Raw genomic sequence first — 72089 nt, 5'->3', positions numbered from 1 at the left:
GGGAAATGTTCCTGTCTCCATCTCTGGAGGTCTTTACAAAAAAATTGGAAAAGCGCATCAGGAATGACAAAGCTATGAGAATAGCTCTGGGGCAGGATGGACCTAAAATTTTCTTAAGACCCCATCTAACTGTGAGAGCTAATGGATTTTTAACTCCTTCCTGCTCGGTTCAAGGAAATTGTAACATGCCACAAATGGGAATATTCCACCAATAAGCGTTTTAAACACCACAGTACATTACACTTTATGCCAATGAACGTGAAAGACTGAAATATGTGGGGAAAGGGCAGGACAAGATAGGCACCAGGGGGCTTTTCATGGCACCTGCTCCGGTATTCTAATTTGGCCAATCTTGCCCACATTTATAACTATGAATATTAGCACTTTTGTGGAACCTCACATCTCCACCACATACATGACACTAGGACTATTAGCTTGAAACTGGGTCTCATCCTCATAGCAAAGACAGCAAAGAGCATCCTGGGTTGCATTAGTAAACACATTTCTAGCAGGTCGAGGGAGGTGATTCCCCCTTTCTGCTCAGCACTGTTGAGGCCACTTGCAGAGTGCACGGTCCCGTTCTGGGCTTCTCAGTGCAAAAGAGACATGGACCTACTGGAGCAAATCCAGCAAAGGGCCACAAAGATGATTAAAGAACTGGAGCACCTTCCATGTGAAGAAAGACTGAGAGAGCTGGGACTGTTCAGCCTAGAGAAAAGTAGGTTTGGGGGAATCTTATCAATGTGTACAAATATCTAATGGTTGGTGTCGTGGTTCAGCCTCAGCTGGCAACTGAACACCACGCAGCTGCTCGCTCACCCCCCCCAACCCCTGTGGGATGGGGAAGAGAATCGGATGAGCAAAAGAACTTGTGGGTTGAGATAAGCACAGTTTAATGATTACAATAAAATGATAATGATAAATGATTATGATAATAATGACAATAATGTTAATATAATAAAAAGGGAAAAGGAAGGGAAAGGGAAAACAGGAAAAAAAAACCACGGAAACACAAACGATACAACCGCTCACCACCCGCCAACCGACGCTGCCTGTCCCCGAGCCGCGATTGCTCCCACCTCCCCCGGCCAGCCCCTCCCAGGTAACATACTGGGCATGATGTTACATGATATGGAATATCCCTTTGGCCAGTTTGAATCCGCTCTCTCAGCTGTGCCCCCTCCCCTCCCGGCTTCTTGTGCACCCGGCAGGGCATGGGAAGCTAGACATGTCCTTGACTAGTATAAGCGCTACCCAGCAACAGCCTAAACATCTGTGTGTTATCTCAACAGGTTTTTTTTTCCATGCTAATTTCAAAGCACAGCACTATACCAGCTAGAGTGAAGAAAATTAACTCTATCCCAGCTAAAACCATGACAGTTGGGAGTGAAGAAGAGGGAGCCAGATGTTCCTCAGTGATGCCCAGTGACAGGACAAGAGGCAATGGGCACAGATTTAAGAAAAAAAAATCCACAGAAATTCCATCTGAATATTAAAAAAAAACAACCACTTTTTTACTGTGAAGGCAGACAAGCACTGGAACAGGTTGCCCAGAGAAGTTGTGGAATCTCCATGCTTGGACATATTCAGAAATCCAACCAGGCTTCCCAAAAACATGGGGAAACCCAACAGTCCTGGACAACCTCCTCTAGCTGACCTGGCTTAAGCACTAAATGATTTCCAGAGGTCCCCTCCAACCTAAACTATTTTGTGATTCAGCTAGTTATTATTGATAACAATCTCTTGAATGGAGCTGGGGGTGCATGTTTGCTTACTTAGGGTAAGTCTCCCAGCAAATATCTGAGGAGATGACTGGGAAAGTGGGTTTATGTCCAGAGCAATGCTGTCAAGCACTCAGCCTGTCAGGCCTGCAGCGCTTTTAGCCTCCTCAGTTCAGTACTGCTTGGTAGAGCCCTGAAGCAGCAGTTTATAAATGGTGCCACTCCAGGGTACCCAAGAAAGAACATCTGCTTACAACAAGCTGCAGCCATCCTAGTGCCCAGGAACACCCTTCTTCACAGTTCACTCTATGACTTGAGATATATTTGCAGGAATGTGTTTAGACAATATATTGCAAAGACTGCAGCACTGACTGATATTTCCTCTATGCTACCTGTTGGCACTCTGTAAATGGCACCATAAAGTAGCAGGATGAATGTTACAATAAGGAGGGAAGAGTATAGGAATTAGCTTAAAAATGATTAAACTCTGTAATTTCAGTGCTTTCCATGGAAGATTATCTGTACAGCAAGAAAAACAACTGATCTCCAGACACATGCAGATTAACATCCAAGCAACGCTTTGAGGGCTCTCTGCTCAAAATTCGCAATGTTAATTTGAAATACAGTGTTCTACAGGTACAGTTATAAAGGAAAGTGGCTTAACAAGGAACAACAAGACTGAATTGATGAACTGTTTTATTCTGTACCACATGAATACGCAGAGAGCTTTCAAGAATAGTCACGCTGCAGGTGGCTTGTTTTGATTTAAAGTTAATTCTAGATAATAAGACCCCAAAGAGTGTGACTTTTTCCTCAAGCAGAACTCCCCCAGGGTGTCATTGCTGACCGGAGGGGGAAAATAAATATAGCTATAAAAACTAACACAATGCAAGCATCCTTGATTTTGGCAGTGCAGTATTTGGACCAGTGTTTTCCCTTGCAGCTGACTGTCAAATACGCTTTACTCCAATGTTCAGTGCAGTGGCTTCATGTGATGCATAACTCCAGGCATTGCTATAGAAAAGAGTGCACTTTCACCCAAAAGTCTCTGGCAGATTTAAGAGGAAGAAGATTTCTTAATATCCTGAAAATAAACACTATTTCTTTCTAGACCTCATATGCATAGATGTGCAAGTTCGTATTATATCCACCAAGCTGGAAGCACCTTGGTATACCCCAATGAAAGCCATGCAATTTTGTTAAGTAGGAACAGAAATTTGCATACAAATCAGACATGCTCCCCTGAAGCTTGAAAGTCATCAAACTATTGATGTCTGCTCACAAACAACTCTGTACTGTGCTATGTAGATATGAAAAACATCTGAGCTGGCTGTAACTCTGTGGTGGATCTGCCTAAGATTTTCTTATTACAAGTCCTCCAAAGAAAAGGCTTTTAAGCAAAAAAGCCAAGTCTTATTAGAGTATGAAATGAGGGGAAAAATTAAATTAGAAAAAAAAAAAAGCCAGCAAGACTAAAGACAATAGAAATAAATAACATTTATAACCACAGCTCTTGCATGCTGGAGCAAGAGAGCACCTTTCTCTCAGGTTTGTTTTCTGCCCTCTCAGCATCTGCATTGGAGAAATATCTGCTGTGCTCTCCACTCCCCAGGAAGTTTCCTCAGAGCGGAGGCTGTCACTCTCCCTGCTACCACATCTGGGGGATTATGGCTTTTCTTCTCCTGGGCATACTCAACATGGGAGTTCACCTGACCCGTTCTCTCCCATACTCAGAGGAGCATGACCAACACACACACACTGTCACTGCACATGTGGCTGCCCCAGGGAAGCTATCAGAGATCCACCCTCTTTCCTAATCCACAACTTTTCCACCACACCACAAACCGTGAACTCCCAATGTTATGCCCACAATCTCGCTGACCCCATGGCAGATGCAAGGGTCTGGAGGAAACCTCGGTCTCACAAGAAATGTGACTAGTCTCTCCCCTTTCAACTTTGAAATTTGCTCTTCGAGGTAACTGGATAAGATACCAAATAAAAGCAGTATTTGATTCCAAACAGATTAGCTACATCTACTGTTTAAATTTAGTATTCTCTAGTGGGGAAAAAACCTCAGAAAACCAAAAATAAAAAAAATAGTTCCTCAATAGAACACAGTTGTATTAACCATTTAGGATGTGAATAGGAACATATGATTTTTTGTGTGGCTAAACTTTACTCCTGTTTCAAAAATTAATTCAGAAAACAGAATTTCTCCAAGGTGATAAGTGTCATCTGCAGCTTCCTAACTTTTCTTCCAGGAAAAACAGTTCAGGCCCCAACTTTTGTAACATAGAAAACCTTTTTGCTTTAAAAGTGGTAGAAAAGCAGCCAAGAACAAAGCAGTCAGAAAACAAAACAGCAAAATTACTGTTCTCATTAATGCATTTATTAGTTAATATCCTTCTGAAAGAACTTGATCTCAGTGGCAACCATTTGTTCAACAACCAAAGCACTGGAAAATATTGACTAGTTAATCCTTGGTCATAAGCTTTTTAGAAATATTTTATGTGAATTGAGATTGCTGTAGAAGTAGCATAGTCAGATCGATCATAGCAAGCTACGTACATCTTTACAAAGACCTGGAACAGAGAACACATCTGGTCAATTTCCCAGGATTTCACATAAAGGATATTTCACACATCTAAGTCCAAATGCTTGCTTTAGGAACTGAGACACTAGGATTGCTAAATCTCTTTCTTATTAAATCAAGAATTGACTGGTGTTTGCCAAGGGTAGATATTTAATTTGAAAAGTATAGCTGAAGTTTGAAATAACATGGTTTATTAGGCTGAAAATTGAAATTTAAACCCAAGATTTATTAGTTTTGAGAGACATTAGAAGTTAAAAAGGTTAGAGAATTTAAAGTTTTTGCTAGATTTTCCAAGTTTCTGTAGGAGCAAATTTGATTGCCTTTTAAAATTATGCTTTTTATCTACAAAGTTAAATATTATTCAGGAACAAACTTTCCTGTTTCTCACCCTCTACCAATATTTAAAACAATATGTATGCAGCTTAAAGAATAGAAGAATATAAAGGAAAATCTTAGCATATCTTAACTAAAGCAGCATCTGGACTGTAAATGTACGAACTTTCAGTTCCATATACCTACATCTTAGTGGGTCAGTTAACAACACTGATTCAGAGTAAGCTGTGCCTGCAAAGCCCAAAACCATTATCTGCCAAAGCCTGCATTTGAAATTTATGTTCAAATATTTTCTGTTCTACAGAGCAGTTTTATTTCAAAGAAATCTCCCTCCACACCTTTTTTGTGTTACACACATCTCAGTTGCTTAAATCGAGCACATATTAAATCTGTCATTTCTCCAAAGGAGGTGGTAAAAAGGTGATTCACACCTGTAAGATGCAAGAAGAGGTGGAAATTTTTTTAATGCAGCTTCTGGAATCTTCTTTGTCTGATGGCTTCCTAGGTGGTTTTCATTATCTCCTTCATGAAATGTTAACCCCCCTTTCCAAGATGAAACAGTAAGTGATAAAAATTCTCTTACTTCAGAAAAATAAATCCAGTGCAAGGCCAACTGCTCTCCTAGTGACCAAATGCTACTTGCTTTAAATGGGAGCTTTTTATCAGCATTTTATTGCACCTGTAACTTTATATTAACCACTCAAGTTAATAGTTGAGCCCCTAGCACAGTTATTGTTGTGACCCACGTATTTTCAATCCTTCCATGCCATTAGCTTTGTTCTCACTAGACAAAGGAAACATTTTTCAAGCACAGGGTGCCCTTGACAAGCACTTATGACCTTTTTAAAACAATTTTTGTATTCTGCTTGTACAAAAGAAATAAAAGCATAGCCAATTCCATTAGTTTTCAATGCCTGTCATAATGGCCACAGGTTACAGTTCCATAATCTTTACTTTTACAAGGACTTGGGTGAGTATTTTAACATACTTCCCGAAATTAGGATGTTCCACATCACTCAAATTCATTGGGAGGATGAAACAAAAACAAATTCCCTCCAACCTCCCCTCAGCATGAACCTTGGCAACTGTGCAAGAATACATGGCACACATTAGTGACATGGAAACAATATCTGCACTTACCTGTCTCGTGTCCTGGTGCTGTAAGATGGGATCAGTTCTATTCAAAGGGCCAGGTCAATCTAGGTTCTGGTTAAGATTGTTCTTCTGTGGACATTAACAGACATGGCAGGCTTCAGGGAATGGAAAGCACATCTAAACTGCTACCTAAACATGAAAAGAAAAATGAGAGTTATTATGTAAACGTTGGGGACTTGCTGATCACTAGCCAGTAACTATGAGGAGACACAGTATGTTCTTAACATATAGATAACACCTTTTGCAGTTGTTTCATTATAATAATGAAACTATTTAGGTTGGAATAGATCTCTGGAGATCATGTGGTCCAACCCCACCACTCAGAGTAGGACCAGCTTAGATCTCATTGCTGGGGTTTTGAATATATCTAAGTACACAGTAGGCAAAAAATGTAGATATATGAACTTTTTTTTGCATGTTCTTCATCCTTTGACCTTCATTCTTTTTGTCTAAACTTCCACTCTCCTCCTTCCCCTTGGATCTTTTTTCTTTATGCCTTTTTACTGCAATCATAAATCAAATATGACACCACTGATCCTAGTGTTCCTCTCACAATCCCTCTCCCACATTACTTCCACCACAGAGCTTTATCTGTTTTGACTTTTTCTTTTCCTAATATGTAAACATTGTGGAGTTTTGCTGCTTTTTATGACAGAGAGTATAGATGTTTTACCCTTAGAAATCTTATTTGTAGGCACGTGCTCTTTTGCAAGGTTTTCCCATTTGCCTTGTCCAGGCTATCACATCCTGACTTTTGTTGAAAACTCTAGAGGGAGGAGATTGCACATCTAACGGAGCAATTACTGCTCAGGAAGACCTTCTGGAGTACAGACTGACACAGGCAGAGCAGCTACATCAGGAATGAAGACTGGGAGAAACCTTGAAAAAAGCACTAAAACCAAAACCTCATGGCACATCACATCCTCTCTTATTTCCAATGAAGTGCCACCTTCAGCTCTTTCTGTCAGGTGGACAATCCTTTCCTCTTTGAGGAATCTCTGGGCTTATGTTTCTTTGCTTGTTTTTTCCCCACCTCCATACATCCCATTTCTTTCTAAGTCTCATGAATGTTGTTGCCTGTTATGAAAGATCTGTCCCTCCTTCATGTCAAATCTGTTAGCACCACTTAAGCATTTCTGTCACTTTTATTCTCTATCCTACTGGGGGAATGCATGTAGCCTTTGTTTTACAGATAAAAAGAAGTGAATACTGCCTAAATTTTCCATTTATGATTTGTTTATAAAAGAGGAAGTTTCTGGAAAACATTTACATAGATCAATTTTTTTTTCCTTTTTTGGTCCAGGTACTGGAAAGGACAGTTGTAATCTGTGGTGTCCCAGATTGTCACTCCAACTTTGGCAGGTTGGTTTCTGCTGTAAGGCAGAGGTAAGGTTATAGCCTGCAATAGTGATCAGCCTTGCATGAAGAGAAGCAGCATAACAGAAAAGGAAGAAAGAAAAGCTGGGTTCCAGGAATCAAAACTGGTCAGCAGTTCTATTCTAGAGTAGCAGCATTTCTGGCAGACTTTTGTGTAAACTGCTGTTAGAGACCTTGAATGGCTCTACAGCCTCCCAGGTGAATGGTTCCTTACACTTCCCTGTCCTAACCTGCATCCCCCGTTGTGGCCAAAGTCCCTCTTTTCTTTATTGATCTAAGGCATACAAAAAGAAGACTGATCTTTACCTCTTTGCAACAGCCTTTATGTAGTTCATTCCTCTTTCAGTCATCCTCTTTTTGTGTCAAAAATGCCTGAGACTGAACAATGAGAGCTAAGTGATGCCAGGTAGAATTAAAAGGTGACTTTGCTTTCCTTGGGGCTCTATTCACATGTGACCACTCCACCCCAAAACACGTTTTCTTTTCTTGAACACACACTGTCATAAATATTCATGATTATATGTTTTACAATAGTAAAATTCAAAGTTTATTGCATTAATACTTGAAAGATGATTTCAAGGTTGTCTCTTAAAGAGAACTAAACTTACATGTTCTGCTTTGCCGTCATAAAAGAGAGGTTGTTTACAGCTAAGTAGCATAATCAGCTGTGGAAGTCAATACACTAAAATTCAGTCAAGCTCAGACTTTTTTTTTTCCTCAGAAATATTGATCTACTACATTATTTAGATTTATTTGCCTAAGGTAAACTAAAAGAATCAAAGTATAAGAGAGAACTGAGTCAAGGCTGGATTTAAGTTGTTTGGGGAAAGGACTGTCCCTTGTAATTTTTGCAAAAAGTGTCTAGCATGAAAGAAATACCTTTCTTGAGATCCTAGAGAAAGACAAATAAAAATCTATCACCAGGAGAATGCTGCATTGCTCCTTTGAAAGTTGGAGATTGTTTGGAATTGCTCATCCTCCTGAGGAAGCTAAAGCCCAGAGACTGTTAAGAAAGTAGTTTGTGAATCCTGTGAAGTGTGATACTTTCAACTTCAGACAAGATGTTTCATTCTAAGAAATGCAGTTCTGTGAATCCTTTTGGTATCTATGTTGTTGTTGCCTTCTTTCCTCTGACTAGAAATAACGTTCCAAAATATGCTGTGGAATTGCAGGTTGGGCTGTTTGAGGCACAAAGATCAGCATATATCATATCTGGATTATGTGGCACTGTTTGTAGAGAAAATTTGAGCTAAGTACTCACTGAACCATGGTATAATGATTTCAGGCAGTTGTGCCTTAGCTAGCTCAACAAGGTAGATCTGTTTTTATACTCTGCTCTGGAGTCTGTATCCCGTGAGATTCTGAGTGCTTCAAAGACTTTGAAAAGTCAACAGAAATTCAAAGAATTTTGTAACTGATGGGATGAGTTGAGAACATCACAGAGAAGCCCAAGAAGAGACATCCATAAATAAGTCTGTAATTTGTAAAGGAGGGAAATACAGTTCAATGAATATAGGCATCACAGAGGCTAACGATGCATCCTAATTATCTCCTTCTCTCTGAAAAAAATTTGCAACATATCTGATTAGCATCCAGATGAAAGAACATAAACTTATTTTACTAAAAAAAAAGGCTAGTTATTAATGTAATGACACAAGTGTTTTTTCAAAAAAGAAATAATTAAAAAAGGCAAAGCCAGAATGAATATCCTGTATATGCTGTAGGTACAGTTCAGGCTTACTAGCAAATAAATTTCAGTGATAGCAGCCTTATTCTACACACCTTGTGGGGTTTGTGAGAGGTAAAACACAACCCAAACCCCAAACCTCTTATTTCGCTTCTGAGTTCCAATTACCAACTTTCCAAAAGTCATAGAATTGGATTAGTACTAAACTCAATTCTCATTAACATTTCTGTGAGCCATCAATCCCCAACTATATTTTCTCACTAAGATAATCAGTTTTATTAGCTGTCACATAGTAGAGAGATATATGCCATAATTTGTTTAGATGTAGAGTTCGGAGGGAAAAAAAAAAGAGAATTTTTGTCAAGGGAATTTACTCTGAACCTAGCTTCTTCATGGGAGCAGACCAGTGGCAATCAGCTTAAACTCACTGAAATAAGAAGTAGGTTCTTCATCTTAGATTAGCCAATAACTTACTGATGAGGTCATTTAAGTACACAGGTTTGAAAGTAGGGTTCCTGATGACGTCAGACAGAGGCAAGATTTCCATGGAGCTATTTAAAATCCTGACTGATGTTTTAACACAATGCTATTAGCTATGATCAGTTAATTGCCTACGTGCCCTGTGCTACCTGTCATACTACACCCATTCACCACCTTTCTTTGGTGCTTCTCTCCCTGGCTCCTAGGCCAACTGCTGGAGGTGCCATCAATCTAATTAATGGGAGACATTGAACTCATTGCCTATGCTGGATACAATCACTTGGAGTAGGGACTATATATTCTGAGCTACACAGAAAGAGCCTATCTTGCACAGAGTAAATTAAACCACTTTTGACAGAAGATGCAATCATGAAACAGTGGAGGAGTCAAGGCATCACATTTGTTAAAGTTATCCCTGCAAAGAACTGAAATTTTTTTGAAGTATTATCAGTTTTCACAGCTTCAGTGCAACCCTACCCTCCCCACTCTAGACATAACTTTACACTGAAAGGACAATGAAACAGGAATAACATTTAAAAATGTTTTAAATAAAACTAAGAATTCTTCAGTTCATTCTAAGCTTTTAAGATTTTACTGCTTTCCCTATTCTGTTTATTTCAACAAATGAACTGCTTTCTCTGTCTTAAATATCTGAACTCCCTTTTTGCTGTCATGTTTGAAGGGGGCAGGGGAAATTTCTGACGGTGGCAAGGTCAAGGAGACACAAGTTTTCTTTATCCTATATCATCTCTCCATACCCCTCTGCTTCTTAAGGACCATACGTTCCAGAGAAACCTGCAATGTTGCAAATGAGCACTCTTACACAAGCAGTGCTACAGACTGCTAAGAGACAAACTTGAGCCATTTCTTCTCATTTCTTTGGTGACCAGAACAAGAGAGCTCTTAGTCATTCAGCAGTCTTTGCATAGCAGCTCAGCATTCCCCACACCTCTGGCCCTATAGCTGCTAGGTTGCAAAATGCCCTATAAGGGGCAAGGCAGGAGGGATATTTAGGCATTGCTGGCAAACTTTGAAAGAGAAATCATGCCTCAGTAAGTTACACGGTCCATCCTGTAAACAGTAACACCTCAGTACCATGATATACACACTAGATGATACTGCCAATATATAACTTTTGTGTGTACCTATATGCAAATATACATAGGCTGAAGCTCAGTTCATTATCATTAATTCATTAATTGTCATTCATTAATTGATATTCATTGCATTTAAAGAGATAGTATTAATGTACAGTGGGCAGGACAGGAAAATAAAGAAGCCAGCTTGAAACTGGAGAAGGAACAAAAACATGGGAAGAGAAGAGAATAGAATGGTAGCAGAAAAAAAGAAAGAAAAAAGTGCTGAATAGCAAAAATGTGGGGGAGAACGATGAGGGGGGAAGTAAAAGCTACCAAGGCAAAAAAAAAAAGAGTTGAATAGGATATCCTGATAATCACAAAGCTGTCAAGATGAAAACAAAAACCAACCAAAAAACCCACCAAGCCTTATTGATATGTGAAAGAGCAGCCAAAGCTTGATTCAAGGAAAGAGCTGATACAGAGAAAGTAGGCAGTCCACAAGAAACTCATGAAGACCACTGAAGGCGGGCTGCGCTACCTATTAAGGATAGTAGTATTCTATCCCCTAATGTGCCACGTGTTTCTTATTCTCCAGAAAAGACATAAAACAACCAAGAAAATGTTTCTTCTGAGATGTAACACCCTGAATAACACAGAACCAAAAACATTCAAAAAATATGACACTGGAAAATGAAGCTTTCCAGTTACCATTGTCATGTCCCTACCTGAGACAGGGAAGGAATCTTACTTTCAGGAGATATCTTGAATTTACTGAGATAGACAAGAAAGTAGCAATTCCAGATGGTTATTTTTTTGGTATCTTAAAGATCTCCTCAGTATCTTCAGCCATGAGTGACTTGTCACATAAAATGAGGTATCAGAAGAGGCTACAGAGAACAGAGTACCTTGCAAGCAGGTAGTTGCTGTTGCTTTGATGCTTGCTTAGAGCTAATGTAAGGATGAGTTGCTCTTTTCCTCAGCTGCAAAGTATCTTAGAGTTTTTATTTTTAAATTGTGGAAACAAAAGCTTGTCAGTGTTCACAGAAAGAGGAGTTATAAGGGTAATCCATTTGAAGCAAACAAAATTATAATCCTTAGCTGTGGTTTTTGAATAAAAGTAGTAAAAAAGTCATAGAAGTCTTACACAGAGCAGTGACAAGCATTAACAAGCTCACATGGTAGAAGGTAAGAAAAACATCATGCTGAAGCTTTTTTTCTGTGACCAGGGATAATTATTTCCAACAAAAACAGCGAAAGACAGTCCAAGGTCTTGTGGTGAATGAAAAATTGATGCAAAACTCTGAGTATAGATTTTAATGACTCTGGTTTTATTAGTGCTGGTAAGACCTACAGTATCCTGTGTCCCTAGAATAATTTTTCTCTGAGCTTTCTGGGAATTAGACATGCGCAAGCCCCTTTGACTTGAATGGAAACTGCAGCAAAATCTTGTGCAACTCTGAAAAATGTATGCAGCCCTGCTTTGCAGAGCAGTACCCGTCCTATGCAGAATTTGTCACTCACTTTACATATTACTGAATAAATACATTTCTAATAACCTTCAGCATTTAAAGTTTTTTTCCTGATATGTGCCAAAATTACTGTGTCTGCAAAAATCATGTAGGGCTCTCTCAGATCAGCAAAGAGAGTTCATGAACATTGCAAAACATATACTAAGCCTTCATGGAAAACTGTATCTTTCCTTCATAAGGTACTGAGCCTTTCTCAATTTCATTCTTGCATCCAAAAAACGCTGCCTCTAGCTGAGTACATAAACCTACATTTTAGCTGTAGTATTTTTTTCAAGGATTTACGATTCCTTGTTAAATACCAATGAACCTAAAATGGAATAAAAAGGTAATTTAAAGATAGTCCCAGAATTGTTTGCAGGACAGCTATCTCAGTGCTTGTGCTCATAAATTAAAGCAGTCAAGCAAACCTGATCAGAGGCAGAACTATGGGTGAGGGCAGGAGTCAGACTCTCTTGCTGCACAAGAGCTCTGTGGCACCTACACATTGGACAGCCTAATTTAGGACTGCGGAGTTTCCACATTGTTGACAAAGAGAAGTAAGTGTCTCTAATAGTCTTCAGTTGGCACAAAGACATTGCAGTCAACACATTCCGAGCAATGCTATACAAATATAAAAGTGATGAAAATCACTTGAGAAAATATTTTATATCGTTATTCTAGTCAATACAGCCAAAAAACCCAGCTGACAAGCTGTTTTCATTAAGAAATAAATAGCAAAATAATTCCTACTTTCTTCCATTATTTAAACCACCCTCATCTTCTTCCATTAGCAAAATGATTCTCCTACTCTCTTCCACTGAAAATGTTAGGAAAAAAGAGTGAAGAAATATTAGTATGTGACATTTACTTTTTATTTTTTTTGCCTCTGTAAAACTGTAAAATCTGGGTGGGTTTTGAGTGAAAGACAATGTTTAACTTCTTTTCCTAAACATTTCTCAGTATTTTATCTTACAGCAATAAGAATATTCAGAGTACTCTGAAGAAAAGGAAAAGAAATAGAAAAGAAAAAAAAAAGCCAGTATTTTCAGAATGTCATACCAAGTATTAGACTCCCAAATTCATGATTACTTATTTTCATAAAAACTGTTGGATTTTCTCTTGAGCTGGTCACCTGTGTCTTCTCAATATGGAATTGTTCTTCTGAAAGTGAGGTACAAGCATATTTATTATTTCTGGGTTGTTGATTCTTGTTAAGTCATTGCTCACCTTGCTTATAACTCAAGTAGCTCTCTTACAAAGGAGCAATACTTTATCAACAAATGTGCTTAACAGCGCTCATTGCAAAAAAAGGGAGTGATTTCAGTAAATACAATATTTATTTTATACATTAATGCTAGCACATCTGGAACTTTAATAAAAAGAAACAGTGGGTACAACTTTTTAAAAGTAATAGTTTTTGAAGAATTTCTTATTTCCATTAAGGTAACTTTGTCTTAAAATCAGGGCTTAGCTGTTTAACTAATAATTAGGAACTGAACATTATGAAAACAGCATGTTTCTGTCTGAATAAAACAGTTTGGAAATGACTTTCAGGTTGATGGACCAAGTTTCCAAGTGTCAGGTTTTAACATGAGTCCTAAAGACATCTGCAAAGACATTTTTATGAAAAAGAAAATAAAAAGTCTGTGACTTCTTTTCAAAGGCAGGAAGGAAGAAGAAACTGTTTGATTCTTCTGACCACCTCACATAATTTAAAGAAATGGGTTCAAGTCATGAATTTCAGATATAAGGTGCTTTCAAATGTAGTTAGAAAACTCTTGGAGCTCTGAAGCCATGTGCCTTGTTATATACTTAGATTGATTTTACAATGTACAGGACTTCAGTCTGTTGTTCCAGGTCATGCTCCTTATTATTTAATCTATTCTGCCTTACAGGAAAAGTGGTGACAGGTGTCTCAAAATTCTGTGCACTTGCTGGGTCTTGTTTGTTCATTCTGACCATCTGTCTGTCTACCTATCTTTCTCCTAAAATATATCATTACACTTAAACATGCCTGGCATTTGTTTTGGAATGCAGCATCTATATATCAATGCATGGATGTATGCTTATCTCCAAAATGGGCTGTTTACTCAGATGTTGGTCAAGACGATGTAAATTTCTTGTGAATCAAAAATACTTTTCTCTTTCTTCTAACAGAGTCAGAACATCTTGTGTGTGGAAACAGAACTGTGCAGCTGTTGAATGTGAAGGAGACAACAGTACTTTGACACATGTGGTAAGTGTCTTAGTGATTTGAAAGGCTGACCACCTGTATTTTTAAACTGGGGCACGATGACACACCCACATGATAGAAAAAGTTGTGGTTTTGCTTATTTCAGCAGATCATATTACAAAATGTTACAATTTCAACTACAAAAATCCATTCTAATATATTGCCTAACTGTTCAGCTTCACAAAAGTTCAGGTATCTTGAAACAGAAGATGATCAGGGGACTGGAGCATCTGCCTTTTGAGGAAAGGCTGAGCGACCTGGGTTTGTCCAGCCTGGAGAAGAGAAGACTGAGGGGGATCTTATCAATACTTATAAATATCTGAAGGGTGGGTGTCAGGAGGATGGGGCCAGACTCTTTTCAGTGGTGCTCAACGACAGGACAATGGGCACAAGTTGGAGCACAGGAAGTTCCACCTAAACATGAGAAAAGACTTCTTTCCTGCGAGGGTGCCAGAGCAGGGGCACAGGCTGCCCAGGGAGGTTGTGGAGTCTCCTTCCCTGGAGACATTCAAAACCCGCCTGGACGTGTTCCTGTGCCCCCTGCTCTGGGTGTGCCTGCTCAAGCAGGGGGGTTGGACAAGATGATCTCCAGAGGTCCCTTCCAACCCCTGCCCTTCTGTGATTCTGTGAAATTGTGCTGCAAATTACTACTTTGCAAAGTTTGCAAAGTAGGAAACAATAGGCATAAGTTTCAGATAACTGTTGACTAGTACTTCATCTAAATAACCTGATCAACTCAACAACCATTTTAAAAATTATTTAAATATGGAAAATTCTTATAATAATCTGGGTAATTTCTACAGTTGCTACTGTGTTGTGGGGTTTTTTTTGGGTTTTTTTTGTTTGTTTTTATGGGACAGTCAGAAATTACCTACAGTGTGCCTGTAACTGGTGTTGCAGATTAGCTTTTGGCTTATGCAGTAATAAGAGTAACTGTTCTGACTGTTAACCATCATATAGCTACAAAGCCATGATTTTTTTCATGTAGCAACCAAGGTTTTCTTCAAAGCCATAAAGTTTATATTGAAATGAAAACTCCTCTTTGTGGGGGGAATGGAGGGAGAGGAATGAGAAAACTGAAATGAAACAGTAGAAGATGGATGAAGAAATGCAGTATATATTTGTCTCCTGTGGAGAGACGTTGAACTGTTACATGCTGTAAATTAGTAGAGCTAAGTCTATTCAATGTGAGGTTTTGCCCCATTGTTTCTATTAACAGATCTGATTTATACGGGGGACTACTACAAGAACTGATCTGGCTACAAATTATTTTTATATATATATATATTTGTGTGTATGTGTGTGTGGAGAATTGCAGTCAATCACTGACTGCTAATTTAAATTCATCTCAATGAAACTTGTTGTCTTTAAATTCCATTATTTTTATTAGTAGCATAAATGTTGTCATTTATATAAATTCTCTTGAACAAGAATATTTTTTTCTTCTTATCTGAGCTGGATCACAAATAGGAGAGACACTGTCCACCTGATTTCAGGAAATCTGAGAAGACATTTACAGATCCTGCCTGCTGGAACTTCCTGGAAGAAATTTTTTTTTCCTTTTTTTTTTTTTAAATAATATGCTTTGCTCAGTCCCTTGAAAAGACATCTTCGTGGACTTGGCGTTGTACTGCTGGAAATAACAAAACATCGTGACATTTCAAAAGAGGGCTTCTGGAATAAGCATTTTAACCTTGAGAGAGCTCTAATACTCAACTTATTGTTGTGTTGTTATTACTGGCCCTGGGGCAAACTCTACAAAAGTCTAAAATGCAGAAGCCTCAACTTACCTCCTTGCAGTACAGAAGTAATGTGTTTGATCTGATTAAAACCAAAAATACAGGTAGCTGTAAATGGGTAGGGAAGACCTTTAAAGCATCATATTCCATTAGGAAAGCATCATTCTCCCAAGAGTAAATGAAAGAAAGAGTACACTTCAGGGAAGTACAGTGTTCAGTGCATGTCAAACAGGTATAAAACACAAACCAAAACAGACATGACTTCTGCCTAGATGCAGAGAGAAGAGAGCACTTACCCCACAGCTTTTACTCTGGGAGAGACAATATTTTCTTTTCTACTTACTCCAGATTTGTGCTTGAAGGGAAGAGGAGTAAATAGAAAGGGAAAAAAGCCAATGAAAAGAAAGGTCAGTTTTAGCTCCCAGCTGCAGCTGTATGCAACACTCTACAGCAGGCTTAATCCTCTCCCGCTCTGTGGAAGGACTAGGAATTGGTGAACTGCAAAGCAAAGAAAACTAGCAGCAGGGGAATAGAGAGAGCAGGACTAATTCCCTGCTGTCCATATCAGGAAAAGAGGGAAAAACTCTCTGCATAGGTCTGAGGTAGGTGGGAGAAGCAGAGGACGGATGCCAGGACACACATTAGTTTTGATCTCAGATGTTAAAAGTGTCCATGTTAGACTATAGTTAAATAATATAAAACATTTTCTGCTAAAATTAAACTGGGAAAACTCAGGAAAGAGGCTGAGGAGTCACCATGGATTATTCTTTGAAATGATCATGTCCATGTGCAGCAGCAGCCAACAGAAGATAACAAAATATTGAGCATTGTCAGGAAGGACTTTGAGAACAAGACAGAGGTTTGTATATTGCCACTGTAAAAACTTTGGCACCCATGCCTTGAATATTTTATGCAGTCCTGCTCTCCACATCCCAAGACAGATGTAGCAGAGTTGGAAACAGAAGAGCAACAAACACAATAAAGGGATCAAGGGGTGAAGCATCCGACATATATGAGGAGATTGAACAGCCTGGGATCTTAAATTTGATGAGGGGAAGATGTGTAGGCAGGTTGACTGAGGTTTACAAGATGATGAAAGTGGTGGATTGGGTGACTGCAGGACTGTTATTCACCCCATCTTGCAGTGTGAGAGGTACTTGTTAAAGGATATCAGTTTAAAACATAAATAAAATACCTCTTTACAGAGCAATAGATGCACCTTAGGAGTTGCTGCCACAGGAAGTTGTAGAGGCAGAAGAATGGGTGGTTGCAAAAGAGTTTGGACAAACTCATGAACAGGTCTATAAAGCGATACTAAAAAGAATATGGAGGCAGGTACTGTCTGGCATGTGTAATACAGTGACAGTGGATGTTGGGAAGAATAGGTCAATGGATTTGAAAGACTGTCCAGGCTTGTATGTTTCCCCCTGCTGACTAGTAGCTCTTTTTGCTACTGTCAGGGCAGAACTTTGGGCTAGATGAGTCATTGTAGTACTATCCAGTACGGATTTTCTTGCCAACTTTCACAGATAGACTATAAAAGTAGTGATATACTGGTTTTTACCTCAAGTAATTTCTTCAGTCATGAATTCAAAGGTTTAATGCATTTCAAAATCCTAATAATCTTTCCTTTGTTATTATTTTAATAATTTAGCTAATTCAGATATAAAGGACACACCTTTTCGTTGGACTATACACACAGGACTTAATTAGTCCATGCCTACTTTATCTCATATGTATACTAATCTCCATATGTATAAATACATTCATGAGCACAAGCTTTTAAAGCATAACTTTGGAGGTGATACAGTGGGCACTAAAAAGCAGAAGAGTCTCTGAATTTCATGCCTACCACAATTACCTCTCCAGTTTTTGTCCGGTCTTTAATACTCCAGACATGCTATAGTCAACTATAATAGGTGCCTCTGTGCAACTCCGGAATGATAGAGCTGGATCTTCCTCATAGGAGCTACCAGCTCTGCAGGGCTCCCCCAGGGGCTCTGCCTCCTCATAAAACTTGAGTGTCAAATATATAACTCTTAGAATGAGACAATGGTTGTAGTACTTTCATATTGTGCCCTGCTTTAAGAGAAACCCTGACTCCCACAATGTCACGATCTGTCTCTATTTCAAGAAAGCATGGTCATTAATAGATAAAATCAAAACACAACAGAACTGGTGATAGTACCTTAATAACATTTTGTTCTTATCATCTTTCCTAAAAGTTACAGCTTATGTGATGTTTTATAACTCTTCTGTGAGATAATGGAGAGGGAAATTCGTATTCTCATTTTACATGCAAGTACACTACCATTAACGGTCTGGAGGCTATATCATATACCTAGGTTGCACAAGAGGTGATTGGATGAACTGGAACTTCATTTTACTGATTCCCTATATTCTTTTCTATCCCCTGGTGGGTGTTGTTTTCACTGGCAATTATGATAAAATAAGGAATTGCTTACGCTTAAACAATACCAATTGTTTTTTGACTTCAGTCTGGTTATCTTGTGACTGTCCTCAGTAGCTATCATGTGAATGTCTGTTTTAATTTCTTTTACTACGAGCATATCTGCCTGGAAATTTCCATTCAGCCTGCTATGAAAACAAAGAGGACATTGTTCCCAGAAAATATGTTCTTTATATTGTTGGGAAAGTTTCCCCTTGGTATTAATGTGCCTATATACTCCACTCCTTTTTAGTTTGATTGTATTCTATGCAGGTTCTTATACTGCACCCTAGGTTGGTGTCTGAACACCTTGTACAGCTAAGCAGCCATCAAGGTGAGGTATGTTAACTAAGTTTCCGCTCCATTCCTTCTACTCACATAAAAGTATGTTATATTGGATCTGAGTGCATGTACTCCTCAGCTACTAATTGGTTTTGAGCTGCTGTGAAGAAAAGTAAGGTCAAGGAAAGAAGCTGTACAGTAACATTGGAAAGTTGATATTTTTCGTTATTCGTATATCTAACAGGAATTAATTTCAAAGTTTCAGATCCAGAGACAAAAAACGAGATGCAAATATGCGTCCTGAACCCATGGGTGAGAGAGTGCTCAAAAAGCACTGGTGTCCAGATTGATAGTAATTGGAAGTCCTAAAGATATGGTGCTATTTTATCTTATTGTACTGAATACTTATTTGCAAATACTTGTCATAAATACTGATTTTTATATGATTTAATTCTGTGGCAGATTAGGTAAATTGCTGCTACCAAAAGAAAATCTCAGCTTCTGCTTTCTACCCCTAGAAGCACACCTGTTGTTTGGGTAGTATTTCTCCAATTAAGTCTGGGGGCTATGGCTTGAAAGTACTTGCAGATTTTATTATTTGTGGCCACGTAATGTAACTAGTTATATGTGACTTCACAGTAGAGAAACATTACTGGGGGAATTCCGCAACAAACATTGCCAAAGAAATCTCAGCCAGCAGGTCCTTACCAGGTTTTCTGCAAACTGCTAGAGAAATCCTTTAGCACATGTCCTGGTTTCAGCTGGGATAGAGTTAATTTTCTTTCTAGCAGATAGTACAGTGCTGTGTTTTGGATTTAGGACGGGAATAATGTTGATAACACACTGATGTTTTAGTCGTTCCTAAGCAGTCAAGGACTTTTCAGCTTCTCATAATGCCCTGCCAACAAGAAGGCTGGAGGTGCACAGGAAGCTGGGAGGGGGCTCAGCCAGGACAGCTGACCCCAGCTGGCCAAAGGGCTATTCCATGCCACATGATGTCATGCTCAGCATATAAAGCTGGAGGGATTTGGCCAGGGTACTGCCACTGCTCGGGGACAGGCTGGGAATTGGTTGGTTGGTGGTGAGCAACTGTTTTTCATTTGCACCAATTGTCTTTCTTGGGTTTTATTTCTCTCTCCTTTTGTTATTTTCCTTTTCATTACAATTTATTATATTACTATTTTTATTTTATTTTATTTTTATTTCAATTATTAAACTGTTCTTACCTCAACCCATAAGTGTTCTCACTTTTACACTTCCAGTTCTCTCCCCCATCCTACTGGGGGGTGTGTGCGCAAGCGGCTGTGTGGTGCTCAGTTGCTGGCTGGGGCTAAACTACAACACCACAGTCTGCTTATGCTGATGTTCAGAAAAGATACTGCCATTTATGATGTCTGAAGAGCTGTGTCTTCCCCTATAGCTTCTGTTGCTAGTGCTGCTGCACAAACGAACTTGATGGAGCACATTATGGATTTTTCACTTGCCTGGAAGACGAAAATCAATTTCCGTCTAATAGAGCAGGAGGTCACTAAATACTACCAGCTGCTCTGTGACACTGTAGACTTAAGCAGTGGTCCTATGAGACAGACGAGAGTAGGGAACAGGATCCTGGAGTGCATTAGTACACAGATAAATAGAGAGGAAAATTAGACACTGAAAAAAACTGAGCTGAGAAAAGAGACTAAGCTGCAATTTCTTAAAGAATATCTGGGCAGAAACTCTGCACACAGAAGCTGGAGCAACTGCACCTGAGTCAGATTTGCTACATAATTTTCTTATGATTGGGAGCTTGAACTTGCATGCACACAGTAAATCTGACACAGGTGAGACTGTGGGCCATTCAGTAAAAGACAGCTGGGACAGCTGCAGCTCTGAGTGACACATAATGTTTTGCAATTGCGAGAAAGTTTGAAATGAGATGTAGGCAGCTCACTGCTGGGGTATATTTAGGAGACATGGGTATGAATAAATAAACTAATGAATAAGGCAATCCACATAATATCCTAGAACTGAACTGAACAGAGCTGTGCCAGTATCCTTGTTTTCTCTGGCCATTTTCCTATTGAGGGGAATAACCAAGGGAGCTGGTGGGACAGAAAGAACCTGCATACTTCTCTAAACAAAAACTGAATATTGTGTCAAACTGTGATAAAATAATCAGTTTGTATTTGTGTAAAAAGTGGACTTTTTTTTTCCTGTGAGAACATGGCTGGATGTCCTGTCCTTGTTTGTAACTTCCAGATGACAAGTTCATTATAAGGAAGATGCAAACACCTCAGGTTTAGTGTACAGCTGTGTTGTCACCTCACACAGGCTAGTGCTCAAAGCTAGCAAGGTTTGCTGCTGATAGGTGTGTGCATATGCGTGTGCTATCCCTTATCATGCCATAAACAGGGAAGAGGACAGGCTGAAGCAACCTGGTGAGACTGCTTGCACAGGTTCCCTGACAGGTGGTGTTGAAAATGCATGTTCAGTAGCTAAGAGAGGAGAGACCCAAAGACAAATTGACTTAATGAGGAAATACTGATGGCTTAAGAAGTGTTTCGGTGGATGCGTATTATCTGGAATCCAGACCTGGAATCTGGAATTCCAGTAAGATGCAGGAGGACACTGAGGAGAAGCTGAAGGACTTTTGTTTGCAGGTGTAGGACAAGCATCCATGAGAAGGTGGCTAAGTTGGCCCAGACAGTTGAGAAGAAAAAAAAATATGGAGGCCTATAGGGCCATGATGCATACTGTACATTGCATAAAACCAGCAAACAGTAAAAACAGAGAAAAAAACAAAACCCAAAAAGCCATCACTCGCATATGCCACTTACTTTATTGAAACAGGCTGCCCAGAGAGGTGGTAGAGTCACCATCCCTGGAGATATTAGAAGATGTGTAGACGCAGCACTTCAGGACATGGTTTAGGAGACATGATGGTGTTGGGTTGATGATTGGACTTGATGATCCTAGAGGTCTTTTCCAACCTTAATGATTCTATGATTCCAGATAGCCACAATGAATAAAATATGGATCACTGTACTCTACAGCAAGGTATGTAAGAAAAAAACCGATACATAAGTGATAGGTCCTGACATGCCTGCTCAATTCAAACACTCCCTTACTGTGCAAATAGCTCAGCTGACCTCAGCAAGGATACTACTCCCAGTCAATGTTGTCAGAGTAAAACCTTAGACAGATCATCAGTGGATAGAACAGTTATGGTGCTGTCATTCCACCTCAGGCTCAATTAGAACATGTTATGGTTTTACTAAAAGGAGTTTACTCAGTACCAGCACTTAGAGCGGTAGATTGTCATGGAAGCAAACACTTGCCAAATCAAAGTCAGTAAATCAAGGGAGATGTCCTTCAGGAAATAGGCTTTGGCTTTTCTTTCTGCTAGAAGTATCACACAGTAACAAAAGAACTAAACTGAAAAAAAAAAAAAAGAAAGAAAGAAAGAAAGAAGGGACTCCCTTAATTTAATTGCATGTACTCCAGTACTTTAGAGAATTTATGAGAGTGAGGCTATATATCTACTAAGCATCTATTCCATCTTGAATTATACTCTCTTGGGTCAAATTTTTGGAGTTTCACTGCATGGGCAATGAAGCAAAGAATGGATCCAAATTGGTTTTAAATTAATCAGGCTCACAGTTAAAAAGCAGAGCATCATCACTTAGGTTAAATGTCAGTTGTTCAGATTCATGTATTTTTTTAAACTTACCATAATTGACCTTTTCAAGTGTAACACCCAGTTAAAACCTGGAGAAAATGACAATATGATAAGAGAAGGACAATTTCAGTTATGACAAAGTCATTATATAAAAGATGAGATATGAAGATATTAATTATTCTCTTCTCACCATTTTCCGCAGTAGGGCAATTACACTTTTGGACTGATGCTACTTGTAATGGATGTGATCTCACAGCTGAATTAGAGGTGAGCAAAGAAATAGGAAAATAAGTTTAAACGGAGTGAGAAAAGCTTCATTCAATGCTACAGAAGTCAGTGGAAAGATTATAATGGATTTCTGTGAGCTTTATATCAGACCCTTAGCGCACAAGTGGAAATTTATTCAGATTTAAATAACTTGAATAAAATAGCTACCCCTTTGGCTATTGCATTCCCTTTGAATTTCTCACTTTGGTCTTCTTTTCCCAGTCACAGTCTGTCCCTTGTAAAAATAGCGCAAACCACCTTTGGGAAGAAGAATGAAACCATCTTGTTGCAGGGCATCCCTGAGTAAGTATAGCAGCTGAGGTTGTTTCTTATATGCCACTTGTCTCCATGCCTGACTTCCAGCAAGGACCACTGCAGTCTGGCCCCCTCTTGCTATGTCACTGAATACAATTAGCATCTGGCAGCAGACACGTTTTTATCTCAGCTTATGAGAAAATTTATTTTTTCAATTAAGCTGTGAATGTTTAGGACAAAATAATAGCCTGGCTTGCTTGAGTGCACCAGAGCGTGTTGGAAAGTAAGCTATGTACTCACTGTGAGCCAGGAAGTGGATGCGTGGGCAAGGTTTGTGCCAAGAAGGAATTGTTCCCCTTCATTTTTGGCAGATGGGCAATATCAGTGAAGTCAATGGGTCTATTCACAAACTTACTCACTTTGGCAATTTGGGGCCAGCCTGCTCAGTAGCTGGGCTGCAGAAACAGAGCTTTGGCCTGTTCCAGTTAAACCATATGACAAAAATCTCACTGGCTTTAGAGAGACAAAACACTAATAAATGAAAGATGCTAAATTGTCACAACGAATAAAGTGTTGATCAGAAGTCTTATCTACAACAAATTCGTTGTTGGTTTGGGACCATGCAAGTCATTCTGGGATGGATCTTGTATTTCTAGCACAGACAAAACTCCCATTGGCTTCTCAGACAGTTTTGCTGAAATTAGCATTGAGTAAATCTAGGTTTGGGCTGCATCATTATCTCAGCTTTCCCCAGTGAGCTATGGTATTGTGTTTTAATTGGCATCAAGTGTGTCTATCTTTCAGTCACATCTGCTGCTTAGCAGGTCTTCTGAGATAATTCATCATTTTTTCCTGAATTTTCAATGATTTAATAAAATTCTTTGAACTGAATAATGACATTAGGACTATGAATAAACTGAGTGATTTCATTACACTTCACATATTTTATTTTTGCTTTCATTGTTATGACAACCAAGCAGCTCTGTACGTGTGGGAAACAAAACCAGTTTTATCTGGAAGACTAATGTTTTATGAAACTAAAATGAATCTGTGCTTAATAATGTGTGGACTCAAAATGAAAGCACATAAGCCACCTTGGGGGTGAGATTACAGGCTGTTTCAGCAAAGAAAAACAGGTTTTAAACCCCCTAGTTTTAAAAAACCACACCATAAAAAAATCTCTTAACACAACATTTACAAGTTAAGGTCTATAATGCGGAACGTAACCAAAGCCCACTAATGGCGATGGAAATCTATCCACAGGTGTTGACTCAATGCTTTTAATGGCAATTAATGATTTCACAAGAGTACGCACTCTACAGGATTGGGTTTAATCCCCAAACCTCACCAGTAACATGACACTCAGCAACACAGCTTTTTGCCCCATACCCATTGAAAGGTCCTCTGTAAATTCAGGTATTCATATGGAGGGGAGGATAGGAGAGATTTGGGCACGTGACCATTCGTGGACATGGCATGGTCCCCAGGTAGTCTTCCAAAAAATTTATCATGTACATTTATTTCCTTTGGCTTTTGATAAGGAGACTTGGGGCAGCTTTTGACTGCAGATACAGTGCCATACATTTAGGCTTCAGACAGCCTATTATTCAAGAGGCTGTGTGTGGGAAGTCCTGAGGGGCCACAATTGTAACCCACCAGCACCTCCATTAGGTGTCCCCAAATTCTCTTAGATGCAAATGTTTAAGAGAAATGTTATTGAGCTGAAAGCATGGGCAGCAGAATGTGATGAAAGAAGAAAAAAGTTGGCAGTTCTTCCAAATTGGCTCATTTTCTTTGGGCCGAATAGAAACACAGTGTAATTCTCCATCAACTATTTTCTCTCTCTGCAACCATCAGAAATTACTTCAGTCATAATGGAAGTGACTTGGCAGTGGAGAAACAGCAAAGGGAAAAGGGAAACAGCAAAAGCTCCATATACATACCAGAAACCTAGATGAATTTGCTATTTTCCAGATTAATGGAAAAGAAAAAAAGCCCTGCAACAACCATACAAGAGTCAAAACAAGAAATATGTACACATACAAGCTATCTGCCAGTGTCGGGAAGGGTAAAAATGAAAGCAAAGCACTTTCATTACCTGACTGGAACCCACTGCAGGAAGCTGGGAATTTCTCTGTACTTCTGGAGTTCATGTTACACACAGATGTGAAAGGAATTTCATGAGCCCAATGACCCTAAAATGAGTGAGAATGTAGAAAGTTATTCTCTCTTTTTAAAATTTTAAGCCAGAAAATAGAAGAAAGGATTAGATGAATGTGATGAAGAGCTGAGAACACTTCTGTTCATATTCACCTTGATGATCAGAAAAGATAGAAAAAATTACTCATAGTAGGAAACATTTATGATTGACTGATCCTATTACTGAATAGACTGAAAGTCCAGACAAATACATTCCAGTGATAAAGATTGGAAATACAGTAGTGAGTCCAGGGCAAAAGAAGAAAGCAAGCAAAGATTATCTGAGTAGACAGAGTTTATTGTTCTGCTCTGTGATATGCTGTACTATATTGCAGATGTACAATAATGACTTTTTTCCCCCTTGGCTCATGTCACTTCGACCTGAAGGGATACTTTTAGCAGAATTTAAAAAATCAGGTATTTTTAGACCGATGTTCAATTTAATTTCCAATATTTATTTTACTTTTTAAAAAGTAGTTGCGTTTTCAAAACTAAAAAGAGTCAAAACAGAACACTAAAATTTTGTGGGGGTTTTGAATTTTTTTAAAATATTTCCTCAACTTTGGTATATTTACATATAATTTTGATCAATTCATACTTCCAGTTTTCAATTCACCAACAATTTTTGAGGGGGAAAATAGCCCCAAAACAAAGTAAAAAAGAAAGCTATTAGCTGCAATGAGATTGGTGCAGGAAGGAAAACCACATCTGACTTGAGGTCTCCATTAAGCCAGAAAGAAAGCAAACTAGGGCTTGTAGTGACTGATGTTGAGAGTGAGTGGTCAATATGGGAAAGGCTGGGGATGACCGTAGGATGTTCAGGGTTCCTCTGTTCTGCTACCCAGTCACCAGAAAATGTAGTCTCTGTTGGCCTGGGGACCAGCTACTGTGTAACACAAGTGATAATTTAAATCACAATCATGGATAAAAGCAAGTTAAAAGTCAGCAGGTCAATACATGCTGTATACAGAAATCCAGAGAATAAAAAATTAGTTCACCTTTAATTTGCAGCTGTTGGCTTGTAGAAATTCTACTTAGAGCTGAACAGTAAAGCTTTATAGGTAATGGAGTTGATTATGGTCCAGTACTTATCTCTCTCACACAGAGCTGTTTGGACTTTAATGTTTGCAAAGGGCTTTGAGACAGCAGCAAGGAAAGTATTATTTTGTTGTGTAGAGGTAAAGGCTTTTTGGCTGCTTGGGAAACTTGAAGTGATCATTTCCTGACTTAGTACAGTGGAGTTCATTTAAAGAAATAACAAGAGAGAAACTACTCCCCACGCAGCAATTCAAAATATTTTAAAGAAGCAGCCTAGAAAATTGCTTTCAGATGGCAGCATAGTGAAGTAAAAAGGCAGATTTTTTTTTCCAAGAATACATTTCTTTAAATTGCCACTTTAAAAAAAAAAAAAAAAAGAAATCATGGTATGGCAGCTCCAGTGCACGAAGTTTGTCAATAGATTCCACAACAGAGTTCCAAAAGACTGTGTAAGTCAGTATGAATGTTGCCACTGGGTTGTGAAGGATATTTTTTTAACTCTCCCCAGTCATTTTGTGACACTGAGGAATGTCCTTAATTTTCATTTGCTTTAGGTTTCCATAAAATAAGAATAAAATTACTTAGCTTTAGTCACTACCCCACATTGGGATCAGCAGGTGACAAGTGACAAAGTTTGTAAAGACTGTGTTTTTGACAGTTCAAAGTGAAAAAGACAAAGACAGGGAATTTCTCAACAAATTTCTTTTAAGAAAGCAGCTATAAGTACAATAGCTTTTCATGATATAAAACCATACCAGAATATTAATCACTTGTGAAAACAACTGTTATGGCAGACTGACTATAAGAAATAATTTTACTTTCAGCTAATATTACTGAGTACGCCATACCCATGCATCTTTACTGTGATATGCAAAAAAAAAAGAAACATGTAAATGTAATATTGGTAGGAGTGGGCATGATATATTCAGTAGAGGGTGCACCAAGGAATATGAGCTCTGAAGGGAATGTGTAAATTTTTTTTTCATTCCTTTTCCCTCCCAAAGATCTCTAATACACAGCTTTCACTGCACTGAATAATCAGAGACACAGTTCTGAAATATAAGTGTGGTGGAATAAACATCTTCTAAATTGCACATGGGAAGAATGTCAGTATTTGAGCCTGAATCTGCATCCTTCACTCGTGTTCAGTAACCCCAGAAAGTGAAAAAATGTGTATCCATATGGCCAAAACAGATTACATGCAGTATAGGAATTGACTTTGAAAATACAAGCAAAAAAAGAAGTAAAAAAACCCAAGAGCAAATAGGAATAATCTTTAATATTAATCAAAACTCAACTAGACTAACTTGAAGAACTTAGAGTGCGTGTATGTAAGCTAAAGGTCACTCATCTTCATCAATTTTATACTGGATATATGATCCAGAATACCAAAATATCAAACCTAAGAAAATATTCTTTAGTTGTAATTATTAAAAGTAAAGAAAAGCACTTGAAATTATTATATGTTATTAAAACAGACCAATAAGGAATAAAATCTATATATGCAGTTAATTTCAGCATGAGACTATATAGGAAGATAAGAAGGTACAACTTTGTCCTCCAGAATAAAATGTCACCCAAGAAAGTATGCACAGAGATTACCTACCTGTAGTCTCTGACGCAGCATGCAGATCTACAGAGAAGAATGAATTTATTCTTTCATTAGCAAAATAAAATAAATTTTAGTCAACTATCAACTTCATTTTCAAGAATAACAAAATCAAGTTTCAACAAAAAAGTCCCATATCAGATTTTACATCAAAGTAGGGAGAATAATAGAAATTAATTGCTTAAAAACTTTGCTTTCCACTTATTTTTCTGGTCAGCTTTTTCACCTTCTATTCAGCAGACTCAACACTGTGGCTGTCTTGTGTCTACCCTAGCATCCTTTTTCCTTTTACCCTTCCAACATCTAGCAGTTTCCATTTAAAACATGTGGCACATCGCAGTGCCATATATAGAAACATGATTTAGCACTCAAAGGCCCAACTTAAGCCAGCTTTCTGAACTGGAAGCAAAATGATTACAAGTTACATCACTCTGCCCAGGGAGCACTACTAACACCATTATAACAGACTTAGCTTAAGCACTGCTGTGTTGTCTTGCACCTTAAATTCACACCCCGTCTCTCCTAAAGTACATGCAATAGGTGCATTGATCACATACATTTCCCGTATAAGGTCTCAATAGTATTTTGAAGCCTAAAGCAGATAACATTTATTTTTACATGGCATGACAAAGAGGAATAGCCATAAAATATCAGATTAAAATACATCTTAAGGTTTCCTGTTAAGTGTAATAATCACGTCCATGATTTACACATGGCAAAACATAGGAGTAAGGAAATATACAAGGTTCTTCCTTTCGTTTGCTTATCCTGTAATTATCGCTTCCATATTTCAAGGCATTGCATTCGTATTGCTCATATTGTATATCTGTGATGGATCTCATTATAACTCTGCAAGAACTTCCTCTGAGAATAATTTTTCCTCTAAATAATAAAAATTATGACTAAGGATTTTTCCTTTCCTAGGCAGAATAGACTTCATGTTTCTATGGAATTTTTCATTTTTTCCTCTACTCCTCTCAAATGCCTGAAGAAACAAATCTACAGGCTAACATAACTTAAGTGGCAGTAAGAGAATTATGCCAGACTTTAAAGATGTCCTGATGGCCTATCACTTGGTATTGGTTTTCTGTCTCTTGAGTGCCGTAGAGTATGTAATCTGTTCTGATAGGCAGATGGATGTGTGAGTTTGATGTACTGACACAGTACTAATAACCCCATTAGACCCAAAGATTAATGATGTATTGTGCTTTGTGCATGGCTGCCTCATCCATCATGTACCTGGTTATCAGGGGGAGAAGAAAAAGCAGATCTTTTATGTAATCAGTCAATAGCTTTGTTAATCTAATTGCCAGTAATAATAGTCTTACTCGTAGAAAGGATTCCATTCACAAACATCCTACATTTTCTAATGTTCCTTCACGTTACTCCTAGCTAGCACCTAGAGAAATTCATATTTTGGTCTATTATTTCAAACGTTTGCTTTTGCCTTGAAGGGCTATTTTCTTCTATCAAAGGCACTTCAAAACTTCACAGAACAGCAAATGACATAAACTGTGAGATAAGAGCAAACCAACTAGTGGGAAGTTTTAATCTCAGATACTTTCCTGGATCTCGGGCGAAGCTACCAGAAAGTCAGTAAACCTAGTGGGCATGCTTCACTTTTAATAGTAACACAATTTGCAAAGTTCTGAGGTAAAATTTATTGCACTACAAGCTATTTATATGAGGTCCAATGAACCCCTCTTATTTTCACCGCCTTGACATATACCTAAGTAGGGGCAGAAGAAAAGGGTGAACATCATGTAAAAGAAATGAGTTGTAATGGGCAATGCATACAGGCAGTCAGCTTCTGTAGTGGTTAAGAGGCATCACCGGCGTCACTGTGCAATTTAGTAGATAAGCAATCACCAAATATATTAGGCAATATTAAGCCATTGGAGCCAAGAACACGAACTGCAAACATTTACACATTTGTGAAATAAAATCCTGCTCCCAGAGAAAGCAGGGTGAAAATTGGTGTTGACTTCACCAGGGCAGCAATTCCATTTACAGATGTTAGTGCTGGAGAGAAACATTTATGACCATTTGGTTTGAAGCTTGTAAAAACATGGCTTAAAATTCCTTTGAAAGAGTCCTGCAACCTGCCTAAGTGGCAATGCACTTGATTGACATCACATCTCATAGGAAGATAGGCACCTTAGATTTAAAGAATTCAAGAGCTGGGTAAATTGTCACGTACCTTAAAATCTGTTCCAATACTAAACTAGCGTGAAGAATGTGCACACATTTTCATTCTAAGTTTGTCTCATTTTCATTTCATCTACTTTCCAGCTTATCTGCTAAATCAAAGTGCTGCCTGGCACAAGAGGTCTTCTCTCTTTGCATAGATCTATAAACTGCGATCAAATCAGCTCTTAACCTTCTCTTTGCTAGGTTGAGCTCTCTACATCTCAGCGTGTTCTCTAGGTCTCACAGTCCTCCTTGCAGAGCTACATTAGTTTCACAGTGGCAGCTGGCTTTAGGCAAGCCTTTGGGGTATTACCATTATTTATTTATGAAGAGCCGTCATTTGTTATGGTTCAGTGACATTGTAGAAGCAGATATGGATATCAGTCTGGTGAGTAGTTGGGGGGGTGCTGACACTACTCTTGGGGAGGTTTTTTTTCCACAAAGGCCACAAGCTCAGCAGGATTTTTGGGACGTTTCTAAACTCTCGGTTTAATCAGATGCCAAACCATGTACCAGCATGTTTATTTGTTATGGCTTAGTCCCAGCAGATGTCATGTAAGGTACGTTGCCACTGAGTTTACATAACACTGCTCTCTGCCTTGGTGCTGTGCACACACAGGATGCTACTGTGGAGAGCAGCTCTCAAATGAGCTGCGTATACAGCAAATCTCAGACATAACATGAAGCTTTTTATTTCTTCCTCCACTCAGTAGAGGGGTGAAAGATGATTCTGAATACTTTTTTTTATTCAGAAGCCTTATCTTTTTATTCATGTTTTTAAAATAACACATCCGTGAAGGAGGGAAGCAATTATGTTAAAGAGAATACTGTGAGAAGGAATACAGCTAGCTTCTTAATTAATTTTAATAACACCTTGTTTAAAGAAATTCACTAGTTTTACAATACTTGTGTGAAAGAGAAAAAAAGATTATTCTTCAGCCTTTAATTAAACAAATACACAAGACGCACAAGATTTCATAACCTTGTTCATGCTTCCTTGTGCATTCAGATGCATTGTAGTTTTAATAAAGTTGTATCAATAAAGTGTCATGATTGCCACATATACCTTGCCATTCAATTGGGCTAAATTATAGTTGTATCTTCTAGATTAATTTTGAGCAGCCACATTACCATTACTATATAAAGTCAAAGGTTTAGTTAAGCAGAAACTGAGAGAAAGGGAGAGTTGGGTTTTTTTAATTGCTAAAGATCAAAATAGTTTGCCTTTTTACCTAAACATAATCAGAGAGAAATATAATGAATTCGCATGCTGGAAACCATACCGACAAATGGTCCTAAAAATTTATCTTTTAAATATCTTTTTATATATTTTATATCTTTTTCACTTCCTAATCCTAACCACATCAGTTAATAGATAAACTTAAAATTCTTATTTGCTATCTCAGGCACTTTACTCAAACTTACATCAACATTTATTATTCTAGTCTTCTCAATATTTTCTTATAATTAAAAAAATTAAATTTCCAGCAAACAGCCCAAACATAGTTTTACAAAAATACATGTTTATTTTCCTTTTAAAACAACAAGGAACCCCAATTAATGGGTAAAAGAATAAAACTGTGTTTTAGCAATGGTGCATATCCATCAAGCAAACTTCTATGGCATTTGTTTGAAAGCCTTGCTCAAATTTCTGCACAGCTATAGCACCTCAATATGGTCAGCAAGATAGTAATTAGCAGTTGTGTATTCCTTTTCAAAAAACTCCACATCTGTCATATTTGCCAGCATCTCTGCTGAGGGTAGTGTTAGATTAGGACTTCAGTACTCACAGGGTGGCCGTTTTTTAATCACGCAGGTGGCAGGAAACTCTTGTCTCACCTTACAGTTATGTGGTGACTGACTTCAATGGAGCTGCCTCAATTTACAACACCCTAAGATGTGGCAATAGATCTAAAACCTGCTGTTCTCTTTCACCGTTAGCTCCACTGAAGTCTGGCACTGCATGTCTGCAGAGAAAAACATCAGCTGTGTGTCTAAAACTGCCTGTTTTTTTTCATTTCATTGTGCTCAGTATTCTAGTTTCAAATCAAATACTTCAATTCCTTCTTGATTAATACAGGTTGGTTTGAATGGTAGGTGGACTTGGGCCAGGTGGCTGGAATACGAAGTGTTCATTACAGCTCCAGGATATTCCAGCCGAAATACTTTGTAGAACTTGCTAAGATTTTTGTATTTTCAGCAGAATCCTTCGAAAATGTCCAGCCAGAAGTAGCTTTACTTCTGCAATTAGGCAGGTTTGGATCATTCACATGAAGACTCTAAAAATTGAATGAAGATACAATGAGTCTCTTTCCTTGCAATAATTCCTGTAAATGGGAAGTGACTTTTTCTCCCTCTTTGCTGTTGCAATATCTCAAGAACTTGATGTTATTTATTACTATTTTAATTCTTTTAAAAAAATCTCCTGTTTCCTGTTTCCTTCTGCGACAGCAGCACTTTTAAGTGGCTAGTGCCACACTAAATGACATTTGAGCAGTTCTTATTGTGATCATCTACAAGACTTTGAGAATCTCAAATAGGATTTGGCTGATCAAGAAGATTTCCTTTAGTTTAACACAAAGGTATCTCTAAGCTATTTTTTACAGGTGTGCCCTTATATGAGCAGTCTGATTTCCACTGAATTATGCCAGCAGACAGAGTTAAGTCTGTGTGAAAAATGCTTTCCTGTGTTGGAATGAAGTAGTCATTAAGCTCCTCAAAGAAGAGAAGCCAAAGAGGCAGTGCTGATGTTAGCCTTTTTTCTAAGGGAGTCCATAAGACTTCCCCCTCGCCCCTCCTCATACCATCTTTGATACCTGCTGTTGTTCTCGTATGAGTCACAAGCTCCAGTGAGGCTGGAGGAGGGTTCCCATGCAACTATAGAAGCCAGTGACAGGAATCCCAATGGCTCTTTAATGTGCTGGGCCCAGCTCATAAAAAGGGGCAAAAACCAACTTCATCATCCCAGAGCTTCCCAGGAGACCTGTGGCAGCTGGAATCACTATTATCTCTACTCCCTGTTCCTGCCAGAGGGTAGTCATTTTTTGTAAAAGTGGCAATATCTGAAGTTCAGTCAAATGCAAAGTAAACAAACTGAAACAACTGAGATAAATATTTGCCTTCTAATCCTTTTGAGCAACCGGAGACTTCAGTAACAATTGTAATGGATTGAAAAAAAATCAGGCTACTAAAACCCATCCCCCAAATAAACAAAAGAGTCCTAATGTCTTAAACTATTCTTCATCCCAGGTCAGATCTGAGGAGATCAACAGATATTTCTTTTGACTATTTATAATCTTATGATAACAGTGCAGCTGTTAACTTTGCACTGATTTTGTTAGCTGGCTCCTGATGCCCTGTGCTACAAATGGGTCAGAAGCAAGTGCTGTAAAGGAGAAGATGGAAGCACGCAGCTCCTCTGTCACAGGTTTGTTACCGTGGAACTCTCTCTGGCAAAAATACAAGAAGACCTGATAAGAAGGTAGAAAACTGAATAGCCTTTTAATTTATTATTGCATGGTCATACTCCTGGGGAACCAGTAAAACTGGTTCAGTTTTACTCTGAAGGAAGAGATTTCCCACAATGAGTTTCACACTTCACCATTTTCCCACAGAACTAGGAGATTAACCCTCCAAGTCTCTTCCACACTCTGCTTACAGCAGCAAACCACAGCTTTTAGGTTTGTAAATGACCATTACACAATCATAAATTTTGATTTTACATGTGATTACTCTCACACACATATTTTCTAGATGTAGAAACAGAAAGGGAGGGCAGATTTTCATGCATCTCAGCCAAGGAAGAGGGGATAGTTTATCTATGAGGCAAAGAGAATGGGAGATTTCTGACTCTGTTTTATCATGGCATGCAAAGACTGCCATGACAATGTAGTCTGCAGTGCATGGCTTTTCCATACTGCCTGTGGCAAATAGTCATTTAAGCGTCTGAATGATTCAGGCTGCTTGTTGCAGCTAATATATATGTATGCGGTAACATCTGGCAAGTTACTGAAACTAAAAGTGCTGACTGCTTATTAAAGTATTTTTCATTGATTTTGTTTAAACCATAAAGAGCTGCTTTTGATTATCTGGCAAATCCACATTCTAATACTTCAACTTTCCAATATTAATTTGTAACTCTCAGTGCTATGTAGTTTAAATGAACTTGGGATTTATTAGAGAGAAAAAAGTCACTTGGAAAGGAAAAGATGAAATATCCCATTGCTACTGACTTTTCCTAATACCGTCATTTTATATTCTGGCTTCATACAAGGCTGAATTCTCATCCAGATGAATAGAGTTGCCCTTCTGAAATATGTGGATGAATCTATCCCACATATCCCTTTATCATTCATAATGGACTTATACGAGTGACATGTTTGCCCTTCAGTAAACAAGCAGCTTTTTGTCCGCAATTTTCTTTGAGGAATTCTCTAACACTTCAAAAAAAGGAGCATCTCATTCTTAGATTGGCACCTTGCAAAAAGAACATCTTAAATTATTGCACTTTTTTGTCTTAAGAATATCTGAAAGATAACGGATCAACCCTTTCCTATACAGTTCTGTACACTATTTTCCTTAAAATATCCACATATTTTTTGTGTCCTCTGCAAAAAATGTCATATCTGAGAGGAAAGTAAATTGGTTTTGTACTGAAATCAACTTTTGGTGTTTTTTTCCCCATGAAAAAGAAAACACAGCCAGAACTGAAATAAAATACTGTCAGACCGGACTTAGTAAATACTTCTCTAATTTCTTTTCAGTTTGAACTTGAGGTTATAGAACATACAGGTTCTGACTGTGTTAAAAAACGTCCATTCTTTTTTACAAGATTGCGTAAGGAATTTTATTAAAAGGAATGTGTCATTCTCCAACAGAAAAAATGAGCTGGAAGGGTAATAATATAGGTTAGCTATAGGTCCACGCTTCTAATTAGTTAGGTTTCTTCTGTGTCTACAGTTTTAAGTCTTTGCAGTTTTTCCACTCATGTTTAAATGCCTTTAGATTTACATTTAATTCCCCCTCCACATTAATCTGTATTAATAATAGGCCTACCTCCCTCCAGTGCTCTCCCTAGACCCTGGCAACAGGCAGACAGGGCAGAAACCCACTGACAGTCAAAAGCAAAGTGTTATGACTGTTGACCATGTAGGATTGCAGAGGTTTGCAAAAAGGAAATAGCCTGTTTGCTCTGAAACTTGAAATGGCAAAAAGAACCAATGATTTTGTTGGGCAAGGAACCGAACACCAGTGAATTTTCATCTGCTGTCACCTGTTTGACAAGGTGACTCAGACTAAAGAGCATACTTTGGGAAGATGAATTTGCTGTTTTGCTAAGAAATTTTGAACTGTCACCCTTGGGCACTGCATAAACTTACACAAATGGTTTCCAGACACTACCCTTAGAGCATAATATCCATCACACTAATAGACCATAAGCCAGCTTTAACCCAGCCAGGCATAGAGTATTTTTGGATAAGAAAATAAAACCTTCTTCACCACAAAATTTAACAGCGGTGCATATAAAGCATTTCAGAACCAAAACATGCACACTATACAAGAAAACTTTGTGCACATTCTGGACTTGTTCTATTGCACCAAGGGATGTATTTGTTTGGTTACTGTGGAAAAAAGATTGCAAATAACTATATAAACGTGGTCTAGCTAAGCACTGTGTCTCCATAATGGTGTTTCAACTAAACCAGTGTGCTGGTTTTGGCTGGGAGAGAGTTAATTTTCTTCATAGTAGCTAGAATGGGGCTACGTTTTGTATTGAGCAAGCTGTGCGGGCACAAGGGGTTCGGAGGGGGCACAGCCGGGACAGCTGACCCCAACTGACCAAAGGGATATTCCACACCATATGACGTCATGCTCAGTATATAAAGCTGGTGGAAGAAGAAGGAAGGGGGGGGCATTCAGAGTGATGGCGTTTGTCTTCCTGAGTAACCGTTATGCGTGATGGAGCCCTGCTTTCCTGGGGGTGGCTCAACACCTGCCTGTCGATGGGACAGAGTGAATTAATTCCTTGCTTTGGTTTGCTTGTGTGCGCGGCTTGTGCTTTGCTTACTAAATTGTCTTTATCTCAGCCCATGAGTTTTGTCACTTTTATTCTTCCGCTTTTCTCGCCCACCCCACTGGGGGCATGAGCGAGCAGCTGTGTGGTGCTTAGTTGCCAGCTGGGGTTAAACCATGACAGCCAGTCTTTGTTGTCTCTGCTTAAAACAACTCAGATTTGAAAATTAGTCATAAATGTGTACACTTTCCCATGCATGCCTGCTAAACAAAGTACATGCACAATGATTAATATGTGACTGAATTAAAAAATTTAAAAAATCATTATTTGGCATGAAAGATGTTCAGAAAAAGTATGCTATACAAATAATATAATGAGTAAGACTTGCTTTTGTCCTTCAGAAACACACGGAGTAGCAACTGGAAGTACGATGAAAATCTGTGTGTTTTGTGTTCTGCATGAACTTGAAGAAAAGGTAGAATGAGTATACCAATCCTCCGTTGATTTTTCCAGCCCATTAAGTACCAGTTACAGCACACAGTCACTGATGACTGTGATAATTCAGATTAGGTGACAGACAGCAGTGATACTGCTGAATGGCTTTTACAGTGCCCTCAGGTAAAGCCTTTGTGTCTCAAAATAAAGTCAGCTGCATTAAGTGGCATCTAAACGTGTTACATTCCTCGCTGCACTTGGCTCCTGTGACTGCATTGCGAAGCCCTGTTGCTGGAACGCTGCATGGATCACAGAATGCTCTCAGGCACAGGTTGTTGTTGTACTTTGTGACTTCTGAAACTTATTTTCAAACTTTCTCTTGCCTTCTAACCTGTTTGAAGCCTACAGTGTCTCTTGTCTGGCTGTCTGGAGACTGCACGGCTTCCCGTGGGCATTGTTGCTTTCATGGAACCATGGTGAGATTATAATCATACAACCAAGAGGTGAGAAAACTGAGGTAGAAAATCTCAGTTTCTTTTCCCCACCCTTCTTAAGATTTCTGTCTATACAAGTTACACCCTTACTTCAGGACACATTCACACGCACATCGGAGGGCAGCTCATTACACAAGGTCTTCCTGAGAGAAGGCTTTACAAACCCAGGCTCTTTATGGGTATTGTTATTCTAATCTCTGATCATCGCTTTTACCCATACTACCCTTGTCCTAATCCCCTAATGGCTGGAATTACACTTCTTTAACACCTCTTAATGAAAAAAGATGAGTCAGTATTCACCATTCCTTAGTAGTTCTAGAGAGGGAGGAAAACAGAACAGATCCAATCCTATATATGGTTGGGTAAACCTGGCATGGCTATTTCCTGATGAGCAATTGCTCTTGATTTGCGTACTTCTACAAAGGATCACAATCTTTTTCTTCTGTTAGAGAACTATTGCTTCCCAAACAGAAAGAACAGTAGTCATATTTAAAAATAATAAATCACGGCCTACTGCTACTTTAATTAGTGTTTTCTCTAAAAAGAAAAAATTTGATACCTGCTGGAATTTAATGCAATGCCTTTTTTCCTGAAAGTTTCAATTTGTTAGCCACCATCATACTTTTTCTCCCTTTCTTTCTCTTCAGGATGGTAAATTTTTATCCTCTTAGAAATAAGAGGATGCAGCATATGATCTTTAAATAGAGTCTCTGAGTTATTCCTACATGACCTGCATTAGAGCTCTCCCGATTGTGTAGCTTTTTTCTGGAAACCTGCCGAGGTCAAGAGAAGACAGAAATTATTTCAAGTCCCATACAGGTCTTTGGAGGTAGATATAATCTGGGGGATTTAGAGTTTTGCTCATCAATGTGAACTTTTCACTTAAGGATCTGTTTTTATGAGGTTTCCTCACCCTACTCCCCCTTTCTTGGAAACAAAAAAGTTCACCTACTGTGACTTTTTTCCTTTTTCTTTTGTTTTGTTTTGTTTGTTTGTTTTTTTACAGGGAGACAAAAACATAGTTGAAAGAAAGTAAGCGAAAACTCGCAGCAAAGGAGATGTAGGACCCAGGAATCTCTTCAAGACATTTCTTTGTGCTTGACCATTCTTAGGGCTTGAAGGGACTATCCAACAGAAAGGATCCTGGGTGACTCATTCAAAGTCTGCTAACCAATCTAGACATTGAAGTGCTACAAAACTAGCTTTTAGGAATCTCAGCTTTACTAAAGGTCAATGGCATACAAAGGTTTAAATATAATCCAAAATCAGACCTCAGGCAGTCAAGTTATTTGGTGTCTAGGAAAGCTTTAGCTATCATGCAGACGCTGAAGAAGGAAAACAAAACTAACGTAACTGGTTTTGGCTCATCTTGCTGTCCCATTTCTCTCTGTGATATTTGTACCTATTAAATAATCTTTTTTTCAAGGGGAAAGCAGCACAGAGAGACAGTTAATGATAAAGTACAAAGTCCTGACCAATTTCTGATGAAAATAAACTGTAACCACCATAGTGAAGCAATGCAATAACACAGCAGCTGTCCTATTTTTCAGTCCATGACACCCCTGAAGCATGTACTCACAAGGCAGGATATCAGCTCTCCCAGTAATGTTCCTGAGTCAAGCAGGCAGACTTTCCAATTTAAACTGGTTACACCTGAAATCCTTTTTGCTTAACATTTGTTCACCCACCTTTTAGCTAAAGGGCTATCAATTCCTGTAATAAGTCATGAGGAACTTCCTACAGTTTGAACACAGCTTTTCCTTGGCCTGAATAGAAAACTCCCTTAGATATCTGCAGCAGCTCTGCAGGAGGAATAAAGTGTGCAGATGACCACACCATATGCGATTAAATTCACGTATAGAGAACTATAGTCAAGGCCTCCAGAACAAGGTCTGAGGCCACTGATTTGTATCAGCAGGTTATCACACCTTCCTCATATGGACTAATTAACTACAGGCAAGAATAACTGCTGCTGCCGGAATGAAGGATTGTAGTTTTCCCATCAAATGCATATCCATGGAGGAAGCTGCCTGTAGTTAAGCCTACTAAGCAACACTACCAGACTGAAAAAAATACAGGTTTATACTTTTACCCAGCCAGCTCCTGGACGTTTTTAGGATTATTCCCAATTGAATATGTCTGTTGGCAAAATGGATACTGACCTCAAACTTGCAATTTAGTTGAAAAGACTATGCATCATCTACATTTATTAAGAAGATGTCTAGGTAAACTAGGTCCAAATAGTCATGTGTGCTTATGTTTGGTGTCAGGGCAGTGGAGATGTGGCCTTGCCAGACTGCCCCTGCAAATCAGTGTGGAAGTCCTGCACCCTGGTTGATGTGTCCATGAGAATTAATTCAGAATCTCACCAAACACAGGGCAAGCATTTTTCAGTCTCTGGCTGAAAAGAATATATAACCATCCAAGAACATTTTTATAGAAGGAGGCTTTTGTTTGCATGAACTAGGAAGGAAGGCATCACAGGGAGTAAGACTATGTCTAAATCTACCTATTACTTCTACTATTCACACTGTGCTGTATATGCTCCAAATATCTTTCTGTCTTCCTGTTTAGTGGTGAAACCTAACAACAGCCATGGTAACTAGGTCAACAACTTTCTAAAGAGTTTTTCTTATGTTGTTTGGTTTACTTCTAGAGGTAATCTTTATGTCATTTCTGTACTCCTTTTGGAATAGTAGATTCCATTTAAGAAATCTTACTGAATTTCTTCAAACAACAGATTTATTTTTCAGACATCATTTGTTCAGTAAAGTGGAGAGGATTATGTGGCTATATACAGAAGATATGGTGTTGCAGAGAAGTTGTATTGACTACTTTGTAGTTAAGTAGTTCTTATTTCAACTCATTATGGACACAGCTTCTCATCCAGGTGTATATGAAGACCATGCAATTGAGATGGCTGACTTTTGGGGAAAAGCTCCATGAACAGCTGCGTATTGAAAAAAAAATCCTACTGTACTCTTTGCTGGCGTGCATGATGTATCAACACCATCAGTGTGGGCAATTAATTTCTCCAAGGTATGAAAGAATTCCTCTAATCCTGTTTAAGATTTTTGCATCCATAATATTACTGTGTACCACAAAACTGTTTCCACTTAACCAGGAAGTTTGGTTGCTTTTTATGTTTTAACTCCTATATAAGGAGCTAATTAAAACTTAAAGTATGTTCTATATTTACTGGTTATGAAACACAGAAATGAAATAATTACCTGTGAATAATTAAACTCTTCTTCGTATTTTCAAACAATTCTAATTCTTCTCCTTTTACTACTTGTAGATTCTGGTAGAACAAGATCTAAGGCCAGCCTTCAGTGTGGCTTTGGTTGTGCTCCAAGGTATATTCTCGAGTTCTAGAAACTCTGAGGTATCAAAATCAATGAAGAGGAAATATCCTGCAAACTATGTCCTGTACTTCTATTTCAGTAATGCAGGAGAGTTACAGATCTTTATACAACTTTTTCAGTTTATCCACTGCCATGTCTTGCTTACTGTTCTGTATTTTACAACTACTGAAAGCATAATTCAACAAATTAACTCAAATTATCTGCTAGAAGAAATATTTTAGTTGCCATTTTAAATCAAGTTAATGCAGTGAGGAAAGAATGCCATTAAATTTAATGTCTATGCTATATTGGAGATAAATCTCCATATATAGCTGAAGAAATTTTGAAAAGATCAGCAGTTGTGATATGATTGAATTCCATTGGGTTTTTTTCACCAGCCTCATCACTTTGTAGCCTAGTGTATATAATGGCATGGACTACTGGCTTGGACCACCCTTCTGCATAGCTGAGCCAGAAATCATTCTGAATTGCATTTAACCTGGACTTTACCATACACAAGAAACAAAATTACTTCTATAATGATATTTCTTGTGTCACTTACCATCAATTTCCTGTCCTGTCAGTCTGCTTTGTTTACCTGTACTCCAATTTTAAACCCAGTAGTGCTGATGTTGGACTAGAAGCTGGCATTCAGAAGACCTATTCTTTGTTTTGCTGCTAACTCACTGGTGTGACCTTTGGTGGGTTCATAAATCTACTTGTCTCAGTTTACTTGTCTCTAAAATTGCTGTGATAAACAAATGTTGTTTTTTGTTGAGCTGAATTTCAAGATATATTGACCCAATAATCAATAACATACCAACTGATAATAAATCCTAATATTCAGTCACGGAAACAAGAAGTCAGCTGGGTTGCTCAGTGCACTCCTTGCTACAGTTAGCCAGACACCTTTGGTCAAATTCCGTCCAAGGGCCAGAGGCATCTCAAGAGATGTTTTCAGGATAACACTAGTCCTGATACATCTGGACTTCATGAAATCGCGGGTTAAAAACATAATGACTTCAAATAAACCTTTTATCCTTTCAAGTGCCAATCAGGATATATTCATTTGCAAATACAGCCTAATTGTTTAACCTTATCCAGACCTTTGGGACCCAATTATCCTACTGCTTGTAGGAGTGAAACCTAATTACCATTTTTTTAAGGTAAGATTAGGCCATACTTGTAATTTATGTCAGGAATTTAATTTTTTAAACAGATCTTTAGCTGGCAGGGTTCTACTGAAACAACAGCATACTGATTCACAAACACTGTCTTGAGGTGTTTTCCAGTTATTTTCCCCTAGTAAGATCTTTTGATAGGGGGTTGTTTTATTATTACTGACACAATTTTCAAAATAATAAACCTGTTCAGTTTCCACAGATTGTAATGGAATTCACTAAATTATGCTGATACAATCTAGTATCTGGTTTTTGCATGTTACCGCACTGTGTACCCGAGCTAGTGCTGGCCAAACTGCTTTGAGCACAGGAAGACTTCTAATCACCAGCAGCCAGGCTTTTGTATAGTCCAGACCAAGTAACCGGAGAGCCTGAATTAATTATCCCCTGTGAAATTCCATGCTTCCTTAGCATGACTGTTTCTGGTACTTCTACTCTGTTCTGCCTCTCTTCAAAATAAACCATAGTGGTCATGGAAGGCATAGAGTAGAGCATAATACTCACAATTAATGGCCTTATCCTCCACCTTCTTCTTTTGAGATGAGTTAAACATTGAACTGTGACAAGACTCAGACATGCCTTGCCCTTGGGAAACTACATAACCATTGACATAGCTCCTGATGCAGTGTTCCCAAGATCACATTAAGCCTAATCTCAGTCCATCTTTCTGTTTGCTTGTGAAGCTTCCCAAAACCACAAAGGCTCACAGAAATTCAACCTCATATCACCTCTTTGCTCTGAGACAGAATCAGCTTAGCTATGACATTCTTCATAGAAGTCTGTCTAAAGGTTTTCTGCCAAGACCTTTGGCAGTAGAAAATCCAAAGCCACTTTGGCTGCTCTACTATAGGAAAAAAAATTTGCTCCTTCTTCTTTACACCAACCCTTCAGTATTACTGTGTTCCTGCTGTAACCCTCCCCGTAATGGGTTGCTTTTGCTTCAGCATCTCTTACTATGCACAGGAGGACTCTGCAAGCAGGATATACCTCACGTAATGGGCTACAAAAAGTGTTTATTGATTGATACATGCCATTACCAAGCTAAGCATTAATATCGTTACCATGCTTAATGAATCTGTCTCAGCTAGGCAGTTATCAGTCAGGTGGGAAAGTATTAACATCCATTGCTTCTTGGAACAGCCTGGGTTGCTGTTTCCTAATTCTCTACCTTTTTCTCAGGTTTATGTAATTTGTTTCCCCTCTGAGTCCTTGAGTTACTAGTCACTATCATCTGAGCAATTTTACTTCTGTATAGTCATGTTTCTTATCTTGCATGTTTTTAACTTATGTACTGTCACAGTTTAACAACTATCTTTTTAGTGAAACAGAACCAAAGTCACCCAGACATGCTACATAAAGCTAGACCTTGGGCCATGTGTGGTTGAACCACTGGCTTGTTGGTTACATTGCATTCCTCTCTCTTCTCCACCCCGTTTCTTTCACTCTTTCCCCATAGGTCCCATTTTCTAACCTTTGGTTATTCCAGTTACTGCCTTACCAGAGCTGAGTGGAGGTGAAAGATGGCTTCCCAGGTATTCAGGACTACATTCCTGCTTATTTAACAATTATCACTCCCGTGTTTTTCACAGCAAATACCCAATGGTTTTACCACGTGCTGAAATTTGAGATATAACCGTGTTTCTGAAAAGCTGCTCCTAAATTAGTCTTCTGCATCCTATAGCATGTACGATTCTTTCTACTTAAGCATAAACTTTACAAGTGTATATTACTGAATTTAATTCTGGTTTTCCAGACCATTTCTCTACTTTTGCAAGATTCTTTCAAATTCTTGTCCTGCTTTCCAGAGTTTTTGGAGCCCTTCATTTGTGCCACATGCAAACTAAATACACTTTCTCAGTACTCTGTCATTTCTAATGGAGATACACGAATACCTTCATACTCATGACAGATCCCCATAAAGCCCCCACTTGATACATCCTTCTATTCTGGTATATCATTGATTCCTGTACTTCAGATATAGTTTTTCAGGGATATTTGCAAACTCTTTAGAGAATTCCATGAAAGCCATGTTTTGTCAATATATTTTGGAAAGTATTACTTGACACAGTATGAAAAACCTTAATACAATCAACAGGTATATGATTTAGTCTGTTCCTGCTCTATGCAGCTGCCCTGTTAACATTTCATAATAGACTGATTTGACATAATTTACTACACACAGCGATATCCTGACCACTGTGCCATTTCTCTATTATCTTCCAAATTCTTTTGAGTAGAACAATTGATTGTTTCAGAATTTTCCCAGAAGATGAAGTTAAGCTGATTTGTCTACAGTTCGCTATATCCTAATTTCTTCTTAAGGATAAGCATTCTGTTTGCCTTTTTGTAGTCGCCTGGTATCATGCCCTTAAACATAGAGTTTAAAAATTTTCTGATTGCTTCAGCCAGTTATCTAACTATCCTACGGTGCTTTCACAAATGCCAAAACCCACGCTATATAACACTCTCTGTGAAAAAAATCCTTTATCCATAGCACCCACACCCTCATTCTAGAATGTATGCCCTGAATACATATTCACTCTTTGTTTCAAGCTAGGTATTAGCAGTCCCAGTAAAGCTCCTAATTAAATCAGGGGTTTCTCATCCTGGGAAATGTACAATAAGGCAAAAAAACCTAACCGTGGCAGTTGATACATTTAAGATAGCTAGTAAGAAATTACTTCTGTGGAATTTGTGCATTTTCCTACACATTCATAAGGTTATTTCTTTAAATGCAGATCTTGATCCAAAGCTAACCAAAGCCACCAATGAACGTCAGTGAATTTGGGTTCTACATATTTTAACACCAGTTAAAGACCAGTTGAAGACCAGACAAGACCAAACTTGTAAGCAAGCCTTTTGTGACGTGTGAATTTCCAAAGACTCCCAGTACTAGATATCTATAAAACACTGGCAAAAAACATTTTGCAGACAGGAAAGCAGAGCTGGACTTTGGGTAGTAGGAATTTAGATAAGTTTGTTTCCTTCTTCCCTAAAGTCCTTCTAGAAAGGTCACAGTGATAAAAATAGAGCTGCCTTCTCTTACAGGGATTTTGCTTGAGAGCTCAATTTATTCAGAAATCAAGACAGATTGATGCTGTTCCCTGGGAATGCAGATAGGCATATTTTAGACAATAAACCAGGAGCCCTTATCTGCTGAATTTTGTCTTTTCAATGTATCTATCCTATGCTAATTTTAGGTCTGCATCTTCTATATCCTGCCGTGTTTTGTTTTTCCTCCCATTCAGCTCTGATTTCCCATTACGGCACGTCCTTTTAGCACATATTTTGTACTTATGACGCATCTGTTCTCATTTTGCTCCTGCAAGTGCCTAAACGATAGCTAAATGCATCTGTAAGGACAAGTGCTGAACAGGTGCAAAACAAGACCACAAGTAATGAAAGGAGAGGAAGAAATCAGAGAATAATTTTTGCTCTGTCAGGATTTGCCTAATATATGTATAGCCATTACACAGGCAATACAAATGTCTCATTTTCACAGTTCTTAATCGTCTTTAAAAAAGAATCTTTCTGGAGTTAATTTAGTTAAGAAATTCTGGTAAGAGAAGATACTCATTCTCTATTGCTGATTTGACAGAAATTTTGTAGTATAGCTTAAGGAATTTATAGGGGATCCAGCTTTTCTGTGTTAGTAAAAGAGAAAATGCAAAAAGTATGAATGTATCTATTTTATTTGAAAAAAAAATCAAAAAAACCCACACTAATTTTATGTTTATTTTACACTGTCCAAAGCAGTTCCTCTTGTTACTTGAGAAATGCTTGTGAAGAGATATTAATTTCAAACATACTATAAATGAATATGTTCTTTCTTATTCTAATCTCAGTGATACAGACTGGATAACTAATCAATGTTATGTTCCTTTTATATTGTTTCAGGACATAAAAAGTCAATGGACTTTCATTCTCTACCCAATGTTACTGTTTCAAAATACTTCTGAGATCAGGCTCCAGGACAGCAGGATTTTGAGGACTGTGACCTACACCACCTTAGTAATTTCTTCTGAGAAGAGGCCAAAAGGAAATCTGTTTGTCCAGCAGCCAAATGATAGGTGGGATGGAAGAGTGGGATTCTGTTTGAATAGAAAAAATCTGATTATTTCTTTCTGAAAAGAAGCATCCAGAAAAAAAATCAATTTTAAGTAGAACAAACCTTTTGATTCAAAACATTCCCTTTCATGCACTTCTTCAGGAGCACGGATAACTAAGAGATCAGCTCACAAAATACAGAGAGACACCAGTGCTTTTCTGCCCCATAACCCAGTTAGTTAAGCACTTCACCCGCATAAGAGAGAGACAATTCTCTGTCTGAGACGAGTTAAGTTCACATCACCCGTCTCACAGGAGCATGTCCAAACTATTGTACTATGGGCTGTCCAGTCTTCCCAGTCATATGAACTGCACACCAAAATTTGCTAAGGCAAGTTAGCAATTTGTATATTGCTGTGCATGCTGCAAACTCCAAGTGACCTATTGAATCACGATTCAATGGCTGTTGCCAGACAGCTTTCTCCTGCTGCTGGGATTTTGGCTCACCTAGCAGCTCCCATGACAGAGTCCCTCTGCTGCTAGCTGTGTGGCAGATCTATTTGTTCTGCCTCTGAATCACACGCAGCTCAAGATTGAAAGGTTGGCTACCCTCCATAGAGGTCACTGGGCTAATCTCAGTCTGTTTTGATGATAATGTTCTACCTTGTATTTTAAATAGTTAAGTGATCATTGGAAGTGAGGCAAATCTTCCAACCACTAGGCAACAGAATCACTGAGTCACACTCTGGTTTAGTATTTCAGTATATCAAGGAATATTTAGGTGTTTTGAGCAAAGAGAAACTATCTCAGAAGAAGAATCCATCCTCTCCTATCCTTGGCTATTAGGTAAATACTTTGCAACAAGCCACATGATTAGTCATTTTATGAATCTTATGCAGAAAGTTTTGGGTTTTTTTAAAAATTATTTTTCTTAGACTTTTTTTTTTTACAAAAAATCAGCCTTTGCAAATACTTTGCGGGCAATTACGTCAGATAAGAAACTGTTTGTCTCATACTATCATCTAAAATCAAACTAGAATACTCAAGGGAAGATTGAGTGAAGTTGCTCTGTGGCAGTTGTATAACAGAAGACACAGAAGGGTTTTTTCTTTCTCCTCACATATGAAATCATAACTGTCCCCTCTGAGATTAAAAAATTCCAACATATGGTGAAACCAGACCCAGTCTGGGGCTGCTATAAGCTATTCCGGAAACCATAGCCTGAGGAGCAAAGTTGCTAACAGCTCCTCCTTGCTTCTTTTTCTTGCACTTAGTTCATGAAAGTATTCCCAAGGAGGAATGACCCATCTCAGGGATTGCTGTTTCATAGTCATCACACCAATGTACACGAAAGCAGAGCCAGATCACTTATTTTAAACAGGAATTGCTTGGAAGGTTTCCATGGACTCCAAGCTTTTGTATCTTTTTTGTTAACATAAGAAAGAAAGGGAGGAAAAAAAAAAGCTACGTGCAGTAATGCCTCTGGAAAGGTAGAATTTTTATTAAGATCATACCCTGAGTTAAGTGGCTCCTTCTTTGACAGCAGCCACACTGCTGCTCTCTGAAGGGCAAGAGGCTGAACTTTCAGGGAGCCAATTAGGAAATGCTTCAGAAAGAGTGCTAGTGACAGCAGCAGTCTGAGAGATTAACTACAGTAAAGGATCCTCAAAGCATTGGCCTCCAAGTATTTTCAGCATAGCTATGATCTTTCTTTTGCATTACTTAAAAACTGCTTTTACAAAATGAAAAGCAGCAAAATGACTTGAGGCTTTTTAACTTATTTCTTTGCCAGCTCCCAGAGCCTCATAAGCAATCAGTCCCACAGCAAACATCACTTACCAATGGAGCTGTACTTCTTCAGAGAAAAATGAGTTTCTTTAAGATGAATAATAAATACCCCTCATATTATTGTGACTGATAAGACAAAGCTTGCCTGAAAGGTGCATTATGTTTTGCCTTTGCAGCCTTTTTGCTTTTCAGAGTCAGAAAGGATTGACGTTTCTCTTGGGTCATTGCTGAACACGTAACTGTACAGAAATACTGAATTTTGGCTTGTCACGGAGAGCAATAAGGTAGGAACTAAACAACAACAACAAGAATTAACTACATTTACATGAATCTTCTTCGATTCTCTAGTGCAAAACAAAATGTTAATGAAAACAGGGTAATAATAAGCTTCCCATGCTCACACACGTGATCTTACAAAATAACACCCAAAATAACACCCAAATTTCATCAAATGTAATGTTTTTGACGGCTATCTTATTATAAGACAAAGGTGTTCTTACCAGAAAAAAGAGTGACATTCTTGCTCCAGCAGAACTGGGCTGTAATCCTTCTGTTCTCATTAGAACATAGGAGAAAAAACAGTGTGTAAAAAAAAATAAAAATCATGTTTTGAGACATCTAGTATAAGAGCTTTCTTTCATAAATCTCAGCATAATTAAGAAGAACACAAGACTGAAGGGCTCATGATTTCTTATGTGTTAGAAAAGAAATGCAGGCTGATGTTTTTAACAATACTGCTGTTCATGATTAATGATATCTGTTTGTCAGTGCACTTTAGATACATTCACCGCATCCTCGCAGTGGTTACAGCTCTTGCGCAAGGGTGAACTCCACCTGGCAGCTTCACTGGATAATGGCATTAGAATTTGCTAATCAGCACAGCTCTCTCCTTACATGCTGATTAAAAGTAGCCATCAGCATCTGGTCATGCAAGTTCTGACCCTGAGATGCTGTGCTGGAAGAAGAGATGTATCAGTATCCCACCTCAATACAGAGAAGGCTGGTACAGCAAGACAGAATGCTAAACAGAGTGGAGCAATTTTTATAAATGTAAATATTTACTTCTTTTTGTCAAGAACTTATGCTGTTATACTGGGCTGTGTTCACAGAAATTCTGTGTTGTTTAGACTTAGCTCAATCAGACTTATTCCTGATAACGTGCTGTTCTGTATTCAGTGGTGGAACACAGGGTTTTCCCATGTGGATACACTAAATCAGATATTGTTCATTATTACTGTTTTTCTACACTTTTCTTCTGCTTATTAGTCTATCTTATTCTGCAGTAGTATGCACATTTTAAAGTATGCCTCTATGTAATATAGTGGGTAGAAATTAAAATGATTACACGTCTTCTACATGATATGCTTTGAGGGACAGAGAAATTAAGATAAAATTTTCAATATTCATACCTATTTTTGTCACAGCCTTAACAGATATGCTACTTTCCCAGTGTTTTCTGAACTCAGCAGTTCTTCAGAAAGATTATCACCTTCAAAAAAATAAGATGGGTTAGTAATTTGTGTGTGTACTATAAAATAATTTACATGCACTAGACACTTTACTTTCCCTTCCCTGTTTAAACACCTTTGTTTTGTTCATCTTTTATATGGGGGTCACTGCCAGAACGTTCTCTTGGAAGCTGCTTTCTCATCTACAAATCATGATTTTTTTCTGATCACTACTTAGCTTCTATGCTGAATATAAGCTCTAACTCCTGCCAGGTTTCTTTTCAGATTTACCTTTTTTGTGTGTCTGATAAATCAGATCACCTTAACAGATTAAAAAAAAAAATCACATATAATTTAAACAATACCTTTGATTATTGTGCATGCTTTAAATCTAAATGTCACCCAGTGATTTATGCATATGTAAATAGAAACATATCCATCAGCTACCTGAAATACCTGTCCTATTTAATGAATATATTCTAGCAATTGTGATTAAAAAAATACATAAAGAAGAAATTCTTCTCCACTTTGTTTCCCTTTTCAGAGGGAGATTTCTTCACAGGGCTTGTTTAGTGTAAAACCAGTCACCATTCATTGCTGTTGACATGTATAGTCTATTATTATCTTACTCCTATGTGACTTTACCATAGTTAGGACTGTTTCAGGATGAAATAATCTGCAGAATCTTTATGCTTGTCTCTGCTGCTTACATGGTGCAGTACAAGAAAGGATTGCATGAAATGAAGAATACAAGAGTATCTTGCCAACAGACCTCAATATTTCACCTATACACCTGAATGATATACAGGTCATGGCCATTACAATGCAAAACAAGGTTAAATAATTATTTTCATGTTAATAGTTGTGGCAGACTTAGTTTTCCAGCCTCACCTTCGCAAAAGGTCAGTCTGGAGAATCACAATGGCCCCTTCCTGCTTCAAAATCTAGCAGACAGACTTTTTTTGTTGAAAAAGGAGAGGACTTCAGCTGAACTGCACAAGAAAATAGCTTGTTCCCATGAATATGATTTTGAATTTCAAAAGCTGATAATTACTGCTCTCTTTAACTCATGACTCTACCTCAGAGAAAACTGAGGAGGGATTTCATCAATACTCATAAATATCTGAAGGGTGGGTGTCAGGAGGATGGGGCCAGACTCTTTTCAGTGGTGCTCAATGACAGGACAATGGGCACAAGTTGGAGCACAGGAAGTTCCACCTAAACATGAGAAAAGACTTCTTTCCTGCGAGGGTGCCAGAGCAGGGGCACAGGCTGCCCAGGGAGGTTGTGGAGTCTCCTTCCCTGGAGACATTCAAAACCCGCCTGGACGTGTTCCTGTGCCCCCTGCTCTGGGTGTGCCTGCTCAAGCAGGGGGGTTGGACAAGATGATCTCCAGAGGTCCCTTCCAACCCCTACCCTTCTGTGATTCTGTGATTCTGTGATGACCTTTCTGTGGTCAGTACTATAAGAGTCTAAAAGTGGAAAGGTATAGACATTTTCTCTATAGTCAAAGCAACATTTTGTTTTCTTCAATGTCATCCTTTCATTATTAATATTGAAATCAGTAAAACAGTAGTGTCCATTAACAGATTACTTGCATGCTTGCTCATAGCTTTTGAAGTAGTTCTGAATGTTCTTTCAAAGAATTTACAGCAGAAATATACAATCCATAGAGCAGAAAGAATGTGAGGTTTAAATGAAGTTCAGTGGCTAAATGCAGGAACAGACAATGATCTTAAGAAAATACTTGAAGCACAGAGGAATCTCAGCTTGTTGTATGGTGGCTGTTTAAAAGTGCTTCAGACAATCTTGAACCTCATTCTTCAACATGTTTTTCAGTCGTTCATCAATATTTTAGGCTTTCTGTCTGATACCAAATGCTACTAGCTGCATTTAGCTTTGAACTAGGAAGCCAAATTCTGATAGCTGAGGAAATGTCGTTATGTAGATCCAGTGGAAGAGCAGTAAGTCACCTGCTGTGGTCCTTTCTCTTGGGCCTGTCAAAGAATAAACCCAGAATTTCTGTGAGGAGGACAAGTGAAAGGGAGTTTATATTTGTAGGCTGCAATAAACTATCACTCACTACTTAAAGGACTTTGTTTCAGCAGTTCAGCTGATGCAGAATTCAAAAATTTCTTTAAACAATTGCCTTGGATGATAGTGATGGGCTTCTTTTTCAAATTAATTTTAGCTGTCTTCTGTGGCCTGTATTAAAAGAATTGATGGTTCCAGTTAGACAAGGATTCCCATTACAAAAAGATGCTTACAACATGGAATATGGTTGCATGGGCCTAGTGAGTGGACTTTCTAATCACTGTTCATTAAGTGGAAGAGTCAGTCTCAGGCCTCATCACAGCTAAAGTAAAAGAGACTAATTAGTACTTTGCACATTTCCAGTGGTACACATCTAAAGAGTTGCACTCTCCTGACTTATCTCCATGAATACAGAAGCTCATGTTGTGCAGGAGGAGTGTGCCACTACTGCTTTAGCCTTCACTTGACAAATATCTTCCTCTCACTAAAAATCAGGGGGTATTTGCATCCATGGTTAGATACTGTGATTCACTTCAGGGCAAGGTTTAGGAGACATGTTAGTGTTGGGTTGACGGTTGGACTAGATGATCCTAGAGGTCTTTTCCAACCTTAATGATTCTGTGATTTTATTCTTCTTTGAACAAAAGTCACACTAGTTTGAAGGTGACAGCCTTACAGGTCTCTTGTCATATACGGGGTCTTTCTGCTAGTGGCCCCTATCCCTAGCTCCATATTTGACCCTGTAGTGGTTTAGCCCCAGTCAACAACCGAGCACCACACAGCTGCTCGCTCACTCCTCCCTGGTGGGACAGGGGAGAGAATCAGAATAGTAAAAGTGAGGAAACGAGTGGGCTGAGATAAAGACAGTAAAGCAAAAGCAAGCGTACAGAAGCAAAGAAAAACAAGGAATACATTCACTGCTACCCATGGACAGGCAGTTGTTCAGTCATCTCCAGGGCTCCAGGACTGGAGCTCCAGGGCTCCATAACACGTAACGGTTACTTGGGAAGACAAACATCATCAATCCAAATGTCCCCTACTTCCTTCTTCTTCCCCAGCTTTATACACTGAGCACGACGTCATATGGTACAGAATATCCCGTTGGTCAGCTGGCGTCATCTGTCCCAGCTGTGCCCCCTCCCAGCTTCTTGTGAACCCGGCAGAGCACAGGGAGCTGAAAAAGTCCTTGACCAGTGTAAGCACTACTTAGCAACAACCCAAACATCTCTGCATTATCACCACTGTTTCCAGCAAAAATCTAAAACATAGTCCTATACTAGCTACTACAAAGAAATTTTTCTCTGTCCTAGCTGAAACCAGGACAGACCCCTGTGGATGAATTATGGAGGATTTCTCAGCAATTTTTTCCCTAAACTAGGGATTGTGGGTCTTGGCTGCTTGCTAGGGTCAGCACACCAAAACTGGGGACTGGGGTTGACCTGCATGGGGCCAATGCTGGGCACAGGCATAGAAGGGTGACTGGGAAGAGGCCTGGCTGGGATACAAAGTTCATGGGTTGGGACTGGGGAGGTCCCAACCCATGAACCCATGGCCAGGCATGGCATGGCCAAGACAATAGTGTGAGCTTACAGCAGCCACAGGTGAGAGAGAAGGCCCTGAGGGGTAACTTGCAGCCCATTCCCACCCAGCTGCATCCTGACCATTTACCTCAGGCTCTATGGCTGCCCCCAGCAGGGCTGGCTGGTCACGCACATCCATGTCAACCCCAAACCAAGTGTTTGGGGCAGGTTGCAGAGCCCCTGGGAGCACATAGGGAGGTCCTGACATGTCTTCTCTGTCTCTCCATGCTACTGTACATGCAAGCATCTCTTCTTGAAAGCACGTCTTCTCCCTGATAAAAATCTATAGTACCGTCGTAACACTCTTATCATCACGAGATGCCTTTTAGTCAGGGTTGAAAGGCTGTGACATTTAAAGCATTAAAGCAGAAATGTGCTGCTCCTGCGTTGCCAATAAAGGGACAATAAATCCTGTCTGCCAGGACAGTGATTGCAACCTGTAGTCTCCACCTCTTTATACTGCAAAGTGTGAAAGTGACTAAGAAAAGCAAATTCTACCGAATTCTTTCTGCCATAATTTTACCCATGAGTTTCTGTGTTGCTTTACTACTTAGTGGGGTCCACAACCTCCCAGAAAAATCTGCTTTCACACGTTGAAGAAATCCACTGATATGCGTCTTCTTTAGACAAGTATAGAGTATGAAAGTATTAAATCATGCTGTCTAGTATGTGCTTTATAGTTTTTGCTATAAGATATAACCATTTAGATAATTTTGTTGAAATACTAAAGGAAAATATTAAGAAAATGGATAATGCAACACAAATATTTTTACCAGAAGCACAAGTAGTGTATACATTCTTTTCTCCTGTAAAGACATTGTATCTGAGAACTTCCTCTGCATGGTTATGAATGAAGCATGGTTTTGTAACTCACTTTATTTTCCAGTTCTTTTTTGTGAAAATCACAGGAAAAAAAAACCTTGCTATATTAATTTTGCAGTGCTTTAAATATGACATGCCAGAGAGAACTTTATTATAAAAACAACAAAGTTGCAGAGTCAGACTTCAGAATATAGAAATTTCCAGGTTCTCTTTGTGCATACAAATAATTTATCTAAGGAGTTCAAAAAGATAAATGGAGATGATATTTCAAAAAAGGTTTGGTGGAATCAGCATCTGTGTTAAACCCAGGTAATTAACATTAGGTTCTTAAATCTATCTAGGCTCTTAAGAGTAAGACCACATTTAAAAAGTGCTGGATGCTCAGGACTTTTGAAAATCAGTGATTGTTTAGGTAATGAAACATGGGATTAGAAGTCTATGTTTAGACATTCAAGTTTAAAAATATTGGCTTGCATTTAAAACCATTATAAATAATTTTGTTATTACTCACAAGTGATAAGCCCTTAAAATGGAGGTTTTAGTAAGTTCATATTGCCTGTTCCTGAACCAGCTGAAGCCCTGGGAAGTAGGAAGTGAAAATTATTTTTGGACACTGTGTTGTTTTGCTCCCCACGTAGAAATGTGGTGAACAAAAAAACCGAGTCAATAGAATAAAATCTGACAAAAGCAGGATGAGAAAAAGCAAGGAAGGGACAGAGGGGAAAAGAAATTCAGAGGGCACAAGGAAAAGCAGGGAGTGGAAGATACAGAGAGAAATTCTGTTGAAAGAGAAGGCCATTAAATAGCTGTTGTTTGGTGGCTCTGTGTGCAGAGCTTTCATCAGTAATAGAGGGCATAGACTTCCATTTCAAGTCTGATGCACCGCTCAGAAGTCTTTCCATCAACTTCAATGAGCTTTGGCTTAAGCACTTAGGGGGAAAAAAGGTTATGCTTAAACTGAATGCTTTTTTTGAAGAAAGGAGTTTAAATTATGGAAGAAAGTTTTAGTAAACTCAGAAAACTCGCTGAGCTCTCAAACCCTCAGAATCCTCAGTATTTACAGTGTCTCCTTTAGTCCTCATGCTTAAAAAGGGAGAAAAGTAGCTTATCTTAGAATTTTAATGAGTTCAGTAATTGCTCAGGCTGCAGAATGTAGCACAAGATGTATTACAAACAAGCCAGAAAGCAGTTTATTACACCAAAAGTGTGCAGGGGATTAAAAAAATACAAGGGAATCCCTGATTGCCATTGTGCTTTGGGATTAATAGAGTTCAGAATAAAGCCACTGTGTTTTCATTGTCTGAATCCTGCATTTTAGCATTTGAAATACATTGTATTTATAATTTCTGCCGGAAACATAAAAAAATAAGTAAATGAGACTTTGAAGATAACAGGAATTTAAGAACATTTTTAAAAAATATATATTTTCCCTTTCTTTCTGTTTCTGCTGTTATTGTTTTCTTTTCTTTACCAACCTTTTAATGTGGGCAGTCACTGCTTCTGAGATTTCCAGTTCTTAATTGTGCTGCTTGGTCTCAATGCCTGAAACCATCCCATTTCCAATGGAGCCTTGAAGCTCAGCAGTAATATTCTCCTATTTACTCATCACCAATGAATCTTCTCATTCCCTTCCCTAGTCACAGAGTCCTCCAGAGCTGTCACTTAATGGCTACTTGTAATGGGTGTAGGTGTCAAGGTGTTGGCAATGGGGAGAGGGCTGCAAGATTGGCCTTCATGAGGAGTGGCCGGGGCTGCCCTGTGTGGGACACAGCTGGTTTCTGCCAGCTCCAGTGGACCCACTGCAGGACACAGCTGTGCCCTTCAGCTATGGGTGAGGCACCTAGGGGAAAGTGTGTGTAGAAAGGTCAGAATGCTGTCAAGTAGTGAGGAATGAGGGAAAAAGTGTGAGAAATAGTCCTGCGAACACTAGGAAGGAGCAGGGAGGAGGTTCTCCAGCTGCTGGAAGAGAGATTTTTTGGCAGTGCTTGGAGAGACCACAGTGGAGCAGGTGGTTCTTTGCAGCCAGTAGAGAGGACCAAGCCGAAGTAGGTATCCACACTGCAAACCATGGACTGCCATGTCAAAACAGATATCCGCACTGCAGCCCATGGAGGAACCCATGCCGGAGAAGATGGACAGGGCCTGAAGGAAGCTGCAGCCTGGGCAGGGCCGGTCCTGGAACAGGGGAAAAGTGTGAGGAGGAAGGAGGTCAGAGAGGAGCGGTTATGTATTGACAACAACCCCCATTTCTCCATCCTCTCTGCACCACTTGGAGGGAGAGAGGAGCTGGGAATGAAGGAGTGAAGTTGAGCCTGGGAAAAAGGGTGTCGGGGTGGGGGGAAGCTGTTGTTTTAATTTGGTCTTTGTTTCTCATGATCCAAATCTATTTTAATTGGCAATATTTTTTTTTTCCCGAAGTCAAGTTTGTTTTGCCTGTGATGACAATTGGTAAGTGATCCCCCTCTCTCTATCTTGACACATGAGTTTTTTCATCTTATTTTCTCCCCTTGTACTGTTGGGAGCGGGGGGAAGGAGAAAGTAGTTGGGTGGGCATCTGGCTGTTGGCCAAGGTCAAACCAACACACTATTTTACAAACACATAAGCAACATGCATCGTAAAAAAGTAAGGGTACACACATTGCAGAAGAACTTCTGTGCCCTATTTTAGTCATGGACAAAGTGCAGGAGACACACAGATTTTAAAAAAAGAAAGCAAATATAGATTGCAGTGACCCTCAGCAAGCACTACATGGCATGGGCTTTTGCAGTGTGTTATGTTGTTACATTGTCACTTAGATCCTTGCCTTTATACATCAGGGTCAGATCTGATATTGAACAGAATTGATCAGTCCTCCTCTAAGTTAAACTTGAGCATTCTTTAGATTTTCGACAAAGCATGCAGGCATTGCAGTTCCTCTTTCCTGCATCCAATGACCTCTGTACAGTCATATTTTCCTAGTCATAAATTATGTCCTACAGCTTACCAATGTCCAGCATTCATAATATTTTCTTCATTCAGGGAGCAGTGTTTTACTACCCATGAGCTCCAGAGTCCACAAGAACCAGTTTTCAATGCTATAGTTCTTTGTTCCCTCATTTCTGCTGGGGATTTTCAGCTAATCACTTCAAACTCCTACAGTGAGTGAGTAGATGATTTTTCCCTTAGGCAGCAGCTGTTCTGTTGTTCCAAACCGCTCTCATTTAACTGCAAAATTACTGGGTCTCAGATACTCCTCGTCTGGAATATACATGACCAGCAGCCCTCGTAGCAAAACCAGATTTCCTCTTTGCTTAAACCTATTAAGATATGGAAATTGCATTAAATACAAACAGAATTAATAAATTTCTCAAGAAATGTAACTGTGCCAGAAAATGCCACAGTTTTTATATGGCCCATATTCATAGCTATGACATAGGCATATTCTTTTTGAAATTAGTCTGGAAGAGTGAAGCTAAAGTTATGCTATAACAAAGAGGGAAAAAATAATCCTCAAAATTAGATTTTGCTTAGCAAATACATTGGCTGTTAACAGTTCCTTCTTCTGTTTAAAAATCATGCAGTTAATTCACAGGTGCTTCTATCATCTTTAGAATGTTGTTACTCATCGGTATGGATGTGGACATATTAAATGGGAACAGACCAAATAAATGACCTTGAATATTTGTCCTCTCTGACAGTCTCATGGTAAAAATTTTTAACAGATATTAGTGATTTAAAAGCCCTAAGATCTGACACTAACCATATTAAAAAAAAAAAAGAAGTTGAAGTGTAATTAAATAATTCCTGTAGAAAATTCTCAGGAGCCTATATAACTTACATTACTATTCACCTAGATGCTACCAGCTGCAAATATTAGCTAAGATTTTATCCTGAAAATTTGACAAATGATAGCAATTGGGATCCCACACAGAAATCCACAAAACCAAAATCCCTTGGGATAATCTTGCTAAATAATATTTCTCACATGCTAGGTTCCTGGAATATATTTCTGAACACTTTTCTTTGGGAAAAGCAGTACTTATTAGGGAACATGGGATAACTATTTATTCAGTTAGATTTTTCATTCACAGTTTAGAACTGTTTTAAATTTAGTTCTCCACTAATTATGTTTTTTCTTCTCCTTTGCTCCTCTATTGCTGTGTTTCCAATCACTTTTTGTTGACTTGGATAGGCAGACTCAGCAGTTTTGCCCAGACTAACTCCAGTGGAAGTGCTGCAAGTTCTCATTTGTCAGCATTCCCATTTCTCATGGTATAAGAATTATAGCTTGTATTTAGTATTGTCTTGGGAGCCCTTGCTGGAATCACTGTTCCTCTGTGAAGTTTCATCCAAAAGCTCTCAACGTTACACCACTGATATCACAGCCAGATGCATCTCTCTATCACTTCACTGCAAAAAATAAATCTGCACTTGTATCACCAGTCTAAAAAGCAATCAGCATCATATGAGTCCTCAAAGAGAATTAATACTATCAGGTATCCGTTCACTATGGGGACCTGGAGCACTGGTCCTGCCAGCTCACCTGCCACATAATGTGGAACTGAAATTTGTGCCAGGAGAACCTAAATGCATATTCCACATCCTTTTCTTGCTCCTCCTGTGGCTCAGTCATTGTTTTATTACCTCCCAAGTTGAAATATAAACCAAATCTTCACTGATCTTTTCCAAAAATTGTAATTCAGCTGAAAGGCGGGTGCATACCAGCCCACTCAGTTATCTACTTTTTCCCAAATAAATGCTACCAGGGGTTCCTTGCTTTATAAAACCTCAGACAGGAGCAGCTCTGGGCCACTCTTCTCTCTGCATGCCAGCAAGAATTATTACTGAAGTCTCTGAGCTTCAAGGTATGAGACATTACTACTGGACGTAAATTGAAAGCTTATACTTTCATCTCAGATCTAAATTGGTTTTAGGCAAAGAGGCAAGACGGGAAGTATAAATAGAGTTTCCTATGCATGTGCTCTGTGCCATTTGTTCTCTGTATCTGACGCTGACCTCTGAAATATTTTGAATTGGCTATAGCTGGATGGACCAGTTGTCTCCTACAGTTCTGCAGCTGATATGTTTTCATATTATATATGACCTATTTCCTTCATGCTTAAAACCTGATGTAATATTCAGTTTACCTTCACATCATGCTTGTAAAATTATAGCTTTTCACTCTAGAAAGAAACGTTAAAGGCCTTCAGGCTGCAGTGCTTTATGGCTTTAATTCTCCTGCTCTAAATGCTGCAGTCCTTTTGACCTACTTCCTCCTTTCTTCAGATTTTCTTCTTTTTTTCACTGTCAAAAATTGTTACATTTCTCAGCAGTTTTCAACGTTTCAAAATCTGGATTCCTGTTCTGCTCTGCCTGAATAATCTGCTGTAATTACCACTTTATCAAGAATATTGAGTTTAGCTATTAGATGCTGTTATACTACAAGGGTGAAGTATCCATCTAAGCACAAACTCAGATAAAAAACCCTTTTCTTTTCAGTCTGGAGGAAATTTGATTAATGAGAAGACCATGGTCATTTGCCTAAAGGAACTCACTCTCATTTTCTTAAAATACTTTTCTATAGTTGAATTCTGAGAACACACTGGGGAAAGAATATATACATTCTTACAGACAATACTATATAGTTGCTGTAGTTAATAAATGATCTGATATTAGTAAAAAGAGAGCAACAATATGATCAAAAATTCATGAAAATGCACAATCCCACTAAATTTGAGGAAGAAATAGGTTTGTACTTGGTATTTAAATATTTCCTCATTCATTTTGCATTTATCCTACCCTGGTACAGATGTAAATTCCACTTATGAAAAAAGCTTAAAAGAAAAGGATAGAGAAAAAAATCAGATCTAATTAACTTATAAGCCTTTGGGGGAAATTATTTTAGTGTGTGACATGATAACTAGAGTAGTGCTTGCAAACCAAGTAAACACGATCTTGTATATTTTCCATTGCAGATAAATGATGAGTCTGATATTTTTTCCACATATGTAATAAAATACCTGCATTAATTCATGTTGCCATACATTACTGGGAACAAAAGAAAACCTTAATCTTGTGGCAAATGGGCACACATTACTCACAACATGTCTGCAAGCTTTAATGTAATTTGAATACCATCTTTGTTAATAGTCCCTGGGGGGACACAATTTCAAGCTATCCATTCTCGGTTAAAATGAATAGGGCTAGGTTTTGAATCATGTTCTCTGGTTTTCTGCTTGCAGCCTATAGAAATAAATGTCTTAGAGATGAGTTTATGTAAGGTAAATATTTGAGAACACAGTTGTGTGATCAATTCAAGAAATTAAATCTGAAGGACATATCCCATGGATAGCTCTGCCTGAAGGAGCAGCTTCAGCTCATGCATATCCCTTTGCAACAACCGATTCTAGCGTTATGCCTATGGAAAACTGCAGATGTTAGAATTATTTACTCTTATGCAAAGCTACCCAGTAAACCACCCCGAAGCCAAGCCACCCAACTTTCGAGTTAAACTCAGGTAGAGCAAGAAACTCAGGTCATTAGGGGAAATTGCAGCAAAACACAGAGAATCACAGAAGCACAGTGCTGAAAGGACCGCAGGTGTTGCCCTTGTTCTTCCTGTTGCTCCAAGACACGATCATCTCTGCCAGTGTCATTCCTGACAAATGCTTTTATAACCTCTTCTTAAAGACCTTCACTGACCACAGTCTTCCTAGGCGATCTCTATGTATGATAATCGTAAGAGATCTTTGCCTCCACATCCCTCACAACATCCAATTTGAATCTTCTTTGCTGCATTTAAACTCATTACTTTGTGCCCTACTGTGACCTCTGGATTGTTTCTAATCAATGCCCGTTCCTTTTCTGAAACATAGCGCTCGACTTCAGCTGAAGCATTATCAGTGATAAGTAAAGCAAGATTACTTCATGGCATGCTCTGGTTTATACTTCCTGATAAGATGTTTGCCTTTAAAAAAACAGTATGAAACTCCCTCAGTTTATGATTCCCTATAACCTCTTCAGAGCCATTTTTGAGCAGGAGTCATCTAGTTAATTGTCTTCCATCCTACATTTTTAACAGTTGATTGTTCCTGCTCAGATGTTGTACTTGTATTTGACCATATTGTTCTTTCAGATCATATCTTCATGTCATCTACAAATATAATAAGCACGTTTTCCATTGCAACATTCAGCTGTTAATAAAACTATTGAAGAGGAGATAAGCAATGGGAGAACTTGCATAACTCCACTTAACATATCCTTCCATGCTACTTAGTCAACTGGTTTTGCATCCTCCTTATAAGAATTTCAACAAGACGGTCTTTCTTGTATAATTTATGGGAAGATCATGCAAGAATATCAGAAGTATAATTAAAGCCAAGATAAATGACCTCACTGACTTCTTTCCTCTCCGCCCAGCCTGCCATCCTGTCCAGAAGGAAATTAGATTAGATTGACAAAATTTATTCCTAGGAAAAAAAAATGCTGGCTGCCATCTGCATGTCACTTTCTCCTTATTTTCCAGGTAGCTGCAGTTTATTTGATCATCTCCTTCAAAGCATTTTGGGAAGATACCATCTTAATTATATTAGTCACTTGATCACAGCTGGCTTGTATAGTGAACATTGATAGGAAAAAAAAAGGCATGAAACACCTTCATGCTCAAATTCACCTACAAACTCTTTTCCTCTCTATTCAGTAGAGAGTCCTTGATCTTCCTTTTTACAATTAACAGAGCAAATTAAAGAACTATTTCAAAGTATGAAACTAGTATAGTAAGTCAATAGTAGAACGAGTTCTTTCTTCCAAAGCAGTTGCTTGGTAGTTGTACCTCATTCAGTGCCCTGGTTCTTTTTGTTGTTTTGTTGTCTTTTTTTTATTTATGTCGTTACATGTTACTGCTGCTCTTTTATTTTCATACATCTTTCATTATATATGAAAGATAATTTCATATTATCTTTGGTAAAATATTTAGCATCAACAGTATATATGATTCCTTCTTGTGGGTGGAGTCAATGACAATTTTATACTTGAACCAAGTTAATCTACTGTAACACTTCTTACCTCTCTGCCTTGGGTTAATTTTGAACCTAGTATTTTTCTTTTAGGCTTTGCTTTATCCCTTAATCCTTGTTCTCATTAGATAGTGTCTCCAAGTTCTCTCTCTGCATTGAAGTCTATCTAATTTTGATATAACCCTTTCCCTCTCTCAGAATTTCAGTAGACACAGTTCTGTGGTCATCTTTGTCTCTGAACAAAGTGTATTCTTTTAGTATTAGTCCTTAAGTCTTATTGATTATCTTGTCAAATCCCCTGATTTTTCCCTATATACTGTACATAAGCATATATAAGTAAGAAGTCTAATATTTTATTTCCTTTTTTGTCTTTCTTTGGATCGTATTCTGAATAATCCTAACCCCCTCCCACTCTGTCAATCTTGATACCCTTATTCAAATGTCTCTTTTTATGCTTATCTATCGTTTGTCAGTCACACTATCTCTTGCCCTTGATCTGTGTTTAAAGCCTTTCTTACTGGAATCATAGAATCATAGAATGGTGTGGGTTGGAAGGGACCTTTAGAGGTCATCTAGTCCAACCCCCCTGCAGTGAGCAGGGTCATCTTCAGCCAGATCAGGTTGCTCAGAGCCCTGAACAACCTGACCTTGAATGTTTCCAGGGATGGGACATCAACCACCTCTCTGGGCAACCTGTTCCAGTGTTTCACCACCCTCACTGTAAAACATTTTTTCTTTATATCCAGTCTAAACCTACCCTCCTTTAGTTTAAAACCAAGTACATCTTCTTACAGAAAATAGGCTATTTTCCATGTTCAGGGGTATTTTTTCCATGTACAAGAGTATGTGGAACATCATCTCAGTGGTCAAGGGAGCCAAAGCTGTCCTGGTGTTCTGGAATATGCATATTTCTCCAGAATACCTAGATCCTAATCATTTGTAATCTTCAACTAGGAAAATGAACATGTATACCATATGAGTCTTCTGCCTTCCCAGACTGCTACTCACTTTTGATGAGTTTGAGATTGTTCCTGAAAGCAACTGCATGATACAAATAGAAGGGCTTATGATGTTGTGATCACTGTGAGAGAAGAACTTCATCCACTTTATAGTAATTTGTAAGAGCTGAGATCTTTGGAAGCAGCACACTCTAGAATGTCAGCTGCAGTAGACATGACGCCTTCAGGAGGAAATTACCAACCTGTTCTGTTTTTTTTTCCCATTCTCTTAGGAATGGAGGCTGTGACTCTTTCAGGTCTGAGTGTCTTTTCTTCCTCTTCCAATGACATTTGACTGTCACTTGATGCTAGGACACTGTCCTATTCTTGAACTTGATAGTGAAACAGCATCAATTTCCGGCTGAGACCAGCTTCTCCCTAACAGAATGGTCATTTCATTGCTGGGGCTGTTATGGCCCCTGACCTGCTTAGCTTCCATGAGTTCTGCTCACTGCTGCCACGACATGAGTGATCTCTGCATTTTGACAGACAAGCAAGATATAACAAGATAACAAGAGTGAATGAATGGCACAGCTGTGTGGTTTTGTTTTTCCCTAGAATTTTAATAAAAAAGGAAATCCAGAAAGACAAAAGCTCCAACAGTGAAAGAACCAGCTAACACCCCTCCCAACAAACACATCCAAATTTCTGCGTATTTATTCCAATTGCTATTGAAAACCAAACGACCAGCCTGTCAGCTTATTTAATCTCTTCCAGAAGATAAAATAGCAGTTTTAGGAGTGGTCAGGTGCTCTCCAGTTCAATTCAGTTGTTGGCCTATAAGACTGCTACAATGCTGACACAGCAGAGGAAGACAGTAAATTGTGGGAAACTCAGCCAGTTAGAGAGGCTGAGTGCTTTCAGGAACTAAGGGGCAGGCTCCTAAAGTGCTTTGTACCTTTATTGCCATTGCTGGGAATTAACATCGTTGAGGATTTGACCTTCGTGACTCAAACTGTTATGTGCTCTAGATGATACTGGGCTCAGTGGTCGGCAGAATTTGATCACTGAGGCTTCTAAGTCCAGTGGACTGCATCAAACTCAGATTTGGAAAATCTGGGAAACAGTGAGAACTGGAGCATAAATGAGTAAATGAAATGTAACTCAATAATGTGATAATTCAAAACTTAATATTTGCATGCCTTTGTGAAAATTTTGGTGAGGCTTTAAACCCGAACTTTGTGTTTCTTTGTACTTTCTGCATACTTACGGGCTTGGGTTAAAGAAACAAAAGTACTGGTTCCTTTTCCAGTTGTGGCTATTAGAACACCAACTGTAGAAAATGAATTCCAGCAGAATTTCAGTCTGTCTTCTAAATAATGCAAAATACCAGCTGTATGTTGTGCAATATTCTTCATCAGCTGTGGAATTGATTTTGCCTTTGAGTATTTTTCTTCCATGAACTCTTCTCCTCAGAAATAGTCACAAATCAGTACATATGCAGAATAAGTCATTAAAGGAGCTGTGAAAAAGCAAAAAACCATGAATTCTGAAGATGAATGCACTCACACCAATTACATTTAACAATACATGAAGAGCCTAATAAAATCTTTTTCACATTCTAACTTACTCTGTGATAACATAGGTAAATTAAAGAGCTGGAGCGAGTGAATTGCAATATAACAGAGAGTCTTCTTTCAGTCTAATGATTTTCTGAGGTTCAAAATGACTATTTGTTTATTTGCTTTTAATAATTCTTTTTTTTTTTTTCCTTTACTGATTGTGTGGCTTTTGAGTGAAGCTAAAAGAAGCCATGTAAAATGGCTTATTGAAAATCTGTATAATTATGACATTTTGAGCCCAATTTTTGTGATGTGCACAAACCAGTCCAAAGTTTGGATGGTCATTTAAGGTCTAATTTAATACCCAATATAATTAAATCATTGTAAGCACATCAACATTTCTGTATAAGAGAAAGGTAACTTTTAGTATTTGTTGCAGCAATAGTTACTATGTTGGTTGGTATGCAAACAAGATAACCTGTTTTTTTGCTACCAGAGATATTATCTTTCTCTCTCTCATTTAATCAGGCATAAAATATATATATTTTATTCATTTTTCAAATTAATCATATATATTATAATTTAAAGACTGGGGTTGTAGCTATAAAATCAGATGTTATCAAGTTATCAGTATTGGTATATATCATTTGCCTTTTCACATCAGTCTTCAGGATGTAGGAGTTAGGAATACTTCTGCACTACTAAAATGACAAGATCATAGCAAAGTAAATGAGACTATGTGTTTATTAAAAGAGGGCACACTTTAAAACAGTTACAGTACATAATGAATTTACTAGGAAAAGACAAAGTGCAATAATCTGCTTTCCATTTTTTCACATATCCAAGACAATTTTGAATGAAAATTAAGTAGTTACTGTATGTGATCTTGGCATTTGCATGGGTTTATGCTTAAAAGCTGAACAGTAACATCTTCAAAACACAGCCTGTAATTTAAAAAGTATTACTACTGAGGTAATTTGAATCATGCCTTTCCCACAAAAGAATTTTCTAAGCTCTTGAGGGTAAAATTAAATTTCTAGCTACTATTTCATTTGCATTTCCATACTCCAACGGTTTCCTTAATTGGATTATTCCTAAAATAAAAAAGGCAATCATATTTTATTTAAACAATGGGAAGTAGAAAAACCTGTCAAGGAATGATCTACTGTAGAAAGCCTACAGTAGCAAACTGAAAAAAAAACAAACCAACCCACTCAAACTTAAAATTCCAGTTTTCCAAGACTATTCTTTCCAGATATATGCTGTCTGTTTAGTGGGATTTGCTTCAGAAGATGTTTACGCTGTAATAAGGTTACTTTGGAGCAGGGTTTCTCAAAGTGTTCAGTCCTTTGAGGGCTCTTCCAAGTACATGCCATAACAAATAGGAATGTTTGACAATGGGTGGACAGAAAACCATATCAGGGAATTTCGATGTGTGGGCCTCTGGGGCCCATTGCACAGCTAAGTCTAGCTAGTTTCTTCCATTCCATTTGTTCTGCTGCTTATCACAACCATCCTACAGTTCTGGACACTCAAGTAGCTCAAGTACAGACAATCTTAAGAGCTGGTTTCTCTTTGCCATATGTTCGCTGATTTCTGATATGACATTAAGTCTTTTGGCTCATTTAATTTCCTTGTGCAGACCTTAATTACAATCTCCGTCAAGCTCGTTGATTAGACCTATTTTGTGGGTCTTTTATAATAAGCAAGTGACTTTTTTGAACTATACATTATTTTCCTAATGAAAACATTTTAAAAAAAATTAGTTTGGTTAAAAGTAAGAAGGGAAAGAAAACAAAAAAGAAGCTAAGTGTTGCAATGATGGGGATATCACAGCACTTAATCTTAGCACCTAACAGGCTTTGAGGTTAGCCTCTCCATATAACGAGTGAAGGGCAAAATATTCAACTGTATCTGGACCATTCCAGAAATATCTACCTAGTCTGACCTTAAAAATCCCTCAATGATGGAAATTATAAACTCCTTAGCTAACCTATTCTAACTAGTAGTGTTGCCATAATGGTGGCATAATAGCTATGTTTTAGCTCTCGAGTTTTCAAATTCTGAGGACCATTATCATTGAAATATGTTTGGAAAGAAATTTAGCTGAGTAAGAAGCTTGATTTCTTCCTTTTGTTCGTGAATTCTGCATGTTAAAACGCATCCATATTAAATCATTCAGTGAGCTCACTCTGACCAAGGTGTATTCTGAGGAGCTTTGACTGGTGTGCGTCTGAAAGTTGCATCTCCATGTTATTAAAAAAGCATATAGACTTATATATAAGAAGAATATAGACTTATATGGACTACTCATTTGAGAAAGGAGCACCTCACTGACTGTAGTAGCACATGTTTAATGTCGAGTTTGGGAATAACAAGCATAAAGAGACTCATTTTGTTCCAGAGGTTTAATATTGATTTCCATTCTTAGCACAAACATAAGGACTACAGGAAGATGTTACATTTTGCTCTTGGTCTTCCCTCAGCACTTCAATCTCTTATATGGTATTTTTACAATTAATACTGTAGTACCAGACAATCACTGATGTAGGAGGCACTCATTAAGGACTGAATTCTGTCCAGCTTCTCTCTGTCATAAACATATTTACTTAATGTTATATCTTACATGATGGAAGTTCCAACACTACAGTAGTCATGACAGAAATGGCCAGCATTTCTGCCACTGTGCAGCATCACCCCATCAGTTCTACCCTGGGATTACACCCAGTAGAAACACAACTATGCTGGCGATTCACAGAACTGATTGTAAGATGCACGGTGGGGTGGAGGATCAGAGAAGGAAACCTTGTGAATACGCAGGATGTGCATGCTACAACAGGGGAAAGTGATCTGATGGGTAGTCATATGAGATTCAAAAAGAATGAATAAAATATAACTGATGTAGATTATAAATTTCAGCTGTGTTTATAACTACTAAGATATGTTTATATTAGGAAATATGTTCCTCCATGGGAGGTGGAAGATGAAAATAATCTGACATTAAATTATCCGGAGTTCTTGAGATCAACAGGGACTGTGGGATTCCTTAACCCTTTGATATGAAGCCAATCAGATGTTACACCGCACTCAACCACCCCTGAGGTGAGATCAGTGATTTCGTCTTTATTTGCTATAATTTCCTTTTTGTTAAACTAAACAGACTGGGTTCTTTCAGTCTCTCTGTGGAACATTTTCACCAGCCCTAGAATAATTTTTCTTACTTTTTTAAACACAATTTTCTTTGAGTTTTGAAAGTAAGGACAACTGAAAAAAAAACTAATATACATTTCAGAAATGGTTAGAGGGAAATCAAGTTGCTATTTCACATTAGTGGTAGTGTGTCAGTACTAGTAGTTCTGCAAGACGCTGGTCTGATGACTATGCCATTTTTGGAGAGAACAAGCTGAAATTTCTGTTCTGTTCTTTCAATAACCAGTCAAATCTCTGAAAACTAGGTAAGGATTTGCTAAAAGCGAAGAGGTGGTGGGAGAGAAGGGCTTACTGATAGTGGTCCTCTCATAACGGTAAACATATATGCCCCTGCAGCATGTGCATACTATGTGGGATGTGCTGTCCAACTGCAGCTAACCCCGGTTAGTTCTGGACAAGAGAGAAACCGAAAAGCTAGGTCTTCAAATCTACGCTTGAATGTCAAGGGTCAGATAATTAGAGCTACACAAATTATTTTTTTGTTCAGTTTCCTGAGTAAAATAATGAAAATTAAGTGGTGTCATCACCCTTTTTAATGTCTTTCTAATTCCAGTGCGAAACTCATTTCTGCATTTTCAAATAATGAGAATCAAAAGTTCCCAGCAAGACTGTATTTCAAAATTGGTTTATTGATTTTAGTGCCCAAATCTAAGACCAGCTTTAAGTTTGTTTCTTGAAAACTTTCTCATTTGCAGCTGTGTCTAAAGCTTCTTGTGGAAAAGTTATTTTGGTTTTTCTCAGGGAATGATAATAGATCAATGAAAAACAATATAGAAATTATTATTTTAAAGAAAAAAGGTCAATAATACTTTTTCCATATCAAGACTGATAATTTTATGATACTGAATTACCATGCGATGTCATCCCTGCATACTTTCATAAATAATGCCGCTTGAAATATTCTTGATGTTAATCAAAACACTTGTCTTGTTCATATCTCTCTGGGAAATGAAATCTTAGCAGGAAGTATTCATGATTGGAAATAGCTTTAAATTTTCACCATACCTCTTTTTATTCCCCTTTTATTTGCCTCTCATTTCTTCCTGTCCATCTCAACACATACACACAAAAAAGGAATTGTACTGAATTTTGTGATGCAAAGACAGAATCACAAACAAACTGGATTAGACAAGTTCCATATATAATTAAAAAAGACACAGCTATGGTTGCAAAATAAATACCTGTATTCACATGTGTTTTACCCAAGCAAAATATGAATACAAGGCATGACAGACCCGGTGAAATAATTAAGGAGACACATAGGGCACTGATGAGCCTGATGTTCAACTAGTGTTTCAGAAAGAAGGAACCGAGATATAACAGATCAGATCAGCTTATTTAAATACCACTCACAGTAATTAGCAGTTGACATTATTTGCTCAGAGATACAGTGGCTGCCAGCCACAGTACAATGAAAAAATTTGTGTAAACCTCCAGGGAAGTAACATATTGTCAAAAAGGAAAAAGGGCATATACATATCATTAATTCTTTCTCATGGAAAGAAGGCAATAACATTGAATTCCTACATCTCCTAAAACAAAAAACATAATAAAGAAAATATTCTGGATTTTTTTTTACTCTTAACTGACATGACTTCTCTTCACTGTCTGAAATACTGTTTTATTACATTTATATGGGAACCACCCCTACATAGTTTTTAGTAAAGAAAATGTTGACTTTCCTTTTCCTGTCTTTTGTTATCTTTGCACCCTTCAGAGCTGTAATCTCATTAGTGATTTCTTATGGAATTATTTTACATCATTGCTCAGCAAAACAGCATGCACAGCTAAAACAACTTGTGAGGGAGATAAGAAAATCCTAACTTGCTTGATGCAAGAAGTTGTTGACTTAATGTGGTGTCCTACTCTTGACTTTTTTTTAATTCTGTGCCACCAATGCCTCACAACCAAATGACACTTCCCTATTTGTACAAAACAAGAGTGCATGTTGATCAGATGGCCAGCATGCTAAAGTAAGAAAAAAATTACTTCTATCATTAATCCCTGATTTAGTTTTTCCTTTTAAAATATATCTTTCTCCAGTCAACATTCCTGTGTTCTGTAGCAGAAAAGTTAATACAGGAATAAAACCTTTTAGTTTAATGAAGAAATTCTATTTCTCGGCAATTTTTTTTAAACATTGCTTGGATTTCAAATATTTATGTGGGATGGAAATTCTGTTTTATGGCTGGTTCTAAAGCCCTTCATTTAACATTCATTCAGAGCAAGAGGGTAACAAGGAGTAAATGCTATCTTGTAGTTAGCAGTCCAAAGAACAACGTATTTTGAATGTAAATACAATGAAATGTGTGCAACACCTCTTTCTTAAGCTGTTTTTACAGTTCTGCCTAGCCCTCAGTGATTTGAAAAAAAAAAGACTACTCAGCATGCTGTATTTATACTGAACCTCTAGAAAAGTCATTCCTCCATTTCTTTCTAGTTCTCCACACATAAAAGTGACCATAATCAGATCTATTATATCCCAAAAAGGTAGTTACTTGTCAACTGTGACTGTGATTCTAGACTCCAGGATGTATGTACATTTTAGGTGATTTCCCCAGGTGTTCAGCAATACGTTTTTATTTTCTGAGTGAGAACTGGGATTGCAAAAGTATTCCCTGTTGAAATAAATTCAATTCATCCCCATCCTTCTGCCAAAGTATAGCAGAAATCACTTATATGGTTACTGTGTTCTCAGGTGCCATATATATAGAACAATATATGCAGCGTTGCGCCTTAAATGTGACCTTAACACTAAAAAGAAGTGCCCACTGCTCTTTCTATTAGGCAGAAAGCTACTGACAGTTGAGCTGGAGTACTGATTAGACACCGAATATGAGATTCTAAAAATCTGCTACTGAAAATAATGTATCCTTGATCCCGCCACCTTTCATCCACTGTATCTTGTACAATAAGTAGCACCACTGAAAGAATCACGCTGGGGCAAATATTTCTCAGTCTGTTTAAGTGTGGCAGAACCGAAACGTCAATAAATAGGAATGAATTATGGAACACATATTTCTTTGTTTAAAAAAAAAATATGTCAGGTTACTGTGTACTTTTGCTTACTCCATTCAGCCTCTTTCATACCGTGTATTTGTGGCTAGGGAGAAGGAGGATGGAGAGAGTGTGTGTTGTCAGAGTTTACCTAACTCTAGCGCAGACTTCAATTTTATTATTATCATAGCACTAAAGCCTTTGGCTGGAGTTTTTTAGTGTACTTTTTGTTTAAAATAATTATAAACCTTCTAATTGCCTGTATCTATCACACCAAACACTTCGCATTTTCATCATACCGTTTAACTTTGTTTCTTAGTTTTCATACAGAAGATGTGAAGATGTCTAAGCATGTCAAGAACATTACTATTTTAAAACTACTTACAAGTTCGTACTTTCATACAGGCAGGACATGCAGGGGCACTTAAAATTCTGCATGACCAATATTGAGAAGAAAACAGGACATAAGGAAATCATGATGCATTATTGCTTCTGGGTAAGTGTGTTACAAATGATCCTGGTCAACAAGTTGTGATGAAAATTAGCATCAGTCTTCTAATAGACATGTCACTTACAGCCCTAATACTTAGACAGACAAACGTCTCAGGAGAAACTAGGGAAAAATGCTTTTAGGAATTTTTCATTTGCACTGGAATGGAGCGACTACTTAACTGCTATTATTTGACCATTCTGTTTCAAATTGCCCAGACAAGCAGCCATATTATAACCTGGTGTATTATATCACCATAAAATTACTAACGTGTGTATATGCATATTCTAAACTAAATAGCAATAATAAAATAGTAGTTTTGAAAGTTATGTATTTTGGTCAGGTAAATAATATATCATCCACAATTTAACCTTGGTGCTCACAAAAGTTATCACATGGTTTGAGTTGTTTTTTCTTGTTCCCTATAAACATTTGATTTTTGCTAGCAGTTAAAACATAGGTTTTGGATCTTCTGCCATATTTTTATCAGTGTCAGTCACATGGCCTTGACCCCATTAAATCATTCACTGAACTTCAGTTTTATTATCTGTTAAATATGTCCATCAAACATACATCTTGAAAGATAGGTATAGTTTCACTGCAATTTTTAAAGCTTATTCATAATCTTGAAAGTATATACAAGTGCAAAACATTATTTTTACTTAAAAGTTTTGAAGTTAAGCATGTGTTCACTTATTAAGTCAGAAGGAACTAGCAGAACTTTGGTCTTAACTCATGTAACATAAGGTATAAGATTTCATATAGTTGCTTTTTGATTGTGCTCCTTGACTTAAACTTGACTACACTTTCCTGTGTTGCTTTGAGTCTGTTAACCTACTTTTTTGTTTTAACACCCAGGTTTTGTTTCTTATAATATTTTTGCTTTACTGGTTTAAAGCACTATTAGGTACCTATGTTTTCTCCCTGTGACTTACCTACCTACCTGGGTCACATTTTGTATATGAGAGATTCCATTTGATAAATCCCCTGGAGGTAATACAAACATAGAAAATTATAAAACACAAAATGGTTGATGGTGTGCTACCATTTAAAGGTTTTTTTGTGATGTGATGTTGAACAGAGAGACCAGACCAAGAGGACAATATGAGGTTGGTTGCAGATCTTTTTTGCATTCCATAGTGCTTTCCATTCTGACCATGCTACCTCTCAGGGTCACACAATATCTTAGAGATGCTCAGACAAAGTTTTATTTGGTTGGTTTTGTGTTTGTGGTTTTTTGTTTTTTTCTTTAAACTGAGATTAGAATGATTTCATATATTCCTTGACATGTAAATTTAAATGCCTTTGGCACCATGGATGAAATGACAAGCACGTTAAAATTTGTGTCAAAATTTCAGAATGAGTGGACCAGGATTTTGCCAAGCAGTCTAACTGTGCAGTCTAACTGTGCATAGCTCGAGGGAATCTTAAGAATTAATGAATACGAAACACCTTTTAATAAGTGAGTTATCTTTAAATATGGAAAGAAACTAGATCACAGATATCTTCAGCATTGGTCATGTAATGAAAGGGAGAAATTCTACTTCATATTGGTTTATAAAATGAATACTTTTTAAAATTGACCAGGTTATTAAAATAAGTCCTGGGATAAAATGGGTAAGGTAACAAGATACAGATCGTATGCATATTCATTATGCAATATTTCAAGGCTTGTGTAATGAATGCATTGCACAGGTACGTATGTGTGTGTATGTACCTGTGTCTACACTCTTGTATATGTCTAGCTGTTAGTCATTGGGGCTGGAGGATGAAAACAGCTGAAGATTGCTAAGTTCCTCACTTGTATAAAGATGCCCTTTCTTTAATGCAAAATGGATGTTATGCAAAGAAACCAA

The sequence above is a fragment of the Phalacrocorax aristotelis genome, chromosome 2 (genome assembly GCF_949628215.1).
Source record: "Phalacrocorax aristotelis chromosome 2, bGulAri2.1, whole genome shotgun sequence".
NCBI lineage: Eukaryota > Metazoa > Chordata > Aves > Suliformes > Phalacrocoracidae > Phalacrocorax > Phalacrocorax aristotelis.
The sequence above is the reverse complement of the archived record's forward strand: the minus strand, read 5'-3'. Positions refer to the sequence as shown.